The sequence below is a fragment of the Ornithorhynchus anatinus genome, chromosome 5, assembly GCF_004115215.2.
Source record: "Ornithorhynchus anatinus isolate Pmale09 chromosome 5, mOrnAna1.pri.v4, whole genome shotgun sequence".
Taxonomy (NCBI): domain Eukaryota; kingdom Metazoa; phylum Chordata; class Mammalia; order Monotremata; family Ornithorhynchidae; genus Ornithorhynchus; species Ornithorhynchus anatinus.
This window is the reverse complement of record NC_041732.1, coordinates 3,180,701-3,249,530: the sequence shown is the minus strand read 5'-3', so window position 1 is coordinate 3,249,530 and position 68,830 is coordinate 3,180,701. Positions and strand designations below refer to the sequence as shown.

General features: G+C 57.3%; 3 protein-coding genes across 5 annotated transcripts; 2 read left to right on the top strand and 1 right to left on the bottom strand.

Annotated features, from left to right (window-relative positions):
- The first annotated feature begins 9,939 nt into the window (after nucleotides 1-9,939).
- Nucleotides 9,940-31,619, top strand: LRFN1 (leucine rich repeat and fibronectin type III domain containing 1). The gene is made up of 5 exons (XM_029064774.2): nucleotides 9,940-10,004; nucleotides 20,199-20,245; nucleotides 20,966-21,118; nucleotides 24,912-26,313; nucleotides 30,690-31,619. The coding sequence occupies exons 4-5, from the start codon at nucleotides 24,935-24,937 to the stop codon at nucleotides 31,597-31,599; spliced, it is 2,289 nt and encodes a 762-aa protein (XP_028920607.1). The 5' UTR covers nucleotides 9,940-10,004; nucleotides 20,199-20,245; nucleotides 20,966-21,118; nucleotides 24,912-24,934; the 3' UTR covers nucleotides 31,600-31,619.
- A 6,674-nt stretch (nucleotides 31,620-38,293) lies between these two features.
- Nucleotides 38,294-45,698, bottom strand: LOC114812048 (leucine-rich repeat and fibronectin type III domain-containing protein 1-like protein). Of its 3 annotated transcripts, XM_029064780.2 has the most exons (7): nucleotides 45,585-45,698; nucleotides 44,427-44,548; nucleotides 41,690-43,128; nucleotides 40,547-40,977; nucleotides 39,230-39,347; nucleotides 38,722-38,850; nucleotides 38,294-38,562 (listed from the first exon to the last, which is right to left on the bottom strand). In XM_029064780.2, exons 2-5 carry the CDS (start codon nucleotides 44,532-44,534, stop codon nucleotides 39,280-39,282), a joined length of 2,046 nt encoding a protein of 681 aa, XP_028920613.1. In that variant the 5' UTR covers nucleotides 44,535-44,548; nucleotides 45,585-45,698; the 3' UTR covers nucleotides 38,294-38,562; nucleotides 38,722-38,850; nucleotides 39,230-39,279. The 3 variants fall into 3 exon arrangements, with proteins under 3 accessions (XP_028920613.1, XP_028920615.1, XP_028920616.1); XM_029064782.2 differs by lacking the exon at nucleotides 38,722-38,850; XM_029064783.2 differs by lacking the exon at nucleotides 44,427-44,548.
- Nucleotides 45,699-54,723: 9,025 nt separating this feature from the next.
- LOC103166971 (interferon lambda-4-like) lies at nucleotides 54,724-57,828 on the top strand. Its single transcript, XM_007660152.2, has 5 exons — nucleotides 54,724-54,885; nucleotides 56,320-56,463; nucleotides 56,919-57,008; nucleotides 57,614-57,681; nucleotides 57,786-57,828. Exons 1-5 carry the CDS (start codon nucleotides 54,724-54,726, stop codon nucleotides 57,826-57,828), a joined length of 507 nt encoding a protein of 168 aa, XP_007658342.2.
- The last annotated feature ends 11,002 nt before the right edge of the window (nucleotides 57,829-68,830 follow it).

Sequence of the window (68,830 nt, the reverse complement as noted above, 5' to 3'; positions counted from 1 at the left end):
GTGGTATTTATTGAGAGTTTACTGGGTGCAGAGCAATAATAATAATAATGATGGTGTTGGTAAGCGCTTACTCATGTGTCAAGCACTGTTCTAAGTGCTGGGGTAGATAACAAGCTAGTCCACCCTAGGGCTCACAAGTCTTAATCCCCATCTGCCAGATGAGGAAACTGAGGCCCAGAGAAATGAAGTGACTCACCCAAGGTCACACAGCAGACAAGTGGCAGAGCCGGGATGAGAACCCGCGTCTTTCTGACTCCCGGGCCCGGGCTCTAACCACCAGGCCAGGCTGCTTTCCAAAGCACCCTGCTAAGCGGTTGGGAGAATATAATAGACTTGGCAGACGAGCCTTATGTGCAGAGCACTGTACTAAGCGCTTGGGAGAGTACAGAACGGCAGATGGCAGACACGTTCCCTGCCCACAACAAGCTTGCAGTCCAGGGACGCTAATCTCATGGTGGGGGATCCAGCTGAGACCTGAACCATGAATCTGTTTTCTTTCACCTCTTCCTCCAACCTCAAGGAGTCTATCTCCAAAGGACGGGGAGAGTAGGGGGTCCCTGGTTCCTCCCCGCTTTTCAACTGCCCACCTGAGTCCCACCTCTGGCTGTTCCACCCCCGGCAGATGTGTTCAACCACAAGTGGCACCGATGCCGTGTTGCCATGGCAACCGGTTACCTTCCGGAGGTACCCGGACCAACAAAATGGTTTCTCGCCCCATCCCCTTTTCGATCCATCCCAAGCAGGATGGGGGTGAAGGGACGGTCCCAGGATCGTTGCCCCTGGTCTAAAGAGGGAAACTGAGGCTCCGGGGAGGAGGAGGAGGAGGAGGGGGAGGGTCTGGCTGGAGGAGGAGAGATTCAACTTTCTGGACCAGGTCTTCCCAGGGCAGGAGCCCGGGAGGGACCAGGACACCGGGCCTGCAGGAAAACGGGAATTAGGGGCTGTGTCTTTGGTTGCTGTTTCTACTTCAATATCTCTGCCTCAATCTCTCTTTCTATCTCTGTTCTGCTAATAATAATAATATTTATTAAGCACTTACCTTGCATCAAGCACCATTCTGAGCACCGAGGTAGATACAAGCTATTCAAATTGGGCACAGTCCGTGTCCCACATGGGGCTCACGCTCTTAATCGCCATTTTACAGAAGAGACTCAGAGAAGTTAAGTGATTTGCCTAAGGTCACACAGCAGACGCCGGCGGAGCCAGGACTGGAACCCATGACCTTCTGACTCCCAGGCCCGGGCTCTATCCACTACACCATGCTGTCTCACATAACCCAAATTGCTACCCCCTTCCCCCCAACCCTAGCTGCTCCTGCGGAATAGAGGAGCCAGGATCAATTCTGGGGGGTAGGAGGGACTCAGGGTCCGGAAAGCAAGACACGGGGCTACCGGTGCAGCTCCTGCCAGTGGCCAAAACAACTGAGCCCGTCCTTCAGGAGGCAGAGAGCAATCGGAGCCAAAGGGCTCCGGCTCCCTAACATCAGATATCAAGCGGTGGGAGGCGGAGATCAAAGCTGGCAGAATGGATACAAGAACAAGGGCCTGGGAGTCAAAAGGCCCTGGGTTCTAATTCTGCTCCGCCACATGTCTGCTGGGTGATCTCGAGCGAGCCCCTTAAATTCTATTTCTCATTTACCTCATCCGTAAAATGAGGATTACGACCGGAAGCCCCACGTGGGACGCGGACTGCGTCCGACCTGATTGGTTTGTATCTACCCCAACGCTTTGTACAGTGCCTGGCACAGAGTGAGCACTTAACAGATGTCATTTTAAAAACGTCTACGCGATATCACATGCAACTACTTGAGGGAGACGGAGTAAGCCGGGGGAGAGATACTTGAGAAGAGAAGTGGCTCCCGACCTTTTTGGGAAAGGGTCAGCGGCAGAGAAGGATCTGAGGTTCTTAGTGGACCCCAAGATGACGTGTGTCCGTCCACCGCCGCTCCTCTCCCCCCCATCCTCCACATGCCACAGCCTCTGCCTGTTACTCTCAATGGCAATAGGGTGAGAAGAGGGTCCGAGAGGCCAGGACTGGGGCCTGGAGGTGGGAAGAGGAGGAGGAAAGGATGGAAACCCAGCTTGTCTGCTGAGGCTTTTAAGGGGAAAGTCTAGCTCTATTTCTTCAGGTCTGCTTTAGCCTCTCTCTCCCTGCCAGATCCTGGGGGGCTGGGCTTCCCTCCTCTCCCCTTCCACCGGACGCTTTCACCTTCCCCCTCCCCATTAATGGGGGAGTGTCATGAATGGAGCGGCTTTGGGGTTGCCATGGTAACTCTGCCACGGTGACCTTGGGCCTCCCGTCACCTGTCCCCTCTTCCGTTCTCGCCCCTCCCTCAATGGCCGGCTCCCTCTGGCTACAGGAGCTCCCTGGCTCCTCTGCTGGGGGCTTGGCCGGGCCTTGCTCTCTCCAACCACGTTCTGCTGCCCCGTATCCCAGCCACGGCTCCTGGCACGGTCACCCGGGAGATCCTGAACCAGTCCTGGCAAGGGAACACCAAGCGGAGATGCCAACGTCCATCGGTCCCAGCCAGGGGTCCCTCTGGCTCCGGGCTGCCCGGCTGTCCGAGAACGAGGGGGAGGGGAGACGCTGGTCTCGGCTCTCACCGTCCCCCCATGTCCCCAATCTGCCCCTCATCCTTTCTCCCCACCGAGGAGAGATCTAAGGGAAGGATCTCGCCCGACCCCCCTGCCGTCCTCCCCTTCGAAGCCCCCCAACCCCACCCCGGGATGGCGCGGGGCCTGAGGCCACCGAGCCTGGAGAACTAGGGGGTGAGCAGGCTGGGACCTCCTTGATCTCTGCGTGTCTCTCAGCTTTTGGTTTCTGTGTCTCTTTATTCCCCCTCTCCTCTGGAGAGGGGCAAAGGTGAAGTCAGAGGATTGGGAGAGCGGAGAGGAAGAAATGGGGCCTGGGAAAGAGCCAGCAAGGAGTCACAGGACCAGAGCCCAGCCTTGACGGGTCCTTCCCTCATTCACGAAACCCAGCTTCCTCCCTCTCTTCCTCCCACCCCTCAGGCGGAAGGGGGGGGGCAGGGAAAGGCAGAGGAGGGGACTCTAATGGGCTAATTGCCCAATTAATTAATAACACCCAGGGGACAGAATGACTCAGCTCTGGAAACACAGCTGATTTTCTGTTTTCTTAACTGATAGAGAAGCAGCGTGGTCTGGTGCCTAGAGGCCGGGCCTGGGAGTCCGGAGACCTGGATATTAACCCCGGCTCTGCCACGTGTCTGCCGTGTGACCTTGGTCAAGTCACTTCACTGGGCCTCAGTTCCTACACCTGTGAAATGGGCATTAAAACTATGGACCCCAAGTGGGATAGGGACTGTGTCCAACCCGTGTGACCTCGGGGAAGTCACTTCACTTCTCTGTGCCTGTTTCCTCAACTGTAAAATGGGGATTAAGACTGGGAGCCCCACGTGGGACATGGACTTTGTCCAACCTGATTAACTTGTAACTCCCCTGTGCTTAGGATAGCGCCCGGAACATAGTAAGCGCTTTACAAATACAGTGACTCATAATAATCCGTCCCAACCTCTTCACTTAGAATCAAGGTACCTTCTCTCTTCCTCTCCTCCCCCTGCTCTCCTGCAAGTGGAACCCGCTGGGCCCCCGGATCGGAGAGATGCTGGGAAGCAAAGGAGAGGACACGATTTCAAGAAAGACTTTCTGGCCACCTGGGAGACCTGCCATGCTCCAAACCCTACCCAGTGGGGAGAGGGAAGGGGAAGGAGCGGAGTGGCCTAGTGAATACAGCCCGGGCCTGGCAGTCAGAAGGACCTGGATTCTAATCCTGGCTCCGTCACTTGTCTGCTGTGTGACCTTGGGTAAGTCATTTAACTTCTCTGTGCCCCAGTTACCTCATCTGTAAAATGCGGATTAAGACCGGGAGCCCCTTGTGGGACGGGGACTGTTTCCAACCTGATTAGCTTATATCCGCTCCGACACTTAGGACAGTGCCTGGCGTATAGTAAGTGCTTAACGAATACCACAATTATCATTACTATCCCTAACAATAAGCGCTTAACCAAAACTATAAAGAGACGCAGACTGCAGCCGGAGGGATAGAAGTGAGACGTTTTTATGGAATTTGTTCAGCGCTCACTATGTACTGTACTAAGCACAGGGGTAGATACAAGGTTGGACACAGTCCCCGTCCCACACGGGGCTCACATTCTTGATCCCCATTTTGCAGATGAGGTAGCTCAGGCTCAGAGAAGCGAAGTGACTTGTCCAAGATCTCACGGCAGACAAGTGGTAGAGGCCGGATTAGAACCCAGGTCCTTCTGATTCCCAGACCTGTGCTCTATCCAAGGACTTCCTGGTGGGAGAGAGTGGAATACGCGGGAATGTGCCGGGGGAGGAGGGAAAGGGGTCAACAGGAAGAGGATGGGATGATCCTGGGGCATACCCACTCACTCTCCCCTCCAGCTCTGGCTCCTTTTCTTTCTGGCTCCACGTACCCAGCCCTCGCTGGAGGTCCAGGGACCCTTGGATTTCCGGACGAGGGACCCAGCCAAACCTGGCTCCCGCCCCGGGGCCGCGAGGGAGGTGGGAAGCTGGAAGCGGCTTTGGAAAAGGCAGCCAGGGGGACAAGAGGAGAGGCAGTGTCAGGCTCCAAATGGCAGCCGGACCTGGCACGGTTCAAGATCCGGGGGAAGGGGACACACGGCGAGTCCTCCAGGACCAGTCTCCAAGCACCGAACTCCTCCTCCCCTAGATGGTCCCCGGGGGAGGGCGAGACGCCTGGGGTCTTCTTCCAAATCCAGGTCACGGTGGCCACTTACCTTAGTGCTTTAGTGTCTCCTCTTTGGGGGGACCCCCTCACGGGCTAGCACGGGAGAGAGTGGTCAGCTTTGAGGTCCTGGGATAATAATAATGTTGGTATTAAGCGCTTATTATGTGCCGAGCACTGTTCTAAGCGCTAGGTAGGTACAGGGTCACCAGGTTGTCCCACGTGAGGCTCCCAGTCTTACCCCCGTTTTACAGATGAGGTCACTGAGGCACCGAGAAGTGAAGTGACTCGCTCAAAGTCACACAGCTGACAGGTGGCAGAGAGTCGGGATTGGAACCCACGACCTCTGACTCCCAAGCCCGCGCTCTTGCCACTGAGCCACGCTGGGATGGAAACCTAGGCCTTCCCCCGCCAGCCCTCGGGCCATTTCCAAGCGGCAAAATGGCCAAAGCAGAGTAGGCAGAAAAGGGGTGCTCGGGCCCAGCCGGACACAGCGGGACGGATGGTAAAAGAGCCAACCCGTAGGGAGGGCGGAGGGCATCGTCTCCATGCCGGCGACAGTTGGTATTTGTTAAGCGCCTACTCTGTGCCAAGCACTGTTCTAAGCACTGGGGTAGATGGAAGGCAATCAGGTTATCCCACGTTGAGCTCCCACGTCTTCATCCTCATTTTCCAGATGAGGTCCCTGAGGCCCAGAGAAGTGAAGTGACTGGCCCAAGGTCACACAGCTGACGAGCGGCTGAGGCGGGATTCGAACCCAAGACCTCTGACTCCCAAGCCCGGGCTCTTTCCACCGAGCCGCGCTGTTTCTCTGGATAATAGGTGGGGGCGGGGGGAGGGAGCTGGAAGTCCTGGGTCCAGGGTCGGGTGGAGCTCTTCCTGCCTGATGCTCTCCGGGCAGAGGGTGGGCAGAGCGAAGGGGGAAAGGAGGGCGAGGGGAGGAAGAACCGAGGACGAGAGGGACTGTCGCTTCCCTTCTTAATAATAATAATAATGTTGGTATTTGTTAAGCGCTTACTATGTGCAGAGCACTGTTCTAAGCACTGGGAGCACAGGGCAATCAGGTTGTCCCACGTGAGGCTCCCAGTCTTCATCCCCATTTGACAGATGAGGGAACTGAGGCCCAGTGAAGTGACTTGCCCACAGTCACCCAACTGGCAAGTGGCAGAGGCGGAATTCGAACCCATGACCTCTGACTCCAGAGGCCGGGCTCTTTCCACTGAGCCACGCTGCTTCTCTGCCCCCGAGTCTTCCCGGGGCTTATTATCCCGTCGTCCTTCGACATTCCCGGCCGCCATCCCTTTCCCATCCCAAAGTCCAGGTTTTCCCCAGGGAGAGGTAGCGGAGACTCACCGGATTATAAAAGGACCAATCGCAGGGCTCGGGGGTCGCCTGTGATTGGCTGTTGCCCCCTCGTCGGGGAGCTGGAGGCTGCGATCGCTGGGAGGGGCGGGGCCTGGAGCAGGGGGCGGGGCTAGGGCTTCGGGGCGGGGCCTGCCCGTCGGTGATTGGTGGGCCGGGGAAGAAGGGGAGGGGCTTGGGCTTCGGGGCGGGACCTACCCGTCGGTGATTGGCGGGCTGGGGAAGGAGGGGCGGGGCTTGGGTTTCCCGGCGGGGCCTGCCCGTCGGTGATTGGCGGGCTGGGGAAGAAGGGGCGGGGCTTGGGTTTCGGGGCGGAGCCTGGCCGTCGGTGATTGGCGGGCGGGGGAGAAGGGGCGGGGCTTAGGCTTCGAGGAGGGGCCTGCCCGTCGGTGATTGGCGGGCTGGGGAAGAAGGGGCGGGGCTCGGGCTCACGCAGGGAGGGAGGCGGAGGGTGACGTTCCCGTCCCGGCCGCTGGGGGCAGGAGAGGCGAGGAGCCGCGGGCGGCCCGAGCCGAGCGAGCCTGCCCCCGCTGCAGGGCCCAACCTCGGGGGACGCGGGGACACGGGGACGCACACACACACACATAGACACTCACCCACAGCTCCCTAGACACACAAACAGCATGCACAATTTAGAGGCCCACAACGCAACGCACTAAAAGCACATTCACAGGCTCACAGGCGCAGCACCAGAAAAGGCACAGACACCGGTTCATCCCCAGATCCACAAACACAACGTACACAAAATCACACAGACACCCAAAACACACGTTCACGCTGCACAAGCCCCCAGCACACCCCAGAAAGACACACACACACACACACTTTTGTGCACAAAACCCCCGGATCGCCCCCTCAACGCCTCCCCCAGACACCCACCCAGACACCGGTTTCGTATCCGCACCCCAACACACAGTCACAGCTCACCCACGCACACACGCACACCCCGCATGCAGACACACAGACACACCCAGATCCATTCATAGATACAAACATGCTAATGAGCGCAGACTCATTCATGCACATACACATCATCATCAACAGTGGTATCTAATGAGCGCTTACTGTGTGCGGAGCACTGTACTAATGAACCCAGGCGTCCCCAGACACCATAATAATAATGTTGGTATTTGTTAAGCGCTTACTATGTGCAGAGCACCGTTCTACAGGGTAATCAGGTCGTCCCACGTGAGGCGCACAGTTAATCCCCATTTTACAGATGGGGCAACTGAGGCCCAGAGAAGTGAAGTGACTGGCCCACGGTCACACAGCTGACAAGTGGCAGAGCCGGGATTCGGACCTATGACCTCTGACTCCCAAGCCCGGGCTCTTTCCACTGAGCCACGCTGCTTCTCTATATTTATGTGCCTCTTCTTCCAGCCCCATCTTCATCTTCCTCACCATCCTCTTCATGCCCGTTCACACTTTTTACCCAAACCTTCACCCCTTCCTTGAGCGCCTTCTTATCCTCATTTCCAACCTCTCCTCCAGTCTCCTCCCCTTGGTCACATGGATACGGCTGTAGACTGTCAGCTCATTGTGGGCAGGGAATGTGTCCGTTTATTGTTGTATTGTACTCTCCCAAGCGCTTAGTACAGTGTTCTGCATACCGTAAGCGCTCAATAAATACGATCGAATAATAATGTCGGTATTTGTTAAGCGCTCACTATGTGCAGAGCACTGTTCTAAGCGCTGGGGTAGATACAGGGTAATCAGGTTGTCCCACCTGAGGCTCACAGTCTTAATCCCCATTTTACAGATGAGGTAACTGAGGCCCAGAGAAGTGAAGTGACTTGCCCAGGGTCACACAGCTGACAAGTGGCAGAGAAGGGATTCAAACCCAAGACCTCTGACTCCAAAGCCCAGGCTCTTTTCCACTGAGCCACGAATATGATGCATCTTTCAAAACTCTCCCCATACTCTTCTGCCCTCAGATAGAGGCAAAAGCTGGACAGACATTATTACTACTAATAATAATCATGCCAATGGTATTTGTTAAGTGCTTACTATATGTCAAGCACTGTTCCAAGAGCTGAAGTCGATACAATCTAATCAGCTTGGACGCAGTCTCTGTCCCACGTGGGGCTCACAGTCTTAATCCCCATTTCACAGGTTTAGGAATTGAGGCCCAGAGAAGTGATGTGACTTGCCCAAGGTCACACAGCAGATAAGTGGCGGAGCTGGGATTAGAACCCGGGTCCTTCTGACTCCCAGGCCCGGGTTCTTTCCACTAGGCCATGCTGGACCTTCTGGTCCGGTCTGTCCCCCTGCCCTGCCTCCTCCCGGGGTCCAAAAGAAAGTCATCCGACGCGCCCGTGAGCCAGCTGCCTGCCGCTTAGGGGACATCATCATCATAATAATATTTGCGAAGCGCTATGTCCCAAGCACTGTCCTAAGCACTGGGTTACTAAATAATCGGGTCGGACACGGTCCGGGTCTCGTAAGGGACTTACGGTCTAATTTAGGAGGGAGACGAGGTATCGAACCCCCGTTTTTCAAACGAGGAGACGCAGGCCCGGGGAAGTGGCGCGACTCGCGAAGTTCACGCGGCGGGCAAGTGGCAGAAGCCCGGGATTAGAACCCAGGTCCCCTGACTCCCAGGCCCGCACTCTTTCGACTAGATCACGCTACTTCCCAGGCCCCAGTGTTGGAGGCTCTGCGGGATCAGGCGGAGAGAAGATTTAGGCCCGGTAGTCCGGGAAACGGCAAGTCAATCCTGGATGCTGGCCCCAGGAGCCGTGTGGCTGTGGCAAGGAGTCAAAGTCGGCTTTCTTACAAGCGAGGGGCCCAGACCGGGGGCTCGGGTGGGTGTCAACTGGAGCCGTCCAGTACAGTCAAGGGCCTGGGCCTGTTCTCTGTCCCCCAGCTCTCCGCGTCTCTGTCTCTCTATCTCTGTCCGCTTCCTCCTCTCCCATTCTGATTCCTTCCAGCTCCTTCCCTCTCCCCGTGTCCATCTGTGTCCGTGTCTGTGTCTCTCCCTTTCCTTTCGGTCTCTTCACCCGTGGGAAGGTGGGGAGGGGGTCAGGAGCGACCCCCCCCCCCCCCCGGGAAGAGAGGGAGCTCTCTCCCTTCCAGCCTCTCCTGCCCCTCCCCCCTTCCGTCCTTGGCTCTGTCCTCCTCCCTGTCCCCTCCTTTGTCCGTCCCCCCCTCCCCGCTGTCCGGTCCCCAGCTGGAGGGGGCGGTGGGTTGGCGGGCAGGGGCGAGGGGAGGCCCGCCCCCTCCCCACCCCCTCGGCCCCGCCCCAAGCCTCGAGCCCCTTCCTCCCCCCAGCCCCCCACCCCATCTGCTGCAGTGCTAAAGATTTCCCATGGTCGCCCCTCCCCCCCGGCTGCGCCAAGCCCCTCCCAGTACCACCACCATCCCCCCCCCCACCCCAAATCCCCCTCCCACCGATCCCTCTCCGGCCCCATCCGCTGCCCAAGGAATCCAGGTGTCCGAGCTCCCAGCCCCGGCCCCCTCCCTTCCAGGGCCCGGCCCCGGGGGCGGCCCTTCGCCTGTCCCCGCCCCCCGCCCCCCCCCTCTCTGCAGGCCCCGGAGATGGGGGGGGGGGCTCAGAGGCTGCGGGTACCGGCTCGCCACCGGGGGTGGGGGGCTCCAGCCGGGCAGCCGGCGGCCCCTCTCTCCTGAGGGGGAGGGGCGGGGACCCCTCCCCTCCCCCCCACCTCGCCCAGGGACCCCGGCCCGTGGGAGGGACCCAGGCGAGCCCGTCTCCCCGCCCCCCCTCTCTTCCCCTCCCCCTGCGGATCCGGATCCGTCTTTGTGGATGGAGGCCGGGGCCAGCCGGGCCGGCTGAGCTGCCCCCCTCCCCCGTCCCCTCCCCCTCCCCCAGCCGGTCCCCACCCCCAGGATGCTCGGGAGGAAGATGGCACCCACCCGGGGCTGAGACCCTCCCCCCCATCCCCGCTCCCGAGGTGAGATCCACGGCCCAGGGCAGCTTTGGGGGGGCTGGGGGGTGGGCTCGCAGAGGGTTGGGGTCGTGTGGCCGGTTTTGTGTGTGTGTGAGAGAGAGGAGCCTAGGGGGAGGGCATCTCCGTATGTATTTGCGGGTGGGGGGCTGCAGTCGACGATGGGGGACTGGGTAGGTGGATATGTGTGTGTGTGTGGATGTCTGTGTGGGTCCAACGTTGTGGTTCCGCCTGTGGGAAGGGGCTGCTCTGCCTGGATTGGGGGGCGGGGGGGTGTCCGTTTGGGTCTCTGGGTGTGTGAGCTCCTGAGCCCGTTTCTATGCTTCCCTGGATAGATCTGTGTTGGTGTGTTGGTGTGTCCGTGTGTCTCCAGTGCTTGTGTGTGTGTGTGTGTCTGAGCGTGCGGGGGATGTTTATGTGTCTCTGGGTGTGTGCGTGTTGCTAGAGTGTGGATGCCTTTTTTTCTGGGGGGGTGGTTGTCTGTGTCTGTGTGTGTTGGTGGGTTTGTGCAGGGGATGTGTGATGGGGTGGAAGGAGGGTGGATTTGTATGCTTTTTGAGTGTGGGTCTGAGTGCCATGATGGGGTGTGTGTGTCTGTGTGTGTCTGTGTGTGTCCGTGTGTGGACGTGTCCGTGTCGCGGCAGGTCGGCTCTGGCCCGGGGGTGCTGGTGGCCAGGGAGGCTTGGGCGGGGGGGATGGGTCGGAGGGGGATTCAGGGGCTGGAGGAGGAAGAAGAGGAAGAAGAGGAGGAGGAGGAGGGCGGCCATTTGGACAGACCCGGAACGACCACGGGAGGAGAGGCTGGGTGGGTGGGGAGCCTTTCTCCCCCACTCCCGGGGCCAAGCGTCCCTGCCCCATGCCCTTTTCGAGGGGCAGGGGTGGGGAAGGGCCTTGCCTCGCCCCTCTCCCTTCTAGTCCCGGTTGCGGGCCCCAGATCCGCGTGGATCTCCGGGGATCCGATCCGCTGGGCCCGGGGCAGGGGCCTGCCTGGAGCTGGAGGGGGCCGTGGGGAGAGAGGTGGGCTGCTAGTGTGAGAACTCCCTCCCCACCTTCCCTGCTTCGTGATGAGATTCCGGAGGCCTGGGTGGTGGCGGGGAAGGCTGGCATCTCAGGAAGCTGGAAAAGGGGCCAGAGAGAGAGAGAGAGATCTGCAACCCTGAACCCTAACCCCCTCTCTCGTCCCCCCTCTTTTACCTGTGCTCTTCCCGCCCCCCATCCCTGCTCCGGAATCTGGAAGATCCCTGCCAACACCCTCCCGCCACCTGGTCCCCCCCCCCCATGCCAAATGTCCCTTTACCCTGCCCCGTGAGGGGTGTAAGGATTGGCCCTCCCCTCATCAGTATTCCAACCCCCCCAAACTCCCCTCCCCCAGTCTGCTCTATATCTCCCAGATATTTACCTCCCCGCACCCCGGGAGGGTTGATCTCTGATTTTTCGACTTTCCCCCTGCCCCTCGCCCCACCCTGGGGGGTTTTGGAGTTGAGAGAAAGGAGCTGAGAGGAGGGGGTCTGGCCTACGGGGAAAGGAGCCGGGCAGACTCGGTCTTCTTGTCCCCACCTTTCTCCGAGAAAGCAGCCAAATGAGGGGTCCCTCGACCCCCCTTTCCTACTCCAGGTCCCCCAGTCGGGCCTCCACACTCCACTCCCCTCACCCAGCTCCTCTCCCATCTGCTCCCGCTTTCTGTTCTCCTCAACATCTGTCTGTCTCTGTCTCTGTCTCTGTCTCTCCCTGTGGCTCCGTCTCTCTCCTTTCCTGTCACTCGAGACCCCAGGTTGGAGGGGAAGGGGAGTGGGGGAGGCCCTGCCGACTGGGGAGAGGGCGGACCGCCCCTATTCGGACCCCGAGTGATCTGGGATGGAGGGCAGAGAGTCCCCAGGGTCCGGATCCAGGCCGCGAAAGAGGGCAGCACCCTCTCCTTGCTTCTCGGGCTAGGCCCAGTTGGCTATGGAGGAGATGACCCCCTCAGGGCCAGGTCGCCACCAGTGGGGACCCAAGGAGGGAGAGGGACCTGAGGCCGGCGAGGCCCTGTCCTTGGTACTTCCTGTCTGCCCTTCTCTGCTCCTCTGGGGCCTGGAGGGAAGGTAATAGAGCCCAGCTGGTCATTCCCCTGCACCCTGGGGTCGGGGGCTCTGGGGGCGGAGAAGCAGGGGTTCCCTCATTTTGGGTGGGACGTCTGAATTTGGGAACCCCCCTTCCCCCTTTACGGCCTGGAAGTGAGACTGAACAGAGGAGAAGGCAGAGGTGGGGAGATGGGTCTGCATATTTTACCGGTGAAGGCCGAGCCCCAGAAGAGGCCCGAGGCCGCAGCAGGGGCTTCTCTTCCCACCCGCTTCCATTCGGGCTGAGATTTTGAAATACTTTCGAGGCGGAAGTGGCCTCCTCCTAATCACCTCTGGAGCCACGAGTCCTGGAATCCCATCCTCCTCCGAAACCGGTCAGGCCCTCCCGGGGTCATCCCAGCCAGGCCCCCGCACCTCTCCTCCACCCATTCGGATGGGGATCTCTCTTCCAGAAAGAGATCTCTTGGGCTGGAGATGGCCCAGTCGCCCCACCCGACAGCTCCACCCCTCCCTGATCCCGATTCTCCTGTCCTCCTGCCATTGGACAATCCTTTCTGGAGGCCCAATCCCCATCCCTTCTCCGGCAGTCTTCCCGGTTCCTTCTCACGCTCCACTCTGGTAGGCTGAGAATCACCCTGAGATTCCCCATCAGACCCTCCCTGAGACCGAAGCTGTCCTAATTCTGACCCTCCTTGCTCTGTCCTCTTCACCCTCCTCAATCAATTAATAGCACTTAATGAGCACTTGGGTTCAGCACACGATAGTAAGTGCTTGGGAGAGCACAATAGCGTGAGTAGACATGCTGCCTACCCTCCAGAACTTTATAATCTAACGGGGGAGACATTAAAATAAGTTACAAGTAGGAGGGAAGCTTCAGATCTGTAATAATCGTGGCATTTGTTAAGGGCTTACTATGTGCCAGGCACTGTTCCATGCACTGGGGTGGACACGATCCGTGTCCCACACGGGGCTCACAGTCTCAATCCCCATTTTACCGCTGAGGTAAGTGAGGGCCAGAGAAGTCAAGTGACTTGCCCAAGGCCACACAGCAGACAGAACTGGTACCTACTGCGAGAGGAGTGGATATCCAAGTGCTTAGGTGATGCGGAAGTGCTGAAGTGGCAGAAGAGAGGAAAGAGGGTGGGGAGATGAGAGGTAAATCAATCAATAAATACCATCGACTGATTAATGAGGGAAAGTCTCTCGGAAGAGGTTCAGATCCAGCCTCCTGATGGAGGCTTTAACCTTTAGCCTTTGAGTTTTTCGCATGTCTCTAATCTTGTCAAAGTTTGGTGGGGGGTGGGGATGCCTGGATTCTGGGTTAGGATTAGGGTTCTGGGGTTAAGGTGCTAGGTTCTGGATTAGGATGCTGGGTTCTGGGGTTAGGGTGCTGGGATCTGGGTTAAGGTGCGGGGTTCTGGGTTAGAATGCTGAGTGGGTTAAGGGTGCTGGAATCTGGAATTAGAGCGCTGTCTTCTGGGGTTAGGGTCCTGGGTTGTGAGGTTAGGGGGCTGGGATCTGGAATTAGAGTGCCGCCTTCTGCGTTAGGGTCCTGGGTTCTGAGGTTAGGGTCCTGTGATCTGGTTTAGGGTGCTGAGTTTTGGAGTTAGGGTGCTGGGATTTGGGTTAGGGTGCTGTGATCTGGGTCAGGGTGCTGTGATCTGGATTAGGGTGCTGGGATCTGGGTTAGGGTGCTGTCTTCTGGGGTTAGGGTGCTGGGTTCTGGCTATAAGGTCTACATCCCTGGATTCTAGTTCTACTCTGTGACAGGCCTGGGCCTCAGATACCCCCTATCACGGAGTCCTAGTGAGGGCCTCTGGGTGAACAAGGTGGCGGGATCCCTCCAGAGTGGAAGGGAGCTTGGGGTCCACTCGAATGGCCTGCTTCTCCTCAGATCCAGGTCCTCAGTCCCGCAGAGTGGAGTCCCCTCTCCCAGCCTCCCGGCCCTGGAAGCAGAGCCGGGCCGGGCCGGGGGGCGGCCCCCGTGGAGGGCTCGGGTTTCCTTTTTAAAGGCTCCTGCAATGCAGTCCAACGGGTCCCATCGCTCCTGCCCCCGGCTCCGAGGGGAGGCCGCTCCCGTCCGGGGGTCCGGGTGGACGGGGTGGCTGGGGTCCTCCGGCTTCCCCCTGACCTCCCTCGGGCAAGAGGGTTCAGGGGCAGGCCTGGTTAAGGGGGGAGGGGGTTCCTGGTCCAGGGTGGGCTGGGGTAGGTGGGTGGGTGAGTGGGTTTCTGCCTCTGTCTTGTTCAAGTTGGCCCTTGACCCCAGGCTGGGTCCCTTTGGGCCTGACGGGCGAGGAGAGATGCAGCTGGTACCTCCCTGCCCTCAGCCCCTTCTCTTACCCTCCACCCTCCCCTCCCCGGCCTACCTCGCGCCCCACCTCTTTCGAGAAGGGGCCTGGAAGTCAGAAGGAACTGGGTTCTAATCCCAGCTCTGCCACTTGTCTGCTGTGTGACCTAGGCAAGTCACTTCACTTCGCTGGGCCTCAGTTTCCTCATCTGTAAAATGGGATTAAGACTGGGAGCCCCATGAGGGACAGGGCCTATGTCTAATCCTATTTGCTTGTATCCGCCCCAGCACCTCATACAATGCCTAGCACATAATAAGCACTTAACAAATACAATATTATTATTATTATTTTTTCTTCCTCTATCCCCACCCTGTCCCTCCACACGCCCAGTCCCACTCCTCCCCGCCTGGCCTAGCCCCGACCCCTCCAGCTACATCATGCCCCCCCAAACCACATGCCCACAGTCTCTGACCCACCTTCCTAGAGCTGGGCAGGGTGGGTGACGGAGGAAGACCCCTAATAGGAGAACATGTGTGAGCATGCATGCGTGTGTGGGCGTGTGGGAAGTGTAAGTGCCTCCAAGTGTCAGTGGGTTAGACCGCACACCTAGACCCACATGCCCCTGTGCCCACTCACTCTTGGGCACCCCTATTCCTGCATTCCAGCCTACTGCTTTCAATCACGCACATCCATTCACACACATGCTCCCAAACAGGCACACCTTTATACCCATTCATGGGTTCATCACACCCATAAACATGGCACTCACACATGTAATAATAAGAATAAATCATTATCATGGTATTTTTAAAGTGCTTTAGAATTAGAATTCTAAGATTAGAACCCATGACCTTCTGACTACCAGGCCCGCGCTCTATCCACTACACCATCCATTCCCACATGCATACATGTAGTTTTTCTCCCCGGTGGAGGATGGGAGCTCTCGCCTTGTGATTAGTGGGGATGGGGGGCACCCCTCCAGCACCTCTCAGATCCTGGGGGTCTCTTGGCCACTTTACCCTTGTCTCTCTCCCAGAGAAGCTGCATGGCCTAGTGGAAGCGTCCCAGACCTGAGTGTCAGAGGATCCAGGTTCTAAATCCACAATTTACTTTGGGCAAGTCACTTCACTTGATTAACAATAATAATATTAAAAGCATTTGTTAAGCACTTACTATATGTAAAGTACTGTTTTAAGCACTGGGGTTGATACAGGATAATCAGTTTGGACACAGTCCCTGTTCCACATAGGGCTCACAGTCTTATAATAATAATAATAACAATATTTGTTAACTGCTGTGTCAAACACTATACTAAGCGCTGGGATAGATATAAAATAATCAGGTCCCTCATAAGGGCTCAGAATCCAAGTAGCAGGGAGAATTCTGGGCCTCAGTTTCCTCATCTGTAAAATGGGGATAAAATACCTGTTCTCCCTCCCGCTTAGCCTGGGAGTCCCATGTGTCTGATCTGTCTATCCTGTATCTACCCCAGGGCTTTGTACAGTGTTGGAACATGGTAAGTGCTTACAAAACATTGTTATCCTCATCATTATTATTATTATCTCTCTTCAGTCGCACTTCATTCATTCAATCCTATTTATTGAGTACTTACTGTGTGCAAAACACTGTACTAAGCTCTTGGAAAGTACAGTTAGGCACCAGAAACAATCCCTACCCAACAACGGGCTCACAGTCTAGAAGGGGAGAGACAGACAACAAAACAAGGAGACAGGCATCAAAAACATCAATATAAATAAATAGAATTATAGATATATACACATCATTAATAAAATAAACAGAATAATATATATATATATATATACACAATAGCTGTGGGGAGGGGAGGGGGGTAGAGCGGAAGGAGGGAGTCGGGGCGATGGGGACGGGAGGGTTCAGTGTGGGAAGGCCTCCTGGAGGACAACCCATCAGGGTTAGTGGATGGAGCACATCCTGGGAGTTAGAAGGATCTGGGTTCTAATCCCCGGTTCTGCCTCTTGTCTGCTGTGTGACCTTGGGTGGGTCACTTCACTTCTCTGTGCCTCAGCTACCTCATCTATAAAATGGGGATGAAGACTGTGAGCCTCATGGAGGACCGGGACTGTGTCCAACCTGATCTGCTTGCGTTTACCCCAGTGCTTAGAACAGTGCTGACACATAGTAAGCGCCAAACAAATACCATCATAATTATTATTGTTATAATTATTATTACCATAGTTTCCCTTTGAGAAAAACTTTCCCTATCTAGTCCCCACCAGCCAGACCTGAGACCAGGATTCTAGATGTCTTAACCCCCAGTTCCTTCCCTTCCCCTTTGGATCCAGATTCCTGTCAGCCTGCGGTGGGAGATGGCGGGGGCCTGGGCCGGTCTTGGGTGGGGCCAGGCTGCCTCAGCTGCTATTCTCCTCCCAGCTCACAAGAGCACACGTAAATCGCGGGTCCCTTGGTGTGCCACATTGAAAGTTGGACTTTGTGGGGGCGTGCCAAGGGGTGCCTCTCTATGTCGGAGTGTTTTCGAGGACTTGCCTGTGTTCATGAGTCCATGTATGCTGGGAGTTGTTAAGCAAAAGACATTGTGGGAGTGTTTAAGTATGTTTGGAACAGAGTATGTACAAGTGGGTACTGGCACAGCATGTGTGTCTCATGTAGATGTGTGTTTCAAGGGTGTTGGTGGGTGAGTGAGCTTCCTGTTGCTTTCCCGTCCCCACCCCCGGCCTGTGTCCTAGCCCATGGTCTCTAGTTCATTTGTTTTCTGGTGAGAGTGGAGGCGGAAGGTTGAAAGTTGTCTGGTCCCTGAATCCACAGCCGCCCCCTTCACCCCCCAAGTCCACATGTTCCTCACTTCACAGGCCCCCGAGTCCACAGATTCCAAATACCCAGGCCCCTCGGCATTCAGGCCCCTGATCACCCAGGCCCCCGAGCACAGAGGCCCCTGAGTCCACAGATCCCGAATACACAGGTCCTCTGAGCACAGAGACCCCCGAATACACAGGCCACCAATCACACAGGCCCCCAAATACATAGGCCCCAAACACACAGGCCATAGAGCACACAGGCCCTGAATCGACAAAGCTCGAATACACAGGCCACTGAGCACAAAGGCCCATGAATCCACAAACCCCCAATACACAGGCAGCCCCAGCACACAGGCCCCTGAATTACAGGCCCCTAAATCCACAGGTTCCCCAAATCCACAGTCCCCTGAATCCACAGGTCCCCCAAATCCACAGGCCCCAAAGTCCACAGACCCCTAAATACACAGGCCCCCAAACTCACTGACCCCAGAATTTCCAGGCGCCCAATTCCACAGGCCCTCTGAATATACCGGTCCCCAAATACACAGGCTACAGAATACCCAGGCCCCCAAGCACACAGCCCCGGAATACCGAGGTGCCCAAGTCCACTGGCCCCCAGCACATAGAGCCCCAATTATACATGCCCCGAAGCACACAGGCCCCTGAGTTCACAGGTCTCCAAGCACACAGACCCCGGAGTCTACAGGGGGTTTGTGAATTCAGGGGCGTGTGTATTCAGAAGCCTGTTTCATTCATTCAATAGTATTGATTGAGCGCTTACTATGTGCAGAGCACTGTACTAAGTGCTTGGAATTTACAATTGGGCAACAGATAGAGACAATCCTGCGTGTTTGTTCAGTGGCCTGTGTATTCAGGGTCTATAGATTCAGGATCCTGTGTATTTGGGGGACCTCTGAAGCAGCATGGTGTAATGGATAGATCACAAGCCTGGGAGTCAGAAGGTCGGGGGTTCTTATCCCGACTCCACCACTTTGTCTGCTGTGGGACCTTGGGCAAGTCACTTCACATCTCTGCACCTCAGTTACCTCATCTGTAAAATGGGGTTTGAGACTATGAGCCCCCCATGGGACAGGGACTTTGTCTAGCTTGATTTGCTTGTATGCACCCTAGCATTTAGTACAGGTCCTGGCACGTAGTAAGTTCTTAAGAAATACCATTTTGATTATTTTTATTATTGTTCAGGGACCTGTGGACTCCGAGGTCTGCGTACTCAGGGGCCTGTGTGCCGAGGAGCTGAGCAATTCAGAGGCCTGTGTATTCAGGGGCCTGTGTACTCGGGGCGGCCTGTGTATTCGGGGTATGTGGGCTCAAGGGCTTTTGTGCTGGGGGCGGGGGCTTTGTATTAGGGTTCTATGGACTCAGGGCCAGTGTGCTCGAGTGGACTGGCCTGAAGGATCTCTCCCACCTACAAGGCCGGGAGGAGATCCCAGGGCCTTGGAAAGAGCTCGATGGGTTGGGCCTAGGAGGAATAGGAGCAGGCCTGAGCAACTGAGGGAGGCCCCTCGAGTCTCCACCCCACCCTGACCAGACGTGACCTCCGGGGAGGACTGGACCCTGGACCTCTGGGTTCTGTCCCTGCCCCCTCCTTACCTTGTTTTCCCCAAAATCTTCTGGGGTGCAGGAGTTTCAGAGATTGAGGCCCTTCCAACCTCCTCCCTTCCCCCAGTAGCTGCCTCCCTTCTCCACTCATCCCCCAGGGGACCCCACTTCTCACCCTGCCCCCAGGTGCTTCTCTCCCACCTCACAGTGTCCAGGTTGAACAGGTTCATTGCTCCTTTCCCTGGCAGCCCTTGGGGAACTCCCTCCCCCCACATTTTGGAACTCCTTAATAATAATAATAATTATGGCATTTGTTAAGCGCTTACTCTGTGTCAAGCACAGTTCTAAGCACTGGAGTAGATACAAGATAATCAGGTTGTCCCATGTGAGACTCACAGTTTTCATCCCCATTTGACAGATGAGGTAACTGAGGCACAGAGAAGTGCCCAAAGTCACTCAGCAGATAAGTGGCAGAGCTGGGATTAGAACTCACTACCGCTGACTCCCAAGCCGGTGATCTTTCCACTAAGCCGTGCTAATAATCACAGTGAACTCTCACTATTTATTTCATTTTATTTTATGGCATTTTTTAAGCACTTATCATGTACCAGACACTGTATTAAGCGCTGGGGTGGATACAAGCTAATTAGCTCGGACACAGTCTAGGTCGAACAGGGGGCTCACAGTCTTAATTCCCACTTTACAGGTGAGGTAATTAAGGCACAGAGAAGTTAGGTGACTTGGCCAAGGTCACACAAAGACAAACGGTGGAGCCGGGATTAGAACCCAAGTCTTCTGACTCCTGGACCCGTTTACCTGTATTCTTTCCACTAGGCCACCTCGTTACAGGCAGGGAACGCGTCTACCAACACCGCTCTTTTAGTCTACCAACACTGCTCTATCATTCTCTCCCAAGCACTCAGTACAGTGCTCTGCACACGATCGGTGCTCAATAAATAGCATTGGTTGATTGATTTGTTAAACGCTTATTCGGTACCAAGCACTGTACTAAGCACTGAGGTCCATCCGAGATAATCAGATTAGATGCAATGCTTGTCCCACGGGAGGCTCACAGTGTAAGGAGGAGGGAGAACAGGGATCAACTCCTCGTTTCATAGATGAGGGCACTGAGGTGAGAGAAGTGAGGTCAACAGCAGGAAAGAGTTGTACTGTACTCTGCCCAGCCCTTTGTACAGTGTTCTGCACACAGTGAGTGCTCAATAAATACGACTGACTGACTGACAGTGGAGACGGGAGGAGAAACCAGGTCCTCTGGCTTCCGGGCCTGGGTTCTTATCACTGGGCCGCATCTCTGCACTTCCTGAATGGGTAGGTGGGAGAAGCGGGTGGCGAGGGCCCAGGAGGCAGGGAGGGTTACTCCAGTGCTCCGCACACAGTAAGCGCGCAAGGAATGCCATTGATTGATTGAGGCTGGGGTGCCTCCTGTCCAAGACGGACCTCCTGGAGCAGCTTTCTGATCGGCGCGTCTCTGCTTTCCAGGAGGAAGCGGCGGTGGCCCGGCAGCCAGAATGACTTCCTGAGGAGCGGTGAGCCCCGGGACCGGGACTTGGGCAGAAGGGAGGGAGGGGGTCCTCAGGGTGGAGGGGGTGGCTGGGCCCGGACGGGGGGAAAGGGTGCCATGGTAGGCTCTTGGAGGGCGAGGAACAGGATGCCTTGCTGTGTGGCAGGCTCCCAAGCTCCACGCAAGACACTCTGCTCTAGGTGGGCATTTCATACTCACCACTGGAGATTGCACGATGGAGGAAGAAGGTGGGGGGCATCCGAGGGGCCACGATGAGCCCTGACGGTGTCCACTCACAGATGGACGCGGCCAGTTTGGTGTGGCAGCGGGCGGGGGCGTCCCCAGTCCGTGCCCTGCGGCCTGGAGTCGGTCCGTCAATCGCCTTTATCGAGGCTTACTGTGTGCAGAGCACTGTACTAAGCGCTTGGGAGAGAACAGTAGAACAATATAACAGACACATTCCCTGCCCAAATCGAGTTTACAGTCTAGAGGGGTCCCGCGAAGTCGCGGGACCCAGAAGAGGGGACAGCAGGAGCGGGTGGAGGGTCACAGCGGGTGCGTCTGTGTGTGTCCGTTTGTGGGTGAACCAGCACACGCGTGCGTTTGCCCGAGCGTGTGTTCGCATGTGCAGGCTTCTGGGCAGGTGGCATATGTGTACATATGCGGTCATGCTGTGGGGTTCCCATGTGTGTGTGTGTTCACGTGGGCAGGCGTGCTGATGTCATTTATTTCCTCCCCTCCGCAGAGCCCAGGGAGGCCCACCGGGCGGAGGGGCCCCACGGGTCTGCCGGGCCTCAGTTTCCCCAGCTGTCTCCCCCACCCTTGACCTCCCTGGGAGGTGAAGTGGCTGGGCAGAGAGTGGGGAGGAAGAGAGGAATAGGAGGCGTGCAGGAGCCGAGGTAAGGTCATCCCCCCACCTTGAATTGCAGTCAGAGGGATGGGGGTTAGAATTCAGGTAGGACTTCTTGACTCCCAAGATGAGACTCTGGGAACTGAGGGGCAACTGAGGAGGCTGGGGTGGTTCCTTGCCTGGTGATCTTTCAAAGAAGGGTTAATCCTGGTGGGGTGCCCTGGGGTACAGAGGCAAAGAGAGAGATGACCTGACACCGGGCCAACCGGGTGGGATGGGAACAGGGTGGGCAGTTCAGACCAGAGAGAGCCCCCCACCCACCCTCACACCATAGTAATTATGGTGTTTAAGGGTATACTATGTGCCAGGCACTGTACTAAACTCTGGTGTGGATACAAACAAATTGGTTTGGACGCAATCCCTGTGCCACGTGGGGCTCACAACCTCAGTCCCCATTTTACGGATGAGGAAATTGAGGCCCAGAAAAGTGAAGTGACTTGCCTAAGGTCCCACAGCAAAGTGGCGGAGCCAGGATTAATAATAATAATAATGTTGGTATCTGTTAAGCGCTTACTATGTGCCGAGCACTGTTCTAAGCGCTGGGGTAGACACAGGGGAATCAGGTTGTCCCACGTGGGGCTCACGGTCTTAATCCCCATTTTACAGATGAGGTCACTGAGGCACCGAGAAGTTAAGTGACTTGCCCAAAGTCACACAGCTGACAAGTGGCCGAGCCGGGATTCAAACCCATGACCTCTGACTCCAAAGCCCATGCTCTTTCCACTGAGCCACGCTGCTTCCTGGTTCTGCAGGATTAGAACCAATGACCTTCTGACTCCCAGTCCCGTGCTCTATCCACTACACCGTGCTGCTTCCACAAGCCCTCCCCTCTAGACTGAGCTCCTACCCAGGGGGGAAAAACTAAAAATATCCAATCAGAGATATTTTCATAAATTAGCATCCCAGAGCCAGAACCCGGCCACCTCTGATGCTTTGTCAGGTCTCAGGACCAGAAACGCCACTAGGGCCATCCTGGTCCTTCCCCTCTCTCCCTCCTCCAGCTCCACATGTCAGGGTCTCCTCAAAGTAACCTCTCTCTCCCCCATCCCCCCACGATTAACCTTCCGTGCTCTACTTTGGCTTCCTGTCCCGCTCTACTCCCAAGACGACTCCCTGAAGTCTATCCTCTATCCCTCCAGTTGCAGTTTGAGCTAATCAGGGAACCACCGGAAGCCCCTCTGAGGAATCGGTCGCATTGCACATATGCCAGAGAGGAGGGTGCAGGACCGAGATGCTAACACCACTTATTTTCTTCCCCCTCTGCAGAGCCTGGGGTGGCTTGGACCCTGTACTGCTCCCCAGCTTCCTCCCAGGGACCCCACCCCAAGTCTTCTGAGCCCCAGCCTCCCTCCACACTCCTCCTCTGGCTTCCTCGTGAGGGGAAGTGAGACAGAGACAGGAGTGGGGAGGATGAGACGACTAGTAGGAAAAAACTTTGAGTTCCTCCGCCACTCAAACTGAAAAGTGTTGGTCTGCTTATTCTTCTTCTCCACCACAATCAAGAGTCTCCCACCCACCTAGTCTCTCACCCACCTATGTTAAGATGCTTCTGTTGCATAAAATGTTTTCCCAAGGCCACTTCCACCGGATTCTACCTCTCCCTTCCTGTCCCTTGCCCTTCCTTCCCCTCCCCCAAACCGCGGCAGACAAGCCAGTCTAGCTTCCAGCCCCGAGTCCAGTTCATTCCCCCAAAGAGCGGGTGTCCTGGGAGGGTGGGAGTAGGGTGTGAGCAGGAAGGGAAGGGGTCAGAGGTGAGAGAGGAAAGAGGAAGGGTGGAGGAAGAGGAGGGAGAAGGAGGAGGAGGGGGAGAGGGAGAAAGAGGAAAAGGCAGAAGAAAGCAGCAGCATGGCCTGATGGCAAGAGCCCGGGCTTGGGAGTCAGAGGACGTGGGTTCTAATCCGGACTCCACCTCTTCTCTGCTGCGTGACTTTGGACAAATCACTTCACTTCTCTGTGCCTCAGTTCCCTCCTCTGTCAAATGGAGATTAAGACTGTGAGCCCCACGTGGGACAACCTGATTTACCTTGTATCTACCCCCATGCTTAGGGATTGTCTCTACTTGTTGCCGAATTGTACTTTCCAAGCGCTTAATATAGTGCTCTGCACAGAGTAAGCGCTCAGTAAATACGATTGAGTGAATGAACAGTGCTTGGCACGCAGTAAGCGCCTAGCAAATACAGTTGTTATTATTATTATTAACGAAGGGAGGAGGAGGAAGACGAGGAGAGAGAGGGAGAGGCAGAGGGGGGAGAAAAAGGGAGAGGAGGGATTGGGAAGGAGGACAGGAAGGAGAAAGCCAGAGAACAGGAAAGGAAGGGCAGAGCCCAGCTGGAATGGGGAATGAGGGGGATTGGGAAGGATCGGGGGGGGAGATGGGGAATGGGGTCCCAGGTAGGGGTCTCGGGCAGGGGTCGGGGGGCTCACCGGCTTTGCTGGCTCAGCCCAGACTGCAGCGACAGCCGCAGCCTTTATCTCAATGGGTCGTTTGACAGAGTAGGCCGCCGCTTCTCCCGGCGAGGGGACGGGCTCTTCTTCTCCGTCTCCTGTCTCTGCCTCTCTGTCCGTCTCGTCCCTGCCCCTGTCTCTCTCCAACGTCTCCGGGTGTGCGTCCTGGGGGCGGGTGGAACCAGGCTGGGACTGCCGGACGGGACTGGGGGCCGGGAAGAGGGAGGCCCGGACAACTGGGTCCTTCCCTTGTCACCTCGTTTCCCCGGAGGGCGGGGCCCGCCTCCTCCCCTTCTTTCCCCTCCCCTCCCCTCCTTTCCCCTCCCTCCTCTTCCCGCCCTTCCCGGTGTTGTGATCGACGCTGACGGCTGTGGGCTGGGAGCCGAACCGCCGGGGAATTCCCGCCGGGAAGTGGCTGCTCGGGTTTTCGGCTGATTGACGCCCCGCCAGAGAGGGGCGGCTGGGGGGGTGGGGGGGGGAGGGAAGTGGGTAGGGGAGATCCCCACCCCCCACCCCCACTCCAGGATCCCGCTCTCCCCCGCTCCCCTTAATAATAATGATAAGAAGAAGAAGAATTATGGTATTTCTTAAGCTCTTACTCTGTGCCGAGCACCGTTCTAAGCACTACGGTGGATACAAGGTAATCCGGTCGTCCCACTTGGGGCTCACAGTCTTCACCTCCACTTCACAGATGAGGTGACTGAGGCCCAGAGAAGCGAATTGACTTCGCCAAGGCCACAGGGCAGACGAGTGGCGGAGCCAGGATTGGAATCCGGGTTCTAATCCCGACTCCGCCGCTTGCCTGCCGTGTGACCTCGGACAAGTCGCTTCACGTCTCTGGACCTCGGTGACCTCACCCGTAAAACGGGGGTTGAGACCGTGAGCCCCACGTGGGACGGGGACTCTATCCGATCCCGACAATACCCTGTGCAGAGCGCTGTACTTCGCATTTGGGAGAGTACGACATTCGTTCAGAGGACGTGGGTCCTGATCCCGGCTCCGCCACTTTGTCGGCTGCGTGACCGTGGGCGAGCCACTTCGCCTCTCTGGGCCCCAGTGACCTCCTCTGTAAGACGGGGGTTAAGACCGTGGGCTTGATTACCCCGCATCCGCCCCAGCGCCTAGTACAGCGCCCGGCACGTAGTCGAGCGCTCCGGAAATACCATCATCGTCATCATCGTTCATTCGGACGATGATGAGAAAGCGCCGCTAAAAAGGAACCAACGAAAAGCTCCCGGGGTCGGGGGGGTCGAGCCCCGTCCCCCCCCCCCCGGGAGCGGGGAGGCCGAGGTCGGTCCAGCCGGGCTGACCCCGGCTCTCCCCTCCGCCCGGCCCCGGGCCCGGCGCGAGGGACGGACCATGGCCAGGGTGTTCCTGCCTCTGCTGCTCCTGGGGACGGTGGTGGACGGTCAGCACTGCCCGGGCCGCTGCATCTGCCAGAACATCTCTCCGACGCTGACCATGCTGTGCGCCAAGACGGGGCTCCTGTTCGTGCCGCCGTCCATCGACCGGCGCACGGTGGAGCTGCGCCTGACGGACAACTTCATCACCGCGGTCCGCCGCAAGGACTTCGCCAACATGACCAGCCTGGTGCACCTGACCCTGTCGCGCAACACCATCAGCCAGATCGTGGCCGGGGCCTTCGCCGACCTGCGCGCCCTGCGCGCCCTGCACCTGGACAGCAACCGGCTGCTGGCCCTGGACGGCGAGCAGCTCCGCGGCCTGCCCAACCTGCGCCACCTGATCCTCAGCAACAACCAGATCAGCCGCGTGGAGCCGGCCGCCTTCGACGAGTTCCTGCTGACCGTGGAGGACCTGGACCTGTCCTACAACAACCTGGAGGGGCTGCCCTGGGCCGCCGTGGGCCAGATGGCCAACCTGAACACGCTGACGCTGGACCACAACCTCATCGACCACATCGCCGCCGGCACCTTCTCCCTGCTGCACAAGCTGGTCCGGCTGGACATGACCTCCAACCGGCTGCAGAAGCTGCCGCCCGACAGCCTCTTCCTGCGGGCGCAGGTGTTGGCCAGCGCCCGCGGGGCACCCCCGTCCACCCTGACGGTCAGCTTCGGGGGCAACCCCCTGCACTGCAACTGCGAGCTGCTCTGGCTGCGCCGCCTGACCCGCGAGGATGACCTGGAGACCTGCGCCTCGCCCGAGCACCTGATGGACAAGTACTTCTGGTCCATCCCGGAGGAGGAGTTCGTCTGCGAGCCGCCCCTCATCACCCGCCAGGCCAGCAGCCGGGCGCAGGTCACGGAGGGCCAGGCCGTCAGCCTCAAGTGCCGGGCGGTGGGCGACCCCGAGCCCACCGTCCACTGGATCGCCCCGGACGGCAAGCTGCTGCACAACACCACCCGCACGGCCGTCTACGCCAACGGCACCCTGGACCTGCTCATCACCACCCTGCAGGACAGCGGGGTCTTCACCTGCATCGCCTCCAACGCGGCGGGCGAGGCCACGGCCCCCGTGGAGGTGGGCGTCGTCCCGCTGCCCCTCGTCGTCGACCCCGCCGCCCGCCTCAGGGAGCCGGCCGACCCCGGCTCCAGCGACATCACCACGTCCAGCCGGGCGGGCGCCAACGATTCGCGCAGCCCCCTGGAGCGCCGCCTCGTCGCCGCCGACCTCACCTCCAGCTCCGTGGTCATCCGCTGGCCCTCCGATCGCCACATCCCCGGCATCCGCATGTATCAGGTGCAGTACAACAGCTCGCTGGACGACTCGCTGGTCTACAGGTGGGTCGGGACCCCCGGCGGGGCGCGGGGGACTCGGGGGGGAGGGGGGGGGGGCCGGAGCCGGGAGGGGAGAGGGACGGAGAGGCCCCCCTCCCCTGCCTCCACGCCCCTTCGCCGCTACTGCCCGAACGCTCACTGCGTGCACAGCACTGACCGCGGGAGCTGGCCCCTCTGGACTGCGCTCCCCCGCTCTTCCCACCGCCTAGCGCGGTGCTTGGCCCATAGTACGCCCTCGGGGAACTCGATTGGGTGAACGGACTGGACTGAGCGCCCGCCAGGCTGGAGAAGCAGCCTGGCTCCGTGGCAAGAGCCCGGCCTGGGGAGGCAGAGGTCGTGGGTTCTGATGCCGGCTCCCCCGCTTGGGCAAGTCACTTCACTTCTCTGGACCTCTGCGACCTCATCTGTCAAAATGGGGGTGAAGAGATGTGAGCCCCACCTGGGGCATTCTGATTACCCCGCATCTACCCCAGCTCTTGGAACAGCGCTCGGCACACAGTAAGGGCTTAACAAATGCCGTAATTATTATTGTAGTGGTAGACACCTTCTCTGACCATCGTGAGCTTAGAGTCTGGGCGGGAGGGAGGGCTGCCAACCTCTCTTGGGCAGCCGGGCGCTGAGCACTCTCCAGAACCTGTTTCCCTCCCTTCCTCTCCCCCTCCCGACCCCTGGACCCTCCCAGGGACTGCGGGGTTTTTTTCTGAAATGGGGGGAAGGAAGGAGGGAAGAGCGGGGGCCGGAGAAGGAGAGAGCCACGTGCTCCGGGAGGCGGGAACACAGTACAGCACCCATTAGGCGTCCAGGACAGGCCCCTTGCACACAGTAGGCCCCAGTCCAGGATTCTGTGCACTAGTACAGAGCTCTGTTCCCAGAAGGCGTCCAGGATCGCTCCCCACGCTCTCTCCCCTTCCCCCCCCCCCCCCCGCACCATAGATGCCCTCTCACACCGTCACGACTCGATAAACGCTACTCACGGTGAGACGGGTCGCCTCTATCCCGATTTGGAGGGATCTGGTTGGGTTCGCGATTTGAGCCCAGAGAACCCATCCTTCCCCTCCCGGCCCCTAAACTCCTGCCCCTCTCCTCCTCCCACCGCCCCCTCCCCTCAACCCCGAGGGCTCCGAGGCAGAACCTTATCTAATTACCTGCCTCTCCCCGGCCGCTTGTCACTGCTGCCCTCTCAGAAATAAAAACCAATTTAATTCCCGGGAGGAGAAGAAGACTGATGCTGGGGGGAAACCAGCAGGGTCGGGTGGGAGCGGGGGTTCCTCCCCCTCCAGGGAGGGGGGTAGGGGGACTCTGAGACAGAGCCAGGACAACCCCCTCCTCTAGGACGGTCTGCTTCATTCATTCACTCATTCGTTCGTTATTAATTAAGCGCTTACTGTGTGCAGAGCACTGAACTGAGCGCGTGGGAAAGCACAATAGAGCAATAAAGAGCGACAGTCCCTGCCCAAAGCAAGCCAAGGGTTAAGCGGGTTCGTGACTAGAGTGTGTGTGTGGGGGGTCTCGACCAGACCGGACCAGGCCCCCCACCCCCACAGGCCTCCCTCCTATCAGAGCGCCCCCTCCCCACCTTTGCGTTTTGAAAGGAAGACAGTTTGCCGGGGGGCTTCACTTCCTGGTGGTCTTGGGATTTGGGCCGCAGACTTGTTGTGGGCAGGGAATGGGTCTACCACTTCTGTTATACTGTACTCTCCCAAGCGCTTAATACAGTGCCCTGCACCCAGTAAGCGCTCAATAAATACGATTGGTTGGGCGGGAGACCCCCCTCTCTTCCCCCCACCGGGAGGAAGGCAGCTGCTCTTGAACCCCTTCCTGCGGCCCGTGGGAAGTCGTGTAAGTGGGGGGGGGTCGCTGGAAGGTGGGGAAGGGGACAAGGGGACGCCCTCCCTCCTTTGCTTTCGCTGTCCTTGCGTGATCTGGTACCCATCAGCCCGCCGGCTCCGGGCGGCTTAATAATAATGGTACTTGTTAAGCACTTACTCTGTGCCAGGCACTGTACTAAACGCTGGAGCGGATACAAGCAAATCGAACTGGGCACAGTCCATGGCCCACGTGGGGCTTACGGTTTCAATCCCCATTTTACAGATGAGGTCACTGAGGCACGGAGAAGTGAAGTGACTGGCCCAAGATCATGCAGCAGACAAGTGGCGGAGCCGGGATTAGAACCCATGACCTCCTGACTCCCAGACCTGGGCTCTATCCGCTCCGCCATAACCAGATGACCCCACTCTGTTCCCCGCCCTCCCCTGAGAGAAACAGGCGTGTTGGTCCATTCATTCCGTCGTATTTACTGAGCGCTTACTGTGTACAGAGCGCTTGGGAGAGTACAGGAGAACAGTAAATCAGGTATGTGAACACAGCGTGGCTTAGTGGATAGACCTCGGGCCTGGGAGCCAGAATCTGGCCCTGGATTCTAATCTCGCTCTGCCACATGTCTGCTGTGTGACCTTGGGCTAGTCACTCGACTTCTCGGGGCCTCAGATACCTCGTCTGTAAAAAATGGGGATTAAGAGTCTGAGCCCTATGTGGGCGAGGGGCTGTGCCCAACCTGATGAACCTGCATCTAGCCCAGCGCTTAGAACAATGCTTGGAACCTAGTAAGTGCTTAACAAGTTCTATTATTAGTAGTAGTAATTAATTGGGGTTGAGCCTTGGAACAAGGGCAGCTCAGCAGTCAATGAATAGTATCTGCCGAGTGCAGGCCGTGCCCAGAGCTCTGTACTAAATGCTTGGAATATGGCGGGGATTCGGTTGTTAGACCGGCAGCCCTTCTCCTAACCATCTCTGAGAGAGGAAAGCTCTGTGGGCTAATGGGAAGAACACAGAGCTGGGAGTCAGGGGTCCTGGGTTCTCGTTCCAGCTCTGCCACTTGCCTGCTGTGTGACCCTGGGCAAGTCACTTCACTGCCCCGTGCCCCAATTCCCTCATCTACAAAATGGGAATTCAATACCCGTTTTCCCTCCTACTTAGACTGTGAGCGCCACGTGGGAACCGATAATCTTGTATCTACTCCGGTGCTCAGTACAGTTCTTGACACAGAATAAGCGCTTAACAAATTCCACTGTGAGCCCCATGTGGGACGGGGACTGTGTCTGATCTGCAAAGACTGTTATCTACTGTATCTCTAGACTGTAAGCTCGTTGTGGGCAGGGAACGTGTCTGCAAACTCTGTTGTATTGTACTCTCCCAAGCGTTCAGTACAGTGCTGTGCACACAGTAAGAGCTCAATAAATACCACTGTTTAATCGATCTACCCCACTGCTTAGTATGATGCTTGGAACATAGTAGATGCTTAAGACATGCTAAGACACGATGATTACTAAAGATAGGCGCAGTCCTCCCCATTTTACAGATGAGGAAACTGAGGCCCAGAGAGGACAAGTGACTTGTCCAAGGTCACACAGCAGGCCCGGTCTCCCCATCCCAGGCCAGGGGAAAAGCGACGCAGCATGGCGTAGTGGATGGAGCACCGGCCCGGCAGTCCGAAGGCCCTGGGTTCTCATCCCGGCTCTTCCCCTCGTCTGCTGGGTGGCCTTGGGCGAGTCACTTCACTTCCCTGAGCCTCGGCGACCTCGTCTGTAAAATGGGGATCAAGACCGTGAGCCCCATGCGGGACAGGGACTGTGCCCAACCCGGTTTTCTCGTATCCACCCCAGCGTTCGGTCCGGTGCCCGGCGCACAGTGAGCGCTTGGCAAATAGCACAGTTGTTATTCTTAACCGGAGGGCAGGGGACTAGGGAGCAGCAGCGTGGCCTGGTGGTTAGAGCCCAGGCCTGGGAGTCAGAAGGTCATGGGTTCTCATCCCGGCTCTGCCACTTGTCTGTCGTGAGACCTGGGGCAAGTCACTTTGCTTCTCTGGGCCTCAGTTATCTCGTCTGTAAAATGGGGATTGAGATTGGGAGGCCCAAGTGGGACGGGGACCACGTCCAACCTGAGTTGCTTGTATCCACCCTAGCCCTTAGTACAGTTGCCTGGCACACAGTAAGCGCTTAACAAATACCACAATTATTATTATTATCATTAAGCAGCGGGGCCCAGCGGATAGAGCCCGGGCCTGGGAGTCGAGAGGTCATGAGTTCTCATCCCGGCTCCGCCGCTTGTCTGCTGTGTGACCTCGGGCAAGTCATTTTGCTCCTCCGGGCCTCAGTGACCCCAAGTGGGACAGGGACCGTGTCCCACCCGATTTGCTCATATCCACCCCAGCGCATAGTACGGTGCCCGGCCCCTAGTAAGCACTTAACGAAAGCCATACTCATTAATCATTATCATGATCAGGGTGGGGGGCGGATCTGGGGCGGAGGGGGGGGGGGTCGTGGCTCACTTCGGGTCTTGTGTCCCCCCCCCCCGTCCCCCTCCAACTTACCCCCTCCCAGGATGATCCCGTCCAGCAGCAAGACTTTTCTGGTGAACGACCTGGCGGCCGGGCGGGACTACGACCTGTGCGTGCTGGCCGTGTACGACGACGGCATGACGGCCCTCACGGCCACGCGCGTGGTGGGCTGCGTCCAGTTCACCACGGCCGGGGAGCCGGCGCCCTGCCACCCCCTGCACGCCCAGTTCCTGGGCGGCACCATGATCATCGTCATCGGCGGCCTCATCGTGGCCTCCGTCCTCGTCTTCATCGTCATCCTCATGATCCGCTACAAGGTCTACAGCGGCCCCGACGGCCCCAAGGCGCCCGGACCTCGGGTCAGCGACGTGTATTCCCAGACCAACGGCGGGGGCGGGGGGTCCGCGGCCGCTCATCCGCCGCCGCCCTCGGCCAAGCCCCCGCCGCCCGCCGCCCAGGACAAGTACGAGGCCCTGCGGGAGCTGGACGCTCCTTCGAGGCCGAGCCCCGGGGACGGGCAGACGGTGGCCCTGCTCTCCGCCGAGGAGGAGGAGGGAGGAGGGGAGGGCGGGGGGGCGCAGGAAGAGGGACCCCCTCGGGGCTCGGGCGGCTCCACGGTGTCGCTGTGCCTTCTGCCGTCGGGGGTCAACGAGGAGGCGTCCGGAGGGGAGGCTGGGCCGCAGACGCCGCCGCCGCCCCCCAGGAGGAGCCACTCCGGGGTTTTGGGGGTCCCCCCGCCTCGGCTGCCTCCCCGGGAGCTCAGCCGGACTCACCACCACCGCTACTCTTTCGACGGGGACTACGGGACGCTGTTTCAGAGCCATAGTTACCCGCGACGGGCCCGGACAAAACGCCACCGTTCCACCTCGCATTTGGACGCGGCGGGCGGGGGGCTGAGCCCCGGTCGGCTCGCCTTCACCAGCACCGAGTGGATGTTGGAAAGCACCGTCTGAGACCCTCCCCCACCCCCGGCCCCCGCCCCCTCCGCGGGGATGAGGGTCGGGGGGCGTCCCGAGGGGGCAGCCGGGGAGTGGCGGTCGCTTGGGTCCCCGAGAGGGGGCGGGAAAAGATGGGGGGGGGGGGGATGCGGAGGGAGGAGGCCCCGCCTTTCCCTCGGAGTGGGGGGCGGGGTCACGCGTGGACCGGTCACGTCCCCTTCTGCCGGGCCCCCCACCCCACCCCTCGCGCGCCCATCCCACGCGCGCTCTCGGACCTCGCTGCAGCGGTGCCTTACACAGCGGAGACGTGGACGGGGCGGGCGCCACGCGGTCCTCCCCACCGGGCCCTCCCCACCGGGCCCTCCTCCCGCCCCTCCCGCCCCTCCCGGGCCTGACCCTTCGTGCTCCGAGGGTCAGGGGCTGGGGAGGGGGTCGGAGGGGGGAGGGGAAGGCCGGAGGGGGGGCGGGGGGGCGAGGGGGGAGGGGGCTAGAGGGCGGGCGGGTTCGTCTGGCAGGACATATGCACTCAAGACACGAAATCCCAAGAAATCTTTATGCAGAACTGGAGACCGGGGTGGGTGGGGGTCGCGGGGTCGCGGAGGGGCGGGGTTTGCCCCCGTGTGGGCGGAGTCCCGGGAGCCGGGGGGGGGGGGGGGGGGGTCTATTTATTGTATCTGGCTGGACTAGATCATTTTCGTTGTCACGTGTTTCCCCAGAGTCATCGCCCCCGCCCACCCTTGTCTCCTGACCCCCTCCACCAGCCCTGAATTGGCCCCCTCCCCACTGTCCCCAATCCCCCTCCCCCTCCCCGTGCCCCCCACCTCCCTCTCTTCATCCCTACCGCGTCCCCAGCCCCCCCTCCCTTGATACCCTCTTATCTCCAGAGTCCCCGTGGCTGGGCAGGCCTGGCTCCAGGGTTCCCACCGGGAGCCTGGACCCAGCGCCGCCCCCCACGCCCCGACCCCCGTTCTAACCCCTTCCCCCTCCAGCCGGGAGCTGCCCCAGCCCCAGCAAAATTAAAACCTTTTCTGTGTCAACGGCTGCCTGGCTGCGTGAGCTCTGTGGGGCGGGGGCGGACAGAGAGGACATGGCAGCAGGAGAGATGGAGATCAGACTTTAGGAAGGACCGTCCGCACGGAGAGGGAAGAGGAGCGGCCTGGAGTGTCTCCTCCCAGAGCGGGGCGTGGGGACAACCTGCTGAATGAGCTGAAGCCCAGAGAGGGACAGAAAGACTCGTCCTCGGCTGGGGTGGGCGTAGAAAATAATAATAATAATGACGGTATTTGTCGAGCGCTTACCTTGTGCCAAGCCCTGTTCTAAGCTGCTGGGGGAGATACGGGGTAATCGAGTTGTCCCACGTGGGGCTCACACTTTTAATGCCCATTTGACAGATGAGGTACCTGAGGCACAGAGAAGTGAAGTGACTTGCCCAGGGTCACAGAGCCGACAAGTGGCGGAGGCTGGATTAGAACCCACAACCTCTGACTTCCAAGCCCGTGCTCTTTAGGTCTTCCCCCCCCCCATCCCTGACCGTCTCCCCCACCTGCCCCAGTAGCTGGAAGCCGTCCTTCTAGGGTCTGTGAGAGGAGCAGGGGAGGGGACTGGGGGTCGTGCACCCCCTCCCCCAGTAGTGCGGTCACTCAGGCGAGGACCCCTGCGTCTGGGTGGCCAAGAAGTGCGGGGAGCTCTTCGGTTGGCATGCGGACCAGCGCCGGGGAGGGGTCGGTGAGGACGCGGGTGGGCAAGTCGCAGTCCGGTGAGGAGATGAGGATGACCCGGGTCGCGGGGAGAAGCCCTGGAGCCCGATTTCGAAATCTGAGGCCCAGGTCGGGAGAACTCCGGGTGCTGGACGTCGAGGGAGAGGTCTGGGGGGGGGGGGGGGGGAGGAGAGGGGGCGAGGGATGGGGTCCTCCCGCTTCCCGGGGACCAGGCCAGGGGCCAGGAGGAGGAAGCCGCAGCCCCCTCCGGGAACCCGGGAGGTCAGTGGTCCGGCCGGCGGCGGCCGCAGCTTCCACATCAGGTGAGTGAGGGCCGCCAAGAGGGGGAAGGGCAGAGACGGACAACCAGAGACGGACAGACGGAGAGGCGGGGAGACGTCGCGGGTGGGGTGGGGGCGGTGGGGGGGTCTGGGGGTTGCCTCCCGGACTCCTGACATCCTCTGGGGCCATTGTGGGGAGACTGAGGGAGGAGGTGTGGGGGGAGGGAGGAGGGCCGGACCGAGGAGGGAGTGGACAGTCGAAGAGGCCAGAGGTACCCCGAGGCCGGGGCCGGGGGCGGGGGAGGGAGAAGGGTGGACAGAGAGCGAGAGGAACCGAAATAGAAACGTCACGGAGAGCGGCCGATGCCGCAGACACTGCAGAGGTGGGGGGAGGGGAGGCCTGGAGAACCGGGAAAGGGAGAGACAAGGAGACGGTGGGAGAGACATGGGAGAGATGGAGGGAGAGGGGGAGGCGGGGAAGGGGGCTACGGGGAGCCAAAGGCCGGAGGGAGAGGGGCGGGAAGGGGAGGGGGAGATGGAGGAGGGTGGGAGGTGGGCCCTGGAGAAGGAGGAGAGAGAAGCCAGAACCAGGTAGAGTCGAGGGAGCAGAGTCGGGCAGGGGGCGGGGGGCGAGAAAGAAGCGGGGGGTCCCAGGGGAGAGGTGGGAAGGGAGCGGGAGGGGAGGCAGAGGAGACGAGCTGGGGCAGAAAGCCGGAATCCCTTCCCCTGGCTGAGGTCACTCCAAGGTCACGGCTCCTCCTGCTCTTCTCCAGCTCAGCTTCTCCCCTCTTCGACCCCCCCCCGAAAACTTCGTTCCCCCTCCCCCATCCCCGCAGGAGACAGCCGAGGATCAAGGCTGTGGGACCGGGGCCGGAGCCTGGACCTCGGCCAGACCTTGGTTGGGGAGACTGGAACCCCCTCCTCACCCCGTTCTGCCCTCGGGGATGAGGGAGGGCCTTTGTCTCCGCAGAAGATCTGAGGGTCAGAGTGGCTCCCATGCTGAACTGCAAATGAGTCCAGGCGACGTGTGGGGAGAAAGGGGCTGGTTCATAACCTTGGATGCGAGTCCCGAGGCCCAACCTCGTCCCCACCCCCACCCCCGCTCCTGGTTTTCTCCTCCCCCGGTCCCGACCCCCAACCTGAATTCCTCTGAGTCGCCGGGTCCGCGAAATGCAGGAACCACGTGTGCACCCAAGACCACATGTCTGCGAGCTCCCACGGCTCTGTGGGGTCTCAGGTGTTGGAGCCTCCGGGTTGAGGGCTTAGGTGGGGACCCCTACCTAAATTCGCACTCCGTTTCCTGGCCAGCTTGGTGGAGATGGGGGGGAGGGGAGTGTTGTCATGACAACTGTGGCCTCTTCGTCGTCCCTGGACTCGGCCAAGGGCTCCTGTTTGCATCCCAGCTGGGGCACCCCGGTATCCCCTCTCTGCTGAGGGGTGTGTGTGTAGCGGGAGGGAGAGAGAGGACGAGTCTAGGCGTCTCTGTGTTTCCCTCTCTGCCTTTGGCCGACGACGAGAAAGAGCCTGCGGCTCGTAAACGTGCTCGCTTTATGCTAATGAGGCGCTATAATGAGCTCATTATGGTGGCAATTAACTCATTATGGGACCGAACTCATTATTATGCTATGATGAGCTGGGGCGGGGCGAGCGGCTGGCCCTCCTTGAAGCAGGCAACCTCTTTCCCAACGCTAACAGGTCTCCTCCCGCCTCGATCCGGGCTCGTTACGGTGATGAGCTCCTGATTATTAATTGCAAGCCGTCCTAGCAATCGGCTGCCGCCGACGGCACCTTCGGCTCCCCTCCGGAGCCCACGTGTCCCCGCCGGTCCCCCTTCCCGGTGGCCGATTCTCCCCGGGATCGCCCGGTCCCCCACCGCTCCTGCTCTCCGGTTGTCCGGGTTTCCACGGGGGGGTCGAACTAGGTAGAGGGACGGGGGGCCACATCGCCCCCCGTCCCCTCTCCACACCCCGAAGAGAGAGGGGTCGGTGGGGAGAGGTGGTAGGATTTATATTGATGCCTGTTTCCTTATTCTAATAATAATAATGGTATTTGTTAAGCGCTTACTATATGCAGAGCACTGTTTTAAGCGCTGGGGTAGATACAGGGTAATCAGATTGTCCCACCTGGGGCTCACATTTTTTTTTAATCCCCATTTTTACAGATGAGGTAACCGAGGCACAGAGAAGTGAAGTGACTTGCCCAAATTCACACAGCAGACAACTGGCGGAACGGGGATTAGAACCCACGACCTCTGACTCCCAAGCCCGGGCTCTTCCCACTAAGCCATGCTGCTTCTCTGACTCTGCTATCTGGTATTCTGATATCTGTCTCTCCCCTTCTAGACTGTAAACCCGGTGTGGGCAGGGATTGTCTCTCTTTGTTGACGGATTGTACTTTCCAAGCGCTTAGTACAGGGCTTATAACAATAAACAGGTACATTCCCTGTCCGTAATGAGCTTACAGTCCACAGGGGGAGACAGACAGCAGGAGGGTGCTTCCCAAGCGCTTAGTACGGTGCTCTGCACACGGTAGGCGTTCAATAAATACGATTGATTGAATGAAAGGAGGGGGCTGGGGAGGGATGCGGCCGGCGGGGTGGGGCTGAAGGTGCCTGAGGTCACGGCAGAATGGACAGGCCGGGGAGGATGCCGGACCGAGCATCGGGGGTCGGGGAGAGGGCTGGGGAAGCAGCTAGGGGAAGGGGCAAGATGTGCTGGGATTTAAGGGTCTTCCCTGTCACCCCCCCAATTCGCATCCCCCGGAGGCCCCGTCTCTGGTGAGGCTGACCCCCTCGCCGTCCCTGGGGGCAAGTCTGGGGGAGGCGGGGGCCTCGCTGGCCTAGCCAAGGCCTCTGCTCCAGCTGCAGCTTCACCAGCTTCCCAGATGTTCCGTGCCTGGGACATCTGGGGAACGGAGTTGAGCCCTGAATGATTATTATTAATTACCGTGGTACTCGTTAAGCGCTCACTATGCGCCAACCACTGTTCTGAACGCTAGGGTGGATATAAGTTAATCGGGTTGGACACAGTCCCTGTCCCATGTGGGGCTCAGAGTCTCAATCCCAGGCAGCGTTGTGCAGACACGCTCCCTTCCTCATCAGGGGCAAATCCCACCCCTTCTCGGGGTCATCCCATCCATCCCACTGCCTCCGACCCTCCCTCCCCCATTCCGCTCAGATGGGGTCTCCCCTCTATGTAGTTTAAGGGGAAGGAGGCCACTCAGCCTCCCCTCCCCGCCTTTATTTTTTTTTTGATCTCCAACCTCCTTGAAGTCTAGCCTCCATCCCTCCTGCTTTCACTGACTGGGAATGTTGAAGCTGTGGTTTGCTACTGCACCATCAGCTGTCACTCCAAAACCACTTCCCACTGGTCTTTAAGGCTTGGAACTTCCCATCGATCACGTCTGTTCCAAAGGGAGACACCGTGTCGGGGAGGTGGGACACTGAGTCTGTTGCCGAACTGTCCGTTCCAAGCACTTAGTCCAGTGCTCTGCACATAGTAAGCGTTCAATAAATACTATGGAATGAAGAAAAAATGTCCAGCAGGTGGCGACAAGCGCTTAGTACAATGCTCTGCATATAGTAAGCGCTTAAAACGATCGAATGAGTGGGCTCCTCCTCAAGAGGAAGAGCTCCCTCCCTTCTTCCCTCCCTCTGCCCATCTAACTCACCCGCCCGCTGACCCGCTGGGCTTTCCCGGGGGTTGCCAGGACAGGGATAAGGATAATAATAACTGTGGTATTTGTTAAGTACCAGGCACTGTACTAAGCGTTGGGGGGGGGGGGGGACGCAAGCCAATCGGGTTAAATCAGCATCTCTGAGGCCCTCCAAGCTCCGGGCCCCTTCCTTCCCCCCTGAGAGTCAAAGGTCAAATTGCAAGACAATGGGCTGAGGCGAGGCCAGCCTCTGGACTCCTGGGGATGCCCTACAGATAACTCTCTCTTCCTGGGGTCCGGAGAGTTGGGCTCCAGGCTTGTTCCTCCGCCCCCCGCCCACCGCTGCGGGGCCCAGCCCCCACCCTGGAGAGGCAGAGTGGGCAGTGGAAGTGAGGCACCCAGATGGTGCCTGCCAGGACAACGTGGTTCGGGCAATTGGCCCAGCTCTGTCATCTCCATCTCCCCAGCTCCGACCCGCTGCCAGCCCCCTCCTCCCTCCCCGGAGCCTTCGCCTTCCCCCTCGCCAACTGCCTCGGTTCCCGGAGCAAAGCCAAATCACAAGACTACGAAAGGTGGGGAAGGGTCATGACCAGGCGAGCCAGAACCAGGAGGGCCGAGGCTCCTGCGCCTCAGCTTTTCTCTCAGAAAAAGAATCATAATTGTAGTATACGTTAGGTGCTCACCCTGTGCCAGGCACTGTACTAAGTGCTGGGGTGGATACCAGCCAATCAAGTTGGACGCAGGCCCTGTCCTATATGGGGCTCACCGTCTCAATCCTCATTTTACAGGCGAGGTAACTGAGGCCCAGAGACGTAAAGTCACTTGCCCGAGGTCACACGGCAGACGCGTGGCGGAGCCTGGATTAGAACCCAGGACCTTCTGACTCCCAAGCCCGTGCTCTATCCACTCTGCCGCGCTGCCTCCTCCTGCCCCGGAGGCCCAGGGCAAGAGCGAGACCTTCAAGTCAGGCGCCCCCCTCCCTAAACCAGATCCTTCCCCTCCAAGCTCTAGGAGGTCACTGGACCCTTCCCTGCTTCCTCACGGGACTGCCCCGGACAGACCGCCAGACGCGGGGGATCCAGGGGTCAGGCCTTGGGAGTGGCAGCCAGCTTCACGAGCCATTTTATTTTTAAAAAGTCCCTGATGGAAGGGGACGGGGGTAGAAAAGAGCCCCCGTGACCCTGTCTTCCCAGAGGGACCTGGTTCCCCACCCTCCAGGGTCACGGGAGGAGGTGGGGGGAAGGGGACAGTCCACGTGGCCTTGCGTGGGTCTGGCTCTCGTCGGCGTTGAGTGGACACATCCAAGATGGCCGCTCCGCCCCCCCCTCGTCTCCATGGCAACGGGCCTGGAAGGAAATCGTGGGAGAGGTGAGCGGGGGTGGGGGGGACAGGAGTGGGGGGGGGGGGAAGGGAAATCGGAGTGGGCGGGGCTTAGTGAGGTCTTTCCAGTGGGGTCGGGGTCCCCACCTCCCTCCCCTCCCTCCTCCCCCGGCCCCAATTCTCACCTCCCTGGCCTCTCGCCTCCCTTCCAGGGGCTCTGGCTGTCCAGGGGTTCCGGGCAAGGGGTCCTAGGGACAGGGGGCTCCAGGGCCGCTCAAGGGAGGGAGAGGGGATTGAGGGATTGGGCCTGAAACCTGAGAAGACACAGACACCAGAATGGGGATCCGGGGAGTGGGGTGGCCGGGACGCTTGGGTTTTACCTCCACCTCCTGCTCCAGTTGCAATCTTGGGGAGTCAACCCGTTCACCGCCCCCCCCCATAACCCTGTCTCCCTTCTCACATTCTCTCCAACAGGGTCTTCGCTCTCCCTCTCTCTAGAGAAGGAAACGTTCCAGCCTGGCCCTCCGCAGCCTACTCACGCATCCTTCCTGAAGTCGAACCGCCATTCCTGCTGCTGTTCTCTTCTTCTCCCCCCACCCCCGTCCCTGTTCTCAATCCCCAGCAGGGGAACCCACTCCCCGAGCTAGACAGGACCCGTGCGTGGGTGGGGAGGGGGTCTCCCGCCATGCTCACCAGACCCCACGGCCCCCGCGGCCCCCTGGTCCCGAGTTCGCACGGCGGCGTCAGATGATCACGTCCGTCCATTCGCTTGGCTTCGTCTTCTCCCCTGGCCGGGCTGGGCTCGCGGAGGCTGAGGGTGGAAGGGGTGGGGAGGTGGGGGAGATGGAGGATTCCTTTCCAAGATTTAGAACCCCCCCCCCCAAGAGGCCCTCTTCACCCTGTCCCTTCCCGCTCCGAAACGGAGCTTCCCACCCTCCGCCCGCCAGGATCTCTCAGCATCCTAGGCTTGGGGGAGGAGAAGCGGTTCTGCCTAGGGAATTTCCCAGCAGCCTTTTCGAAGGACCTAGGTGGCTTCCCGGCACCCTTTGCGATGGAGTCCGGGCAATTTTCTAGGGTTCCTCTGCGAGGCGATGAGCTACTTTCTCAGCATCCTTTGCACCCTGGGATTCGAATGATTAGACTGTAAGCCCGTCAAACGGCAGGGACTGTCTCTACCTGTGGCCGACTCGTCCATTCCGAGCGCTTAGTACAGTGCTCTGCACATAGTAAGCGCTCAATAAATACTATTGAATTGAATGAACGAAATGCTCCCATTCAACCCCATTCTTTCCCTAGTTTAACACACAATAATAACGGTGATATTTGTTAAGCGCTTGCTAAGCGTCAAGCGCCCATACAAGCCAATCAGACGGGAGACAGTCCATGTCCCCTATGGGGCTGACGGTCCCAGAGATTACACGGACTCATCTCATCAGGCTCATAATTGAGGCCCAGAGAAGTGAAGAGACTTGGCCAAGGTCACACAACAGACAGATGGAGGAGTTGGGATTATTAATAATAATAATAATAATAATAATGTTGGTATCTGTTAAGCGCTTACTATGTGCAGAGCACTGTTCTAAGGGCTGGGGGAGATACAGGGTAATCAGGTTGTCCCACGTGAGGCTCACAGTCCCCATTTTACCGATGAGGAAATTGAGGCCCAGAGAAGTTAAGTGACTTGCCCACCGTCACACAGGATCAGATTCCCCAGGCCCGGGCTCTACCCACTAGGCCGTGCTGCTTCCCAAATACCATATTTATTAGTATCATTATTATTATTGTCATCCCTCCGGCCAGCCCGGAACCCACGGGGGAATGACGCGGGGGAGACGAGAGGAAGAAAGCAGACCCGGGCATGTGGGGAAAGGGAGACGGGGCAACCTCGTGTGGGAGGGGAATGCGTCTGTTTATTGTTCTCCTGTCCCCGCCCAAGCGCTCGGCCCAGGGCTCTGCACACAGTAAGCGCTCAATAAATACGATCGAATGAATGAACGGATGATCACTCACCCTGTTCTCCGGCGTAGGGCGGATCGTGGGGCTCAATGGCCAGGGCCCTGGGTTCCTGGTCCTTTCTGGGCGGCGGGCCCCCCGGCCCCGCCGCGCCCCCGTTGGTCTGGGAGCAGACGTGGCTGACCGGAGGGCCGGGGGTCTTGGAGCCTCCGCGGTGGCGGGCGATGAGGATGAAGATGAAGGCGAGGGCGGAGGCGGCGATGGCCCCGCCCAGGACAACGATGAGGGTGCCCCCGCCCAGGGCCGGGGGGTGCGGGGACGGGCACTGGCCGGGCTCCGGGAGGGTGGAGAAGCCCACGCAGCCCAGGGCCCGCGTGGCGGTCAGGGCGGTCGCCCCGTCGTCGTACACGGCCAGCACGCACAACTCGTAGGCCCGGCCGGACGCCAGGTCCAGCACCAGGAAGGAGCGGCTGGAGGGCGGGATCATCCTGGGTGGGCGACACGGGGAGGGGGTGAGAGGCCCCGGGGAGGGCCCAGCCCGTCCGCCCTCCTTCCCTCGCCTACCCTGGGTCGGCCGGCCCGGTGGGACGAGCCCTGACCCGGCAGTCGGAGGACCCGGGTTCTAAGCCCGTCTCTGCCGATTGCCCGCCGGCCATCACCTTCCTCCTCGGCGCCTCGGTGTCCTCGACTGTAAAATGGGGATCGATACGCGTTCTCCCGCCTGCTGAGCCCGCGAGTCCCACGCGGTTCGGGGACTGGGTCCCACCTAATTCCCTTGTACCCTCCCCGAGGGAGGGACACCCAGAAAGTCCTTAACAAATGCCATAAGAACAAGAAAACTCCCTCACACTCGTCCCCATCCTTCCCAGACCCCGCAGCGGCCGGTGCCGGCTTTAATACTAATAACGGTATTCGTCAAGCGCTTGTTCTGATTCTAAGCGCTGGGGGAGACTCGAGGGAATGGGGTTGTCCCACAAAGGGGGGACGGGGGACGGGGGACGGGGTCACAGTCTTCATCCCCATTTTCCAGATGAGGGAACTGAGGCCCAGAGAAGTGAAGTGAGTTGCGCGGGGTCACGCGGCTGACAAGTGGCGGAGCCGGGAGGGGAACCCACGACCTTGAAGGGCGCGGAGATCTCCCGGGGGCTCCGGCCGTCCCCCGGGGGTCGCCGCCCCTGGCGCCGCGCCCCCGGGCCGCACCTGTAGATGAGGGTGTCGTCGGCCGAGCTGTTGTACTGGATCTGGTACATGCGGAGCCCCGGGGCCGGGGCCCGCGGCTCCCAGCGCACCAGGGCGGAGGAGGCGGTCACCTCGGCCACGGCCACGGCCCCGGGCTCGGCGCCGGCGGCCGTGCCGTTGGGCCGGCCGGCCGTGAGGATGTCCGACGGCCCCGGCCGGCTGCCGTTGCCCTCCCGCGGCCGGGGCCCCACGCTCAGCTCCACCGAGGCCGTGGCGTCCCCGGCGGCGTTGGAGGCCACGCAGGTGAAGACGCCGCTGTCCCGCGGGCGGGTGACGGCGATCTCCAGGCTGCCGGCCTCGGACACCCGCAGGCGGCTGGAGTTGGCCACCACCCGCCCGTCCGGGGCCACCCAGTGGACGCTGGGGGCCGGGTCCCCCGAGCCCCGGCACCGCAGGCTGACGGGCTGGCCCTCGGCCACGGCGGCGCGGGCCGAGGCCCGGGTGATGACGGGCGGCTGGCAGACGAACTCCTCCTCGGGCACCGTCCAGAAGTAGCGGCCCAGGAGGCCGGGGGGCGAGGCGCAGGTCTCCAGGTCATCCTCGCGGGTCAGGCGGCGCAGCCAGAGCAGCTCGCAGTTGCAGTGCAGGGGGTTGCCCCCGAAGCCCAGCACCAGGGAGGACAGCGGGGAGCCCCGCGACTTGGCGTACACGGGGATGCGCAGGAACAGCGGGTCCGGCGGGATGGTCTTCAGCCGGTTGGACGTCATGTCCAGCCGCGCCAGCTTGTGCAGGTTGGCGAAGGCGCCGGGGGGCACGTGGGCGATGAGGTTGTGGTCCAGGTTGAGGGAGTTGACGTTGGCCAGGCGGCCCACGGCGGCCCAGGGCAGCCCCTCCAGGTTGTTGTAGGACAGGTCCAGGTCCTCCAGCGTCTCCACGAAGTCGTCCAGGGCGCCCGGGGCGATGGAGCTGATCTGGTTGTTGCTGAGGATCAGGTGGCGCAGGTTGGGCAGGCCGCGGAGCTGCTCGCCGTCCAGGGCCAGCAGCCGGTTGCTGTCCAGGTGCAGGGCGCGCAGGGCGCGCAGGTCGGCGAAGGCCCAGGGCAGGATCTGGCTGATGGTGTTGCGCGACAGGGTCAGGTGCAGCAGGCGGGTCAGGTTGGCGAAGTCCTGGCGCCGGACGGCGGCGATGAAGTTGTCCGTCAGGCGCAGCTCGGCCGTGCGGGCGTCCAGCAGGGCGGGCACGAAGAGCAGCCCGGTGCGGGCGCACAGAACGGCCAGGGACGGGGCCGGGGCCTGGCAGTGGCAGCGGCGCGGGCACAGGTCGGCCCAGCCGGGCGCCGTCAGGAGCAGGGACCACAGCGCCAGCTGCTCCATGGCCCCGGGGCCGGGAGGAGGACGACGACGGCGACGACGACGACGACGAGGAAGAGGCGGCGGGTCCGGCCCCCGCGGCCGGAGGAGCTGGGAAAGCGGAGAGGAAACGGGGGTCGGCCTGGCCCGGAGCTCCGGGCCCGCGCCCCCCGTCCCTCCGCGGGCTGGCACGAGGGGCGGAGCCGGGGGAGGGTCCCCTCGCCGGGGAGGGGCCAGCGAGGGGGCGGTCTGCAGGCTGGGAGGAGCAAGCCGAGCTGGGGGGGGGGGGAGGGGGGGGCGGAGGTGGTCCCTGACCCGGACTCGTCCCTTCCCCTCCAACCTGCATGCACCTGTGGGCCTCTGTGTGTGTGTGTGTGTGTGGAGACTGTATATTCCAAGCGCTTAGTCCAGTGCTCTGCACGTAGTAAGCGCTCAATAAATACTACTGATGAATGAATGGACCGTGAGCCCGTTGTCGGGCAGCGGTTGTCTCTATCTGTTGCTGAATGGTCCATTCCAAGCGCTTAGTCCACTGCTCTGCACACTGTAGGCGCTCAATAAATACGATTGAATGAATGAATGAATGGACCGGGAGCCCGTTGTCGGGCAGCGGTTGTCTCTATCTGCTGCTGAATTGTCCATTCCAAGCGCTTAGTCCAGTGCTCTGCACACTGTAGGCGCTCAATAAATACGATTGAATGAATGAATGGACCGTGAGCCCGTTGTCGGGCAGCGCTTGTCTCTATCTGTTGCTGAATTGTCCATTCCAAGCGCTTAGTCCGGTGCTCTGCACATAGTAAGCGCTCAATAAATACGATTGAATGAATGAATGGACCGTGAGCCCGTTGTCGGGCAGCGCTTGTCTCTATCTGTTGCTGAATTGTCCATTCCAAGCGCTTAGTCCGGTGCTCTGCACATTGTAGGCGCTCAATAGATACGATTGAATGAATGAATGCTCGGGCTAATAGTATTCACTGTGGTTTTCGTTAAGCGCTTACTCTGTGCCGGGTTCTGTACTAAGCGCTGGGGTGGATACAAGCAAATAGGCACAATCCCTTGTCCCACCGATCCGTTGAAGGGAGGACGCAACTGGATTCTGGGGGGTGAACGAGGAGATCGGCCTCCCTTTAATAATTATGGTGTTTTTTAAGCGCTTACTATGTGCCAAAGCACTGTTCTAAGCGCTGAGGTAGATACTTTCCCGGGACTCCCTCCCTTCCCCCTCCCCTGGCTCTTGTCTCTCTGTCTCCTGATTTGGCTTTCCCTTCCTACTGAATTATGAAGCAGCGTAGCCTAGTGGAAAGAGCCCGGGCCCGGCAGCCAGAAGACCTGGGTTCTAATCCCGGCTCGGCCACTTCTCTGCTGGGTGACCTGGGGCCAGTCACTTCACCCTTCTGGGCCTCACTCACCTCTTCCGTGAAATGGGGACAAAATGCCTGTTCTCCCTTCCCCTTAGACTGTGAGCTCCATGTAGGTGGAGAACCGGGTCTGTTCCTCATATACTGCATCAACCCCATACTTAGTTCAGCGCCTGGCACATTATAAGCAGTTAACTATTATTAGTATTAGTAGGAGTGATAGTATTTTATAAGTCCCGGGAAGCAGAGAGGTCAAGTAGAGATCAGCTTTCCCCTGCCCACTTCCAACGACTGGGGTCCCAAGAGCACCAGCAAAGAGGAAAATCAAAAGTCAAAGGATTCTCCCCCGCCCCACCCCTCCCCCGAGTTACTCTCTCCCATCTCCTCCCCCAAAACCTCAAGAGAAGAGCAGGAGGGGGAAACTGAGGCAGGGAGGAGCCACGTCTGGAGCTGTAATACAGTCATACATGCACAGGCACACACACACAGGGACTCACAGACACACACACACACGCACACATCCACCCATGGACCCAGACACACACCTGGACAGACACATGGGTGATCAGAAGATCCGGGCAGACGTCGGCTTGGACGCCCAGCCAGACCCACAGCCAGACAAAGACATTCACGGACCCTCATCCGGACACACACATCCATTCACTCTTGCATAAGAATCTATATATCCCTATCTAGATGTATAATACATATGCGATCTACATTACGTATCTAGATCCATATCATATATAACATATATATGGATTACATAAATATACCTATAAATAAATCAAACGCTCACATACTGACACACATACTCACCCCCCCCCCAAAAAAAACCGCGCACACACACACAGGCACACACACTCACAGGGAGGGGCTGGAGGAAGAACGAAGAGGGCAGGCGCGACCCCTCCACGCCAGGGCCGGGAAACGATGGGGGAGAAGGGCCCTGGAGGACCATCCCCCCGCTTCCCGCCCACCTCCCGGCCCCCTCGGCCAACCGGGCCGGGGCCGAGGGTCTTCAGGGGCGGGGATGGGAGTCCAGCTCGAGGAGAGGGGCAGAGACGAGGAGGCAGAGAAAGGGATGGCGCCCCTCCTCCCCCCCCCCCACCCACCCAACCATCCATCCCTCCATCCCTCCATCCCTCCATCCCTCCATCCGCCCCCGGATGGCCCCCTCCTCTCCGCCCCAGCGCCCTCCTCCCTTACCTGCTCCGCCCTGCGGGTTCACATGCTGGGTCCGGCGCTCCGGATGGGCTGGACCCCGCGTCCGGTCCGGTCCGGTCCGGTCCCGGGCCCCGGAGCCTCAGGTCTCCGGCTGCCGCGGCTGCCGCCGCTGCGGACTCAGCAAACGCTGCTCCGCCCTGAGCCCAGGAGGGGGTGGGGGGACCCGGAGAGGAGGGGACGGGAGCGGGGGAGGGGTTTGGGCAGGGGGCGAGGCCTCAGTGCTCTCTCCCCGTCTCCCTCCATCTCTGTCTCTGTCGGGCCCCGGGCTCTCTTAGATTCTCAGCTAAAACAGCGTGGCCTAGTGAGGAGAACCCGGGCCTGGGAGTTGTAGGACCTGGATTCCAATCCCGACTCCGCCGCTTGTCTGCTGTGCCACTTGGGGCGAGTCACTTCACTTCTCTGGGCCTCCGTCACCTCATCTGTAAAAGGGACATTAGGACCGTGAGTCCGAAGTGGGACAGGGACTGGGTCCAACGTGATTAACTTGTATCTAATAATGATCATAACAAAAATGATAATAGTAGTAAAATTATGGTATTCGTTAAGTGCTTACTATGGGGCAGGCACTGTACTCAGCGCTAGAGTGGATACAAGCAAATCGAGACGGACACAGTCCCCGTCCCGTGTGGGGCTCAGAGCCTCAATCCCCATTTTCCAGATGAGGTAACTGAGGCACAGGAAAGTAATGAACAACCTAATTAACTGGTACCTACCCCTGCGCTTAGTACAGTGTCTGGCACGTTGTAAGCGCTTAACGAATACCATCATTGCTGGAAAGAGCATGGGCTTTGGAGTCAGAGGTCATGCGTTCGAATCCCAGCTCTGCCACTTGTCAGCTGTGGGACTGTGGGCAAGTCACTTACCTTCTCTGTGCCTCAGTTCCCTCAACTGTAAAATGAGGATGAAGACTGTGAGCCCCACGTGGGACCACCTGATTCCCCTGTGTCTACCCCAGCGCTTAGAACAGTGCTCTGCACATAGTAAGCGCTTAACAAATACCAACATTATTATTAAAGTGACTTGCCCAAGGACACCCAGCTAACCAGTGGCAGAGCCAGGGATTAGACTCGGGACTCTAATACCCCCCCCCCCCCGGAACACTGTATGTCACCCCCTCCTGGACTCTGTAATACACCCCTTGGGATCCTGCATGTCCCACCCTCGGAATTCTGTATGTCCCTCCCCTGGGCCTCTGTATGACACATTCAGGGCTCTGAATGTCACACCCCCGGCCCTCTGTATGACTCACCCAGGATTCTGTATGTCACATCGTCAGAATTCTGTACGTCACACGCCCTGGACTCTATGACACACCCAGGGTGCGACCAGGTGTGTCACACTCCCGGTACTGTGTATGTAAAAATAATAATAGTATTAATAATAATGTGTTCAGCACTTACTTTGTGCCAAGCACGTACTAAGCACTGGGGTAGGTACCAGTTAATTAGGTCAGACACAGTCCCTGGCCCAAACGGGGCCCACATTCTAAGCAGGAGGGAGAACAAGTACTGAATCTCTATTTTACAGTGAGGAAACTGAGGCATTAAGACGTTAAGTGATTTGCCCGAGGTTACACAGCAGACAAGTGGGGGAGTAGGGATCGGAACCCAGATCCTCTGTCTCCCAGGCCGGTGCCCTATCCACTAGGCCATGCTGTTTCTCAATTTGGGGCTCCGTATGAGGCCTCCGACCCCTCACCCCCTGCAACTCTGTAAATCACACCTCCGGGACTCTATGTTACACTCCTGGGGCTCTGTATGTCACCCCCCAGGGCTCTGTGACACCTCCGGGACTCTGTATGTCACACCCCAAGGATCCTAATCTCTCCCTGGGCTCTGCATAACACTCTTTAGGGTTCTGCGGATTGAAACCCTGGACTCCGTGGTTTTAATCAATCAAATCAATTGTATGGGATTCCGGGTATAGTAGGATTTGTACCTTGGGAGATTCTTCCCCTGCTGCTGTCCCCTTGCCACCCCCATCTCCCACCCCCTCCCCTGCTCCAGCCCCCAAGCTGCCTCAAAGGGTTGGGAATGGCATCTGGACAGAGGTCAGACTTTAGGATTACTGATTTGGCACCTGCTGTCTGCGGGGGGGGGCACTAAGTTGGGTGGGTGGGGGTGGGTGGGAGGCCCTGGTCCTATTAATAATACTTATAATAATAATAATTATGGTATTTGTTAAGCAATGAACCAAATACTGTTCTAAACGCTGGGGAAGATAGAAGGTAATCGGGACGGACACAGTCCCTGTCCCACATGGGGCTCCCAGTCTTAATCCCCATTTTCCAGATGAGGTAACTGAGGAAAGAGAAGTTTAGTGACTTGTCCGAGGTCACACAGCAGACATTAATCAACCTCAATCAATCAGTCATTTTAAGTGAGCACTTGCCCTGTGCAGAACACTGTACTAAGCCCTCGGAAGTATACAATATAACTGAGTTGGTTCACACGTTCCCTGGCCACAGTAATAACAATACTAAGTAATGATAATTCTGGTATGTGTTAAGCGCTTACTATATGCTAAGCGCTGGGGCGGATACAAGCGAATTGTGTGGGACAGAGTCCCTGTCCCACGTGGGGCTCACGGCCTCAATCCGTATTTTACAGATGAGGTCACTGAGGCCCAGAGAAGTTGAATGACTTGCCCACGGTCACACAGCAGACAAGAGGTGGAGCTGTACCTACCCCAGCGCTTAGTACGATGCCCTGCGCGTAGTAGGCGCTTAACACACACCCTAACAAAAAGCCTGGGGGGAGTGGGGAGGTGGGGGAGGGGGGGTCTCTGCTGCTGGGTTCAGAGTCTCCGCAGCCCCTTCGCGGGGGGGAGGGGAGGGGCTGAGACCCCCATCAACTCGTCTCTCCCGAGTCCGGCCAATCAGAGAGCAGCTTCGGCGGGAGGACCCGAGCTCGGGGAAGTCACGCCGTCACCATGGCAACGGAGCTACCGTCTGGCTCTGCGATGGGGAGGGGGGAGGGGGGTGGGGAGGGAGGGGGCTCCCCGGGGGGAGGGGAGGCTGGACAGCAGAAGCAGGATTCCGGGGTCGTGGCGGGGGGACCTGGGGTGTGGAAGGATCTGAAAGGGGAAGGGGCGAGGGCTCTTGTCCTTGCAACCGAAAGTGGGGAAGGAGATGAGGATGTGCTTGTGGGTGTGGGGGGCAACTAGAACCCAGGCGTCCGAGCGATCCTGATCCCGACCTCTAGCCCACGACTAAGTCCCACTTTTCTTCATCTCCCTTTCCTTCGTCCCCTCCACCCTCCCTCATCCTCCCATCCCCATCCCCACTTATGTCCATATCGGTCATTTTATTTATCCCTTTGCTCTTCCCCACCTCCCAGCCCCAGATCACTTAGGTCCATATCTGTCGTTTTATTTATCCGTATTAATGTCTGTCTCCCCCCTTCTCGACTTTAAACTTGGTGCGGGCAGGGAATGTCACTGTTCCCAGCGCTTAGAACAGTGCTCCAGTGTTTAGAACAGTGCTCGGCACATAGTAAGCGCTTAACAAATACCATAATTATTATTATTCTGTTCTTATTGTAGACTCATTCAGTAAAGGCAATTGAGTCTGTTTCCCCAGCCCAGACTGTCAGCTCTTTGTGGGCAGGGAATGTACCCAGCGCTTAGAACAGTGCTCCAGTGTTTAGAACAGTGCTCGGCACATAGTAAGCGCTTAACAAATACCACGATTATTATTATTTGTTGTTGTACTTTCCCAAGCGCTTAGTACGGTGCTCTGCACACAGTAAGCGCTCAATAAATACAACTGAATGAAGGAATGATCCAGAGACCCGGAGATCCAGAGAGACACCCTCACGAGAGAGAGAGCCCAGATAACCTAGCGAGAGACCCAGGGAGACCCCGACAGAGACAGACCCGAGGACGAAACAGAGAGGCGGGGAGTCCCTCCCCTCCCCAGCTCCAAGAGTTTGGTCGCGCATGAAGAACGAGATGCTAATATATTCACTTCTAGACCGTGAACCCGTTGCTGGGGAGGGATTGTCTCTATCTGTTGCCGAATTGTACTTTCCGAGCGCTTAGTACAGTGCTCTGCACGCAGTGAGCGCTCAATAAATACGACTGAATGGATGAATTGGGCACGCCCTCTGGTGGCCACGGGCGGGAATCCTGGAGGCGGGAAGGGAGAGCTCAAGGCTCCGCAGAACGCTCGGCGCCACCGGACTTATACTTCTGACCAGCGTCTACTACAGTCCTCTGCACACAGTCAGCGCTCTATAAATCCGGTTGATTGATTGACACGGCATTTATTCCAGCCGACTAGACTGCAAGCTCCTTGCGGGAAACCAACTCTGTTATACAACTCTGACGTATTGTACTCTCCCAAGCGCTCAGTAGGGTGCTCTGCCCACAGTAAGCGCTCAGTAAAGGCAATTGAATGAATGAATGCTATGGATTGATTGATTATTGAGCACTTCCTACGTGCAGAGCACTGTACTAGGTGCTTGGGAGAGTCCACTATAGCAGAGTTGATGGATAGGTTCCCTGCCCACAGTGAGGCGTCCTCAGCCTCCGGGGGTCGAGGAGACCAAAGGGGGAGGGGAGTCGCTGGGTCGCACAGTCTAGAGGCAGCAGAGGAGCCAAGGAGGTGGTGACTCCGGCTCAAGTTTCTCATTCATCCATTCAATCGTACTTACTGAGCACTTACTATATGCAGAGCCCTGTATTAAGCGCTTAGGAGAGGATAATACCCCAATAAACAAGGTACATTCCCTGCCCACAAAGAGCTGACAGTCTGGGCTGGGGAAACAGACTCAATTGCCTTTACTGAATGAGTCTACAATAAGAACAGAATAATGATAATTATGGTATTTGTGAATACCGTAGTAAGCGCCGAGCACTGTTCTACGAGCTGGGGTAGATACAGGGGAATGAGATTGTCCCGCGTGGGGCTCACGTTTTTTAATTCCCAATTTTACAGATGAAGTAACTGAGGCACAGAGAAGTGAAGTGACTTGCCCAAAGTCACACAGCAGGCAAACGGCGGAGCCGGGATTAGAACCCACGTCCTCAGACTCCCAAGCCCGTGCTCTTTCCACTAAGCCTCGCTGCTTCTCTATATGGAGAAACAGATTGGTTTCCCATTTGTAAGGGTGTAAGACAAGAATGTATCTTGTCGCTTTATCTGTTCATCCTTTAAGCCGAATACCTAGTGAGAGAAGCTGGATTGGATGAAGACGAAAGGGGAGTAAAGATTGGAGGAAGGAATATAAACAACCTTCCTCCTTATGCTGATGATAAAACCCTACTAGCAGAAAGTGAAGAAGATTTGAAGGGCTTATTAAAAGTTAAGGAACGGAGCAAAAAGCTGGGCCTACATTTAAATGTCAAGAAAACAAAGATCATGACAACTGGAAATTTAAACACATTTGTAGTGGACAGAGAGAAGATGGAAAGAGTTAACAATTTTTCTCTCCTGGGATCGATAATCAATAATAAAGGAATTACTAGCCAAGAAATACGCCTTAGATTTTTTTAAAAATTATGGTATTTGTTAAGCCCTTACTATGTGCCACACACTGTACTAAGCATTGGGGTGGATATGAGCAAATCAGGTTGGACAGAGTCCCTGACCCACATGGGGCTCACAGTCTCAATCCCCATTTTACAGATGAGGGAACTGAGGCCCGGAGAAGTGAAGTGACTTGCTCAAGGTCACATAGCAGACAAGTGGCAGAGCTGGGATTAGAACCCATGACCTTATGATTCCCAGGCCCGTCCTCTGTCCGCTACGTCATACTGCTTCCCCATGATTAACCTTAGGAAGAGACTGAAGAGACTGGAAAAAGTAATGAAATATGCTGATGTAACAATTGCCACAAAAGTACACAAAAAATTGCCAACTCTATGGTGTTTCCAGTGACAATGTATGGATCCGAAAGCCGGACAGTGAAAAATCAGGATAGAAAGAACTCTGATTGTTTTGAAATGTGATATTGGAGAAGGCTTTGGCGAATACCACGGACTGCCCGAAAAACAAACAAATGGATTTGGGGGCAAATTAAATCAAAGTGGTCTTTGAAAGACCAAATGACTCGATTTAGATTAACATATTTTGGACACATAATCGGGAGGACTGAGATTCTCTGGATTAGACAGTAATTCTAGGAAAAGTCCAAGGAAAACGTGGAAGAGGCAGACCAACAGCTAGATGGATAGAAACCACAACAACGATAAGGGAAGAACCATTAGAAAGGTTGCCGATTTTGGCAGAGGGCAGGACGTTCTGGAGAAAGTATATCCATGGAGTCGCTATGAATCGGAAACGACGCGACGACACTTAATACTGTGTGCAGAGCACTGTGCTAAGCGCTTGGAAGGTACCTGTTATATCTCAATCGTATTTATGGAGCGCTTACTGTGTGCAGAGCACTGTACTAAGCCCTTGGGAGAATGTGATATAACAATGCAGCAGACACATTCCCCAGTGTAGCCGGAGAGGAGGCAGCTTCCTCCACTGGGACCCTGGAAAGAGCCCGGCCTTGGGAGTCAGAGGTCGTGGGTTCGAATCCTGCCTCAGCCACCTGTCAGCGGTGTGACTGTGGGCAAGTCACTTCACTTCTCTGGGCCTCAGTTTCCTCATCTGTAAAATAGGGATGAAGACGGTGAGCCTCACGCGGGAAACCTGATTACCCTGTATCTCCCCCAGCGCTTAGAACAGTGCTCTGCACGTAGTAAGCACTTAACAAATACCAACATTATTATTATTATTACCCTTCCCGGGCAACCTGCAGGCTCTGGACCTAGAGGGAAATTACGAGGAGGTGAGAGGGACCGGACAGGTCCGGACTCCTGGGTTCCATTTCTAGAGCTGTGGGGGCAGGGGGATGGGGGGCACCTTCGAGATGGGGGGGCAGTCTGGGCAGCAACATGGCCTGGTGGGTAGAGCACGGACCCGGGAGGCAGAAGGACCTGGATTCTAATTCCTGCCCTGCCACTTACCTGCTGGGTGACCTTGGGCAAGTCACTGCACTTCTCTAGGCCTCAGGTACCTCGTCTGTAAAACGGGGATCAAGACAGTGAGCCCCTTGTGGGACAGGGACTGCATCCAACCGGATTAGCTCTTATCTGATGATGATGATGATGTTGGTATTTGTTAAGCCCTTACTATGTGCAGAGCACTGTTCTAAGCGCTGGGGTAGACACAGGGGAATCAGGTTGTCCCACGTGGGGCTCACAGTCTTAATCCCCATTTTACAGATGAGGGAACTGAGGCACAGAGAAGTTAAGTGACTTGCCCACAGTCACACAGCTGACAAGTGGCAGAGCTTATCTGCCCCAGCGCTCGGAACAGTGCTGGGCACATAGTAAGCACTTATCAAATACCGTTATTATTAATCCTGGACCCCCCTCTTTGGGAGGAGGGAAGGGGACCCGCCGTTGCCTTCCCGACATCTACCCTCTGCAAGACCCCCCGTGGGTTGAGGACTCTTCCCCGCATCAGCCCAGCGCCGGTCGGCAGAAAGGCTGAAGAGGAGTGGGAAAACCTCTGCGGGAATGGGAGCGGGGATCGCCCAAGGAACACCTGCCCCGGGTTCTTCCCAGGGGACCCCCAGCGGTTCGGATCCTGGAGAGGTGGGACGCCCCCCGACACCAGACCTCTCCTCACTCTCCCCGCCTCGGCCATCTACTCCACCTGGGCCCGCTGCCGGGCGGCCCTGGCCCTGAGTTCTAATCCCAACTCCACCCCTTGTCTGCTGTGTGACCTTGGGCAAGTCACCTAACTTCTCTGTGCCTCAGTTCCCTCCTCTGTAAAATGGGGATTAGGCCTGTGACCCCCATATGGGTCAGATTGAGTCCAACCTCATAACCTTGTATCTACCCCAAGCAGCATGGTCTCGCTTCACTTCTCTGTGCCTCAGTTTCCTCATCTGTAAAATGGGGATTAAGACCGTGAGCCCTATGCGGGACAGGGACAGCGTCCAAGCCGATTATCTTGTATAATAACGTTGGTATTTGTTAAGCGCTTACTATGTGCAGAGCACTGTTCTAAGCGCTGGGGTCGATACAGAGTAATCAGGTTGTCCCACGTGAGGTTCACGGTCTTAATCCCCAGGAGGTAACTGAGGCACAGAGAAATTAAGTGACTTGCCCACAGTCACACAGCTGACAAGTGGCAGAGGCGGGATTCGAACCCATGAGCTCTGACTCCCCAGCCCGGGCTCCTTCCACTGAGCCACGCTGCTTCTTGCTCCAGCGCTCAGGACAGTACCTGCCACATAGTAAGCACTGAACAAATACTATTATCATTATTATTATTATTGCTCCCCAAGCGTTTTATACCGGGCCTGATGCCTAGTAAGCATTTAACAAATAACACCGGATAAAAAGAAAAAGACCTGTGTCTCCGGGTTTTCCCGGTTGTCCTCTCCGCTCTCCTCGGCGCTGTCCGAGGTGAGGTTTGGAAAGTTGATCTCGATCTGGATCTGGCCCCGGATCGCTGCTTTTACCTGTTTTGCTTTCATTTTCCAAAAGTCATGGAACGGGAATCTCCCTGTTTCGACCGGCCCGCTGAGAGGAGAGCGAAGAGGGAAAAGCGGGAGCCGCGTATAAAAATGGGGAGCCTGGCCCCCTCGCCATCCAAACCCAGGAGCCCGGAGCCCGGCCAGGGACCCGCTCCCAGCTCTGCACCGGTCAAGAGGCACCTCAAGGTGGAGTTTTCCAGGTAAAGAATTCCATCCCCTCCGTGGGGATGACAGCTCGGGACATCTCTCCTCCCCACCCCCGGGGGACTCAGTTTCCCCTCGGAAGAAGAGGCAGTGTCCGGGGTGTCCCCCATCCCACCTTGACCTCGCCAAGCGGGGGGCAGCCTGGGGCAGGTCCGACCCTGGACCGTCTCCAGCGACGGGAGCGGGAAACGGAAGAGGGTGTGCCTGCAGCAGGCGGGAAGAAGGGTAGACTCAGGAGGAGTCCCGGATGGCCTGCAGCGGGCGGGAAGAAGGGTAGACTCAGGAGGAGTCCCGGGCGGCCTGCAGCGGGCGGGAAGCGGGGTAGACTCAGGAGGAATCCCCGGTGGAAGACAGAGGGAGGGAGACTGGTGAGTAACACAGCTGGGCTACAGGCCGACGGTTCTCTCCAGGGCTCTGACTTGCCAGGACAGAAGATGGAGGCGAGACTCTGGTCACTGGTGGCTACTGGTCTGTGGCTGGTGCTTCTGGAAGTCTCCTGTTCCAGCTTCATGGACGGGAAAAAATGCTACCTGGCCCACTACGGCTCCCTGGACCCCCAGGTGCTCAGAGACGTCAAGGATCTACAAAACCGATACGTAAGTTTTGAATCCAGAACCCAGCCTCCCGTCCGTGTCCCCACCACACTCTGTCCTCTCCTCGTCCTCCTCCTCCTTCTCGTCGCCGTCGTTCTCTTTCTCTATGTCCATATCGGCAATTTATTTAGTTCTATTAATGTCCGTCTCCCGGCCTAATAATAATAATGATGATGATGGTATTTGTCAAGCGCTTACGATGTGCCAGGCACTGTCCTAAGCGCTGGGGTAGATACAAGCTAATCAGGTTGCCCCCGCGAGGCTCACGGTCTTAATCCCCATTTTACCGATGAGGAATTGAGGCCCAAAGAAGTGAAGTGACTTGCCCAAGCAGACGAGCGACAGATCCGGGATTAGAACCCAGGTCCTTCTGACTATTACTATTACAGTATCTGTTAAGCGCTTACTATGTGCTAAGCACCGTACTAAGCACTGAGGTAGATGCAAGGTAATCAGGTGGTCCCACGTGGGGCTCACAGTCTTCGTCCTCCTTTTACAGATGGGGGAACTGAGGGCCAGAGCAGTGAAGCGGCTTGCCCAAAGTCACCCAGCAGACGAGTGGCGGAGTCGGAATTAGAACCCACGTCCTCTGACTCCCAAGCCCGGGCTCTTTCCGCTAAGCCACGCCGTTTCCCCGAGACTCTAAGCTCGTTGAGGAGAGGGAACGTGTCTGCCAATTCTGTTAGACTGTACTCTCCCAAGCATTTAGTGGAATAATCATAATACTTCTTAAGCGCTCACTATGCGCCAAGCGCTGTTCTAAGCATCGGGGTAGGCAGAAGATCGTCAGGTTGGACACGGTCCCTTTCCCACGAGGCCCTCGGTTTCTTAGTCCCCATTTTCCAGAGGAGGTAACTGAGGCCCAGAGTAATAATAATAATGTTGGTATTTGTTAAGCGCTCACTACGTGCAGGGCACTGTTCTAAGCGCTGGGGGAGATGCAGGGTCATCAGGCGGTCCCACGTGAGGCTCACCGTTAATCCCCATTTTCCAGAGGAGGGAACTGAGGCCCAGAGAAGTGAAGTGACTTGCCCACAGTCCCACAGCTGACGAGTGGCAGAGCCGGGAGTCGAACCCACGACCTCCGACTCCGAAGCCCAGGCTCTTTCCACCGAGCCACGCTGCTTCCCCGTAGTGAGCGGGGGTAGAGTGCTCTGCACACAGTAAGCACTCAGTAAATACCATCGATCGATCGATCGATTGATTAATCGATGTCCCCCCCTCCCCGGCCAGGAGATGGAAATGCAGGGCTGGGAGATGAGGAACTGCTCATCCCGACTCTTCCAGCTCCCGCGGAGAGCCAAGTCCTTGACGGTGAGTCTCCTCGGCCTGGCCGGCGACCGCCTCCTCCCCGCAGCCCTCCGGGGAGCCCCGGGGGGCGGAGAGGGGCCGGGCTGCCGCAGAGATGGTCCCTCAGACGGACCGGTCCTTCCCCAGGCCTGTGGACGGCTGCTGCTGCTGGAGAGGGAGCTGGCTCACGCCCAGGCCGTCCTGAGGAACCTGAGCGGCCTGGACCTGGGTCGGAACGCGACCCGGCCCCTGCAGCTGCTGGCCGCCATCTGCGAGGACCTGGCCTCCTGTGTGAGTGACCCTTCCCCGCCGGGTGACCCTGGGCAAGTCACTTCGCTTCTCGGGGCCTCAGTTTCCTCATCCGAAAAACGGAGATTCCGTACCCGTTCTCTCTCTCCCTTAGTCATTTCCCGGTGCCTCAGTTTCCTCATCTGGCAAATGGGGATTCACTTCTTCTCCCTCCCCCTGAATCTCTTTTCGGTGCCTCAATTTCCTCCCCTGGAAAACGGGGATTCGATACCTCGTCTCGCTCCCCCTTAGACTGGGAGCCCAAGCGGGACGGGGATTGCGTCCCCTCTGGTTATCTTGGATCTACCCCGGTGCTTAGTCCGGTGGTTGGCACAGAGGAAGCGCTTAACGAAAACCAGACGGCTGAGGGGCGGGGGTCTGCCCGGCTGGTCAGAGGCGGCCGGTGGCAACGTCGGTGGGCGAGGAGATGGTCGACTCTCGGTTTGTGCCTTCTCCAGGTGCCCCCCTCGGCCCGGCAGCGGGAGATGTCCTGGGAAGGACATCGGGCCCGGAGGCAGCTGCGGAGTAAGGCCAAGGCCAAGAAGGAGGTGAGTGTGGGCCCGGCAGAGGGTGAGAGGAAGACAGGGGATCCGACCGGAGGCTCTCCGGGCTGCGGAACGGAGGCTCTAAAAGGGGCCCGGCCAGTTAACCCCTACCCCTGCAGAGGAGACCTAGAAGGAATAAGGGAGAGGCTGCAGTAAGAAGGATGAGGATGAGACTTCGAAGGACTTCCCTGTTAGGAGAGGGAAGAGGCACGGGTACGGGGGGAGAGTGAGAGTCACCCTGCTCCGGGCCTACCTGCCGAAGAGCTAGCAGAGTGGCCTACTGGGGATAGACCCCGGGTCTGGGAGTCAGAAAGACCCGGGTTCTAATCCCAACTCTGCCGCTTGCCCGCTGTGTGACCGTGGGCAAGTCACTTCACCTCTCTGGGCCTCAGTGACCTCGTCTGTAAAACGGGGATCGAGACCGGGAGCCCCATGTGGGACAGGGACTGTGTCCAACTCGATTTGCTCGGATCCACCCCAGGGCCTAGTACAGAGCCTGGCACCTAGTAAACATTCGACGAATACCGTTTTGATTCTCATTGGTTGGGGGGTTGGGAGTCGGAGGCAGGGGAAGGGACGGGACGATCCTGGCCGTTGCCCCCTCCCAGGTCACGCCCCGCTGCCTGGAGGCGGCAGTCGTCCTCAACCTTTTCCGCCTGTTGACCCGGGACTTAAGGCAAGCCACCTACCTGAAGCCCTGCGACCGAGCCGTATCCCTTTCCTCCGCTGCCTCAGTTTCCCCGGTTCGTCTTCACCCTCCCGTTCCCCGCCTGCACCCAGGCCCATCCAGAGCTACCCCGTCATTGGCCAAGCGGGCGTCTGATCAGCTCCCATTGGCTCCTCTCGTACCTCGACGAGGCCAATCAGAGTCCAGAAGTCGACGCTCCCTCTCCGATTGGCCCAGGGGCGATCCACCGGTGCGGCCCGAGTGACCTCCGAGTGGTCTTCCTTCGGTTCTTATTTTGGTGGGAATTTTCGGTTTTGTGCGGTCGTTATTTATTGTCCTTTGGGGGTTATCTAATCTTATATATTTTATTATTTATTTATTTGACACGTGAAGTATCTATAATCGTTTCTACTTCATCGATGGTAACAGTAATGAGGACTGCTGCGTTTTTACTTAGCCCCTCTGGTGCTCGCTGTAATTAAGTTATTGTGTGTTGTCTTTTTTTCATTATTTTATCTAGCGTGGTGGGGGTCATGTTACACTGGGACGTGTCGAGATAAGCTATGTTACCTTTTCTAATTAAGATAAAACTGAAAGGTGTTCGGGTAGATCGAGGCGGGAGAGAGGGGGTGCGTAGTGTTATGGAACTGAAGTAATTTCGCCCTCACAGTCACAGTAAAAGCTAAGGGTCCCGTTCCCCCCCCCCCCACCTTACCTCCGGGAGATAAATCGATCCAACGGGAAACAGGGTGCTGTCTTGCTCCTCGTCAATAAAGCTGGATGTGAGCCTCGAAAATTGTGTGTGTGCGTCTCTGTGAGCTGTTGCCGCTCCTCTCCCCGTGACCCCCGAGCCCCGGGATGCTAAATCCATCAATCAGGAAACAGGGTGCTGTCTTCTTGGATCAACTCATCAATAAAACTGGATTTGAACCTCGAAAAGTGTGTGCGTGTAGTAGAAAAAGTGACTTAAATTGCAGAGGTGACGAGAAGGGAGCGTGAGCGGAGGAGATGAGAGGTTAGGCAGGGAAGCCTTCCCGGAGGAGAGGTTATTTTAGGACGGCTTTGAAGATGGTAGAGGTGATAGCATTTCTTAAATGCTTACTGGGTGCTGAGCACTGCACAGAGCACTGGGAGAGAATCCACAGTTGGGAATTAGCTGGGGTCCCTGTCCTTCGGGACACTCACATTCTAGAAGTCAAAAGAGGGAGAGAGGACTGGTAATAAATATACAAAGAGAGAACAGATACATATAAGGTGGTCCATCGGATCTGAAGAGGGGGAAAACATACTAATTGAATGTACCGATCAATACAAATAATATATATATATATAATAATGTTGGTATTTGTTAAGCGCTTACTATGTGCAGAGCACTGTTCTAAGCGCTGGGGTAGACACGGGGGAATCAGGTTGTCCCACGTAGGGCTCACAGTCTTCATCCCCATTTTACAGATGAGGTGACTGAGGCACAGAGAAGTTAAGTGACTTGCCCACAGTCACACAGCTGACAAGTGGCAGAGCTGGGATTCGAACCCATGACCTCTGACTCCAAAGCCCGTGCTCTTTCCACTGAGCCACCCTGCTTCTCTCTCTCTATATATATATCTACTTATTGTTGTATTGCGTTATTGTATTATTGTATTGTTGTATTGTGCTCTCCCCAGTGCTTATACAGTGCTCTGCACACGGTAAGTGCTCAATAAATAATTGAATAATAATTGAATGCAGCGATCAACGCGAATAAATAAAAATATATCTAGGTACACTAGTGTTCGAGGAAAGGATTAAACCGTTTATTGTTGTACTGGACTTTCCCAAGTGCTTACCACAGTACTCTGCACACAGCAAGCACTCAATAGATACGACTGAATGAATAAATGAATGCACTGCTAAAGGTGTGTACTGGTCTGACGTGACTCGGGAATGACCTGGGAAGGCTTCCTGGAGGAGGTGGGCCCGTCAAAGGGCTTTTTTTTATTATTATCATGGTATCTGTTAAGCACTCACTACGTGTCGAGCACTATTCTGAGCGTCGGCTTTGAAGGTGGAGAGAGCTGTCCTCGCGGTCCCTCGCTAAACAGAATATAAATCGATATGTGCAAATGTGCTGAGATGATCATAGGGAGATTATGACCTGGGGAGAAGAAAAATTAATCGGGGAAGGCCTCCTGGAAGAGACGATATTTCAGGAGGTCTCTGAAGATGAGGAGAGCTGTGGTCTTGTGGATCTGATGGGAGCCTGAGGTCCAGGCAGCGGGGTGGCCACAGGCCAAGGGTCAGAGGCCAGAGAGTCAAGAGCAAGGTACGATGAATAGGTTGGCTTCAAGGAACGGAAGAGTGCAAGCCGGGGTGCAGTGAGAGAGGTGAGTGGATGGGAAAGGTGGGAGCTGATGGTGTGCCTTAAAGCCAATTAATTATTTTGGTATTTGTTAAGCGCTTACTATGTGCTGAGCACTGTTCTAAAGGCTGGGGTAGATACAGGGCAATCAGATTGTCCCACGTGGGGCTCACATGCAGCGAACCGAGCGACCAGCCAGAGAGCTGCAGCGCTGCCTTGGACTCTCCCAAGAGCTTAATACAGTGCTCCGCTCACAGTAAGCGCCCTATCAACAACGTCGAATGATTAACCGAGAGGCGGGGGTCCTGGGTTCCAGTTCCGGCTCCGCTAGTGTCAAGGAGCAACTAGCCCGAGAGAAAACTGGGCCTTCCGCAGGGCCGGACGTGGGGTTCGGCCACCTGGGCTTTGGCTATCTGGACTGCCAGCAGGCAGGGAAACCCACCCAACCTGATCTGTGGAAGAACACAAGCCCCTCCAGGGTCCCACCACCAACCTCAAAACCCCGCTGAGATTCCCCCGCCCCCGTTCCTCCTCTGTGAAGCTCTCCCTGATCATTAAGCCCCATTTTCCCAAGTCTAGCTCTTAATAATAATAATAATAATGTTGGTATTTGTTAAGCGCTTACTATGGGCAGAGCACTCTTCTAAGCACTGGGGGAGATACAGGGTCATCAGGTGGTCCCACATGGGGCTCCCAGTCTTCATCCTCATTTTACAGATGAGGTAACTGAGGCACAGAGAAGTGAAGTGACTTGCCCACAGTCCCACAGCTGACAAGTGGCAGAGTTGGGATTCGAACCCACAACCTCTGACTCCCGAGCCCGGGCTCTTTCCACTGGGCCACGCTATTGTACCAAGCACCCATGGTGCGCCTGTGTCTCCTGATTTACACCTTTTACTTATGTATCCCCTTACCCGTCCATCTTTCTTTCCTCTTGCCACTCTCTCCTGCTCCTTGCTCTTTGAAAATCACCGGCGCCTGCCGGTCACCACCACTACAGATTGCAAGCTTCCGGAGGGCAGGAACTTTGCCTCTTTCTTCGTGACTATTTCCAAGTTCCTAGTACAGAACCCCCCATTTAGTGGGGCTCATTAAAACCCGCTGAGAATTGGCGGAGTGAAGAAGTACGCAGGGTGAGGGCAGAAGGGAAGTAGGGTGGCCTAGTGGAAAGAGCGTGGATTCGAGATTCCCTAGTCTGGAAGCTTCTTGAGGGCAGGGATCGTGCCTGTCAATTCTATCGTATTATCCTCTCCCAGGAACTTAAGATAGCGCTCTTATAAAGTCAGTGCTCCATAAACAACATTGATTGATTGACTGAGAGTCAGTGGACCCGGGTTCTAAATCGGGCCCCGCCACTTTCCTGCTGTGTGACCTCGGGCAGGTCACTTCACTTCTCTGTGCCTTCGTTTCTTCATCTTTAAACTAGGAATTCGATACCTGTTCTCCCCTCTCAGTCGGCGGGCCCCATGAGGGATGAGGACTGCTCAACTTTATTATCCGGATCATCAGGCTTAGTCCAGTGCTTGGAAGATAGGTAAGCACTTGAATATCACAATAATAATTATTATCATTATTGTTAGCGAGAGAGGCTGTGAGACCATGTGGGACAGGAACTGGGTCCAACCTGATTAGCTTGTAACTACCCCAGCGCTTAGTACATAGTAAGGACTTAAAAAATACCATAATGATAATTATAATTATTATAATGATAATGATAAGGGAGGCATTGGAGCAGTTGATCCCTGACTGGGGGAGGGAGGAATTCCCTCTGCCCGAAGGCTCACCTGTCCCAGCTCCACCCTAACCCTGTTACCTGGTGTCCCGTTTTGCTTTCGTTTTCCGTTCCGTACTCACCTCTCTGGGCCCGCTTCGGCCTGGGCTTTCCACACTCATCTTTCTCAGCCCGTTTTCTACTGCTCCGGCCTGGGCTTTCCAGATTCCTTCCCACCTTTCAGTTTAGTTTCGTCAAAGGAATTCTCCCAGTTGTGGGTATAAACGGGAGGATGGAGAGACAACGTCAGTTATTGTTCCAGCCTGCGTCTGGAAGAGAGAAGGAGGCCGATTGTTCTTTCCAGATTTTCTCTGCTCACCTTTCCAACAGGTAAGCCACTCCGCTTCGTGTGTGTGTGTGTGTGTGTGTGTGTGTGGTGTGTGTTAGGGGGTCTTCTCCAGGGGCTTAAGGGCAGGGAGTGGGGTCCGTGTGACGGAGACCCCCAGGGTACTGGGAGTCAGAGGTCATGGGTTCTCTGCCACTTGTCAGCTGTGTGACCGTGGGCAAGTCACTTCACTTCTCTGTGCCTCAGTTCCCTCATCTGTAAAATGGGGATAAAGACCGTGAGCCTCACGTGGGACAACCCGATGACCCTGTATCTCCCCCAGCGCTTAGAACAGTGCTCTGCACATAGTAAGCGCTTAACAAATACCACCATTATTATTACTGTCTGGTTTTCCCCGGCCAGTTGTGCCGTCAGTCAGTCAATCGTATTTCTTGAGCGATTATTCTGTGCAGATCACTGTTCTGAGCGCTGGGGAGAGGACGCTGTACCACTCGACACATTTCCTTCCCATAGCGAGCTTACAGTCTAGAGGGGGAGACGGATATTATAAATACATGAAATTACAGATATGCACCTAAGTTCGTTGTGGGCAGGGAACGTATCTGTTGATTTTTGCACTGCATTCTCCCAAGTGGCTAGTACAGTGCTCTGGAAACAGTAAGCCCTCAATTAATATGATCGAACGAATGAAGCGTTGCGGGGCTGGGGGGAGAGGGATGCAGAAGGGAGTGGGAGGAGAAGGGGGCTTAGTCAGGGAAGGCTTCTTGGAGGAGTCCGGCCTTCACTAAGGCTTTGAAGGAGGGGAGAGAGATGGGGCCCACAACCAGGCAGCAACGCAGCAGTCCTTGTGGGGAGGGGGAGGCAGGGAGGCCCAGACCCCTCACCTCCCGTGTCCTTGCCAGCTTCCAAGATGCGCCAGACGGGTCATCTCCTGATCCTGGCCGTGACGCTGGCGGCCGTCTCCACGGGGGCCCAGGCCGCGGACCCTCCCAAGAAGCAGTGTTACCTGGGCAAGTTCAAGTCTCTGTCGCCACAAGAACTGGAGGCTTTCAAAAAGGCCAAGGATGCATTCGTGAGTCCCGGGGAGAGACGGTGAAGGGAGGGAGGGAGACCCACTGAGTCTGCAGAGAAAAACCGGGATCCGGGTCAGCACAGGAGGAGCCCAGTGGAAAGAGCCCGGGGTCTGGGAGTCAGAGGACCTCTGGGTTCTAATCCCAGCTCCACCACTTGTCTGCTGTGTGACCCCGGGCAAGTCACTTCACTTCTCGGTGCCTCAGTTCCCTCATCTGTAAAATGAGGATGAAGACTGGGAGCCCCATGTGGGACATCCTGATCACCTTGTATCAGTAGAACACCTATTCCAAGAGGCCTTCCCTGAGGCCTCTTTATTTGTAGAACAGTGCTGGGCACATAGTAAGCGCTTAACAAATACCACCGTTATTATTATTATTATTCTCGACGCCTCAGCGACCTCATCTGTCAAACGGGGATTAAGACGGTGAGCCCCATGGGGAACAGGGACTGTGTCCCATCTAATAATCTTGTATCTATCCCAGCGCTTAGGACAGAGCTCGACACATAGTAAGAGCTTAACAGATGCTATATAGCCATGGAAGTCTTTGCTCTGCTGATGATATAAATATGTATATATTATTTATATTTATGTATATCTCTCTCTATATAAATACATAGAGAAGCAGCGTGGCTCAGGGGAAAGAGCCCGGGCTTGGGAGTCAGAGGTCATGGGTTCGAACCCCGGCTCTGCCCCTTGTCGGCTGTGTGACTGTGGACAAGTCACTTAACTTCTCTGTGCCTCAGTTCCCTCATCTGTCAAATGGGGATGAAGACTGTGAGCCTCACGTGGGACAACCTGATTACCCTGTATCTAGCCCAGCGCTTAGAACAGTGCTCTGCACATAGTAAGCGCTTCACAGATACCAACATTATTATATATCTGCTATGTATATATAAATACATACATATAAATTCACTCAATCGTTTTTATTGGGCACATACTGTGTGCAAAGAGCTGTACTAAGCGCTTGGGAGAGTACAATTTAGCAATAAACACATTCCCCGTCCCAGACCGACGCCGGACCCCGGAGCCAGCCCCGAGGGGAATAGGTTGCCCCTGGCCCTCCCCCCATAAGCTCCCCGGCTCTCCCCCGCCGAAACCTCCCGGCTGTCGCGACCCTCGACATCTCACGACTTCTGATCTCTGCTTCCTCCAGGAGGAGTCCATGCTGCTGACCGACCGGACCTGCCGAGTCCAGATCTTCCACCGAAGCTGGAGCGTCAAACAGCTGCAGGTGGGCGGCGCCGGACCCCGCCCCCCGGGTCCCCCCCCCCCCCACCCGGTTGGCAGCGAGGCTCAGTGGCTTGGGAGTCGGAGGTCATGGGTTCGAATCCCGGCTCTGCCTCTTGGCAGCTGGGTGACTGTGGGCGAGTCACTTCACTTCTCTGGGCCTCACTTACCTCATCTGGAAAATGGGGGTGAAGGCTGTGAGCCTCAAGTGGGACAACCTGACTACCTTGGATCCACCCTAGCGCTTAGAACAGTGCTCTGCACACAGTAAGCGCTTAACAAATGCCAACATTATTATATTATTATTACCCCTGACCCCCCGGGGGGCCGAAGGAGGGTGGGGGTGGGAGGGAGCTGAGAAAGCCGGAGAACAGAGTGGAGGGAGGGGCCCGATGTCAGTCATCCCCTGCCCCCGGCTCCTATTGGCTCCGGCCTGACCCCCTGCGGACGGGCCTGGGTCTCTGATTGGCTCCTGGGAGGCCCAGGAGCGAAATGACTCTTCCGATTGGCTGAGGGGCGGTCCGGGGGTGGAGCCAAACGCGGCCCGTTCCCCCCACCCCGTCGCTCCCATCGGCCGGGGGTGGACGGACACTGTCGTGGTTGGCTGGAGGGGCTCCGGCGGTCAGTCCTATTCATTCATTCATTCATTCATTCAATAGTATTTATTGAGCGCTTACTATGTGCAGAGCACTGGACTAAGCGCTCGGAATGTACAAATGGGTAACAGATGCTCAGGGCTCAGATTTATTGAGCGCTTACCGTGCCACTTGTCTGCTGTGTGACCTTAGGAGAGTCACTTGACTTCTCTGTGCCTCAGTGACCTCATCTGGAAAATGGGGATTCAAGTGTGAGCCCCACATGGGTCAACCTGATTAACCCTGTGGCTATCCCAGCGCTTAATAATAATAATGTTGGTATTTGTTAAGCGCTTACTATGTGCCGAGCGCTGTTCTAAGCGCCAGGGTAGATACAAGGTAATCAGGTTGTCCCACGTAGGGCTCATAGTCTTCATCCCCATTTTCCAGAAGAGGTCACTGAGGCCCGGAGAAGTGAAGCGACTTGCCCAAGGTCACACGGCTGACAAGCGGCGGAGGTGGGATTAGAACCCATGACCTCTGACTCCCAAGCCCGGGGTCTTTCCACTGAGCCACGTTGCTTCGAACAGTGCTTGGCACATAGTAAGCGCTGAATTAATATAATTATTAATTATTATTATCGCTATTACTAAGCGCTTGGGAGGGGACAAGAGAACAATAAACGGATACATTCCCTGCCCACGTCCAGCTCGCAGTCCCGAGGGTGTCCTCTGGCCTCGAATGCCTTCCTGCCTTCTTCATATAATAATAAGAAGAATGATGGTATTTGTTAAGCGCTTACTATGTGCCAAGCACTGTTCCTATCCGACAGACGATCACTCTCCCCACCTCCAAAGCTCAGCTCCTCCTCCCAGAGGCCTTCCCCGACTAAACCCTCATTTCTTCTTCTGTCCCTCCCTTCGGCACCCCCCAGCCCTTGAATTTGCACCCTTTACTATTTGCACCCTTTACTTACCCCTCCCTCAGCCCCACCGCACTTACATCTGTATCTGTAATTTCTTTATTTATATTCAGTTCTGTCTCCCTCTAGACTTTAAGCTCTTTATAAGCAACTCTGTACTCTCCCCAGCGCTTAGTACAGTGCTTTTGCCAGAGTCAGTCAATCGTATTGATTGAACGCTTACCGTGTGCAGAGCGCTGTACTAAGCGCTGGGGAGAGTACAGTGCAATAAACAGGCATATTCCCTGCCCACAACGAGCTTACAATTTAAGGGGGGAGACAGGCATTAATAGAAATCAATAAATGGCAGATATGGACGTAAAATGCTGTGGGGGTGGGATGGGGGGGTGAATAAAGGGATTAAATTAAGCGCTTAGTACAGTGCTCTGCACATAGTAAGCGCTCAATAAATACGATCGAATGAATAAAGGGAGCAAGTCAGGGCCACGCAGAACGAACGGAGTAGGAGAAGAGGAAAGGAACTCTTAGGGAAGGCTTCTTGGAGGAGATGGGCCTTCAATAAGGCTTGGAAGTCATTGGCGGATATGTGGAGGGGGTAAATGTTCAAAAAATACTCTTGATTGATTGATCGCCCCTGGTGTGCTGAGCATCACCTGTCCCCTTCCTGCCTTCCAGGTGAAGGAGCGGCTGCTGTTCCTGGAAGCGGAGCTGAAGCTGACGGTGGAGGTGTTGGGGAAGATGTCTAAGTCCAACCTGGAGGGCTATCTGGGCCGACCCCTCTGGACTCTGCGATACATCAGCCAGGAGCTGCAGAGATGTGTGAGTACAGGACCCAGGAGCCTACTCTCACCCTTACTTTCTAATAATGATAGGATTTGTTAAGCGCTTACTGTGTGCGCGGGACTGCACTGAGCGCCGGGGTGGATGCAAGCAAATTGAGTTGGACGTAATCCCCGTCCCGTGTGGGGTTCCCATTCTCAATCCCCGTTTTACTAAGGCACAGTGAAGTGACCGGCCTAAAGTCACACAGCAGACAACTGGTGGAGTGGGATTAGAACCCATGACCTTCTGATTCCCAGGCCCAGGTTCTTTCCACTACCCCATGCTGCTTTTCTACTTCTGCTTACTCTGTCTTATTGGACTCTCCCGAGCGCTTTAAATCAGTGCTCTGCGTGTAGTAAGCGCTCAAGAGATACCATCGATTGATCGATTCCCAGGCTGGGCCCTACGCGTTCCCGATCCCCTCCCACCACAACTCCCCCAGGACTCACCCCCTCACCCTTTTGCTGCCCACAGATACCCCAGGCCCAGGATTCCAGGCATTCAAGCCGCCTTACCCACTGGCTCCACAAGCTTCAAGAGGCCCGGGAAAAGGTGAGTGGGCAGTGAGGAGCGGACAGGTTTGGGGGGGGGGGGACAGAGGGAGGGGTCTCGCCTGAAGGCGTCTGTGTTCTCTAGAGGAGACGGACCTGGGGAAGATGGAAAGCAGGCTGCAGGTCAGGAGGAAGATGATCAGGAGCAGGGGGAGAGGGAAGATGGGGGCCAGGGGAGATCAGGGAGACAGGAAAACCAGGGGGGCGGCTCAATCGGTCGTATTTATTCAGCACTTACTGTGTGCAGAGCACTGTACTATGCGCTGGGGAGAGTATACTACAACAATAAACAGTTATGTTCCCTGTCCACAGTGAGCTTACGAGTCTAGAGGGGGAGACGGACATTATTAGAAATAAATGCCTGGGGCAGGGGGAGGCCAGGGAGCCGGGAAAATCAGGGGGCAGGTACCTGGGGCAGGGAGAATGGGAGTGGTCATGATTCTGTCTTGCTCCCCAGGAGACCCAAGGATGCCTGGAGGCCTCGGTGATGTTCAACCTGTTCCGCCTCCTCCTTGAGGACCTGAAGTGCGTCGCCCGGGGGGAGCTGTGCATCTGAGCCCCCCCCCCCCCCGGCTGGGCCCGGCCCGCGGGGCGGACCCCTTCACAGCAGTGGATCTAAAGGACTGAACCTCTTTATTTATGAAGCTCTGCTCCCCATCCGTCGTCCCCCGTGCCCTGGAAGGAGCCGACTGGGGGGTCTGGGACTCCTGGGCCCGGTGCCAGCCCCTCCCCGGCGGCAGGTCTCCTCTGCAGGGGGAACCTCCTGCTGGCTGTGGCCGAGAGGTGGCCTGGGGGGGGGGGGCGGGGGAATATTTATGCAGCAGCTGGACTCTGCACTCGCACGGAATTATTTCTATTTTTCTACATTTGTACCATAAAAAGGAAATAAGTTAAAATCCAACCCCTGGTCTCAGGTGTGGATTGATGGGGGGCGGGAGGGTGGATAATGTGAAGGGCAGGGGTGTCCCCGTGCCTTGGGAGCAGAGTAGCTCCATGGAGTCCTGGTTATGCCCTCCCACTCCAACCCCCTGCTGCGACCCCCTGCTCCAGAGCTACCTGATCCTCACCTTCCTACTCTCCTACAGCAACCCAGCCCGCACACTTCACTCCCGTAATGCCGACCTTCTCTCCCCACCTTCATCTCATCTATCTCACCACCTCCTCTGGCCCGGAACGTCCTCCCTCCTCCTAACCGACGGCCAATGACTCTCCCCCACTTCCAAGCCTTACTGAATGCACATCTCCTCCAAGAGGCCTTCCCTGACTGAGCCCTCCTTTCCTCTTCTCCCATTCCCTTTTGCGTCGCCTTGACTGGCTCCGTTTATTCCTTCCCTCCTCCCAGCCCCACAGCACTGAAGTTCAAATCTGTCATTTGTTTATTCATATTAATGACTGTTTCCCCCTCTAGACTGTAAGCTTATCGTGGGCAGGGACTGTGTCTGCTTCAATCTTTGTGTGGTACTCTCCCAAGAGCTTAGTACAGTGCTCTGCACAGAGCGAGTGCTCGGTAAACACGCTCGACTGACTGACTGACTGACTGACTGCTTGATCCTAGCTAGCCCTCGTCCTGTAGAGGGTTCCAGGTTTC

Coding starts and splice junctions, on each gene's coding strand:
- LRFN1 (XM_029064774.2), top strand. CDS start 24,935: ATGGCCAGGGTGTTCCTGCCTCTGCTGCTCCTGGGGACGGTGGTGGAC. Junction 26,314..30,689: donor GACGACTCGCTGGTCTACAG/GTGGGTCGGGAC, acceptor ACCCCCTCCCAG/GATGATCCCGTCCAGCAGCA.
- LOC114812048 (XM_029064780.2), bottom strand. CDS start 44,534: ATGGGGTTGATGCAGTATATGAGGAACAGACCCGGTTCTCCACCTACA. Junction 40,978..41,689: donor GACGACACCCTCATCTACAG/GTGCGGCCCGGG, acceptor TCGCCCACCCAG/GATGATCCCGCCCTCCAGCC. Junction 39,348..40,546: donor GCCCTACGCCGGAGAACAGG/GTGAGTGATCAT, acceptor TTCCACCCTCAG/CCTCCGCGAGCCCAGCCCGG.
- LOC103166971 (XM_007660152.2), top strand. CDS start 54,724: ATGGAGGCGAGACTCTGGTCACTGGTGGCTACTGGTCTGTGGCTGGTG. Junction 57,009..57,613: donor AGGCCAAGGCCAAGAAGGAG/GTGAGTGTGGGC, acceptor GCCCCCTCCCAG/GTCACGCCCCGCTGCCTGGA. Junction 57,682..57,785: donor CTGTTGACCCGGGACTTAAG/GCAAGCCACCTA, acceptor GCCTGCACCCAG/GCCCATCCAGAGCTACCCCG.